Genomic DNA, 72089 nt, shown 5'->3' with positions numbered 1-72089 from the left:
TTTGCTAGGGAGACAGTGTGCCATGGAGGGGGAAGTAAAATACCCACAGTTTCTAGGGGTTATTGCATAGTGGTTCTGAGCCCCACAATCCCATATAATATATTAATTAATGCTTATAGAAGTCAGATGAAAGCTGGAACCTTGGTGCATACCTATCTAACAGTGGGGCTAATGGCTTTATTATGTAGTTATTTCCCTAGTCTCAGAATGCATGCTGAGAATAGTTATACATACTAATTGGCAGGATTTCACAAGATTCCTACACTGTTGAAATGAATGATATAGTAAGAAGGGCCAACCGAAAGGAAGCCCCTAGAACTGCACTCTGGGGAAATGCAGAGATCAATATCAGAGATTTGAGATGTACAAGGAAGATGTTTTATTACTTCATTTAGATCACCTGTTTGGCTGATGCAAAAAGTAAATGGATATTACAGTGGATCATCATAAACTCAATCAGATGGTGTTGTCAGTTGCAGAATTATTTCTGTATGTCATCATTTTTTTTCAGATATGCTAGCTTTTGTAGGGAAAATTAATACACTTAGTGTGAAGCTATTTATCTGGCAGATGATTTTTTTTATTCTAGTTGGTAAGAAACACAAGAAGCTATTTACTTTAAGAGACAGAATCAATACCAGCCTTTAATGTTTTGCCCAGGACCATGTCACCTGTCTTGCCATCTGTTATAATATAGTTCCAGGTATCTTTGACCCTCTTTGCATTCCACAGGATGCCATGACTGTCCAAGATTTTGAAGACACAGTGCGACAGAGAAGGATCTGCAATAGACAAGAGGTCACAGAGTGGAACACAGATACTGCAAAAGTTCATGGATGTGGGAGACTAGAGTCCAACACTTACTAGGAATGCTAAGTTGTTGACAACATGTTGCTTCTTGCACTACCCGACACAAAGAAGCACACTGTTTTTTGTACTTCTTTGTGGGTTTTTTTTTTTTTTGGTACCTGGGATTGAACTCATGATCATGTGCTTGCAAGGCAGGCACTTATGCCACTGAGCTAAATCCTTGACCCTTTCTTTGTGTTTTGAAGACAACATGTAACACATATCATGTAACTTCAAAGGCTGAAAATTTTGAACAGGACCTGGAGCATGAAAGGGGTCAGTGTTCTATGTAAGCTTTGCTATCACTAGGGCTTTTGTGACCCAGTGGACGCCAGTGTAGTGAAAGTATCTGCAGCAATGTGGGAGCTGTAGCCACTCTGGCAAGGAGAGTAACAGCAGAGATCTTTAGTGTTGGCTTTGTGAAAAGTAATTCATTTTGACAATTTCCTCTTGACTGTGTGGGCCATGATAGAGACAGTATGCCTGTCTATTGGGGACTAAGTGATTATGCCATTTGAGTGGCCCATTATGAACTATGTGGTACACGAATTTACCGAACCAGAAACCTGAACTTAAACAACAGCAGTGGAAATGATTATAGATGATACTGGAATTGGAGAAACCACTTGTTCATACATCCATATAATTCTTTGAAAGTTTGATCCTTTTCCTCAATCCACATGTTTATAATGATAGGAAGTCCTTTGTTAGTAGATCAATAGATATCCAGGTTTGTCCTGGGTACTACTAGTTTATACTGTTTTCTAGCATAGTTGTAATGACACACCCTTTCATTGTCAAAAGTGTACCAGATAGTCAATTAAAAGGCTACCCTGCCTGTGACCAATTTATAGAGAGGAAAGAGTGTGTGTCTGGTTACTGGATTTCTGTTCGGCCCGATTTGTGTTCTGGTCCATCAGTGTACTGTAACATCACTCATTGGGCAGAACTTTAAATTAGGTATCTGGGTATCTATTTTGTGTGGAAAGGGAGATGACCTAAGAGATCTGACTGACTTAGGGTTCTCCAGAGTGGTCAGCTAATCAGGGATTTGGAAAGAACAAAATGGAAAGATTGTTGATAAGGAGGCCCGGGGAGAAAAATTGTTTAGGAAGACCCCTCTGAATGGAGTGTAGTAGATACTTATTTCTCGTGTGTTTACATGCTGGTAAAAGGAACCATGGTAGAGGAGTTTCTCCATATTAAGATGACCCTGCTTGGGGGAACATTGGCCTCTTTCCCTGACAGTGCTGGTGTTTGCTCAATATGCCAGTATTCAGAAAGACCATGGTGGCAAGAACAGAGGCCTCTCAAGGCCTCACAACTTGAGATCTCTGCTCACCAAAGTTGGCTTAGCGATCACCACTAGCTGTTAAGTACTCGACCTACTAATAGCTGAAGTCAACTTTAGGTTCTGATGTGGCAACATTTGGGGGTCTCACAGATGCCTGCTGTGCATTTCAAAGAAGGACCAGAAGGGCAAGGGATAGAAATTGAGAGTGGAAAGGCACAACTTCATCAGATAGTGGGAATAATTCCATTCTCCCACCATTACTACAGCTGTATGACTGAATTCTCTTTGTGAAGTGGATCCACTGGAAAAGAAGGAAATGGTTATGGTTCAGCAGTTTCATCTCTTTACCTTATTTAGTTCTCACAATAACTCTGTGAGCTATGTAATAGGCCCTTAAACAATAAAAACACAGACACGGAAAGATGAAGTCTCATAGATCCTAAGATACAATATCAAAATTTGAACCCGAACCTTTATTTGACTTTGCTGATTCTTAGGAGGCTGTCGGGCATGCTAAGGTGTGTCTTGCTACCTGCTAGCTGCTATGGACGTCATTCTGCCCTGAGCCTTCGCCAGAGGGACTTGATGGTCAGCAGCCCCATCCTATGGAGTGGGGAGAACAGCATGCTTTGCTGAGCCTGCTGAAGAATGCCAGGTTGGGTGCTATCTCAGGACTCTCCTTCTTCGGCTACGTCCCCTAAAACTTCATCAGAGAACACAGGAGACTGAGTTCCATGCAGTCTAAAACCTGAGCCAGGCAACGAAGAGAAAGTGGAGAGCGTGTGGTAGGAGGCTAATCTTCAGGCTGATCAGGTCTGAACTTTTGAGCTTTTGATCTGCACATGTAGCCTTGCCTTGGTAACAGGCAAAGGTCACTTTCTGCAGCCCTTTCCCTGTGTTACACCTCACCATTGAGCTGTTTCCCACATGGCTGTCATCTTCTCTCTTCTCAGAGGCTTCATTCTGCCAGTGTTTCCTGTGGAAATTGGTGTGATCCCTTCCAGGCCCTCCAGTGCCGCCTAAACCAGATTAGATGCCCATTCTCCATGGCTCCTGGGCACCTTGCACTGGTCTTTTCATAGCATTTTCACGTGTGATGTAGCAACGAGTGTGTATATTTTGCAGTGCTGTTGTGAGACCATACATGTGAAGTAGTCGAGTGTGGCTATGAGTGGTTGGTTTGTTATTATTGTGATATTTATCTACTTGCCAATCATTGTGACATTGATGGACAGGGCTTTGTGCATGATCCTTGCACAGTGCCTGGGATTTAAGTGGATATTCAGTAAACTCTGAGTGAAAAAAATGGATGAACTGAATAAAATGAGTCAATGAATAGCAAAGGTAAGGGATGCATATGCTTAACTATCTTCATATAAATAATAAGCATATATTCCTGATATAACCAGTGAAAAAATTCTTTATTTAAAATAGGCTAATTGTTTTTCTTTTACTAGATTAAATAAAATATTCTACAAATGAGAATTGTAATCCAATATACGAAACCCAGTAATACCAGTTAGGGGTTCTACAGCAATTCCCACTTCATGAAATTTAAATGAAATAGCTTAGCATTCTGAATCTAGTGCTTTTGCTTAGAAAAGTAGTGCCATATTTTCTGGATATAATAGTGTTGTTATGCTCACAGGAGGAATCCTATAATGACTAAGACAGCTAAGAAACAAGCTTATCAAGTGTGGAGACTCTCAGACTTGCTCTGGCGTTATTAATCGTATTTCTAAATCATGGAGACAATTGACACATTTTATTTCAATAAGAGAATGAAAGCAGGGTGGGGACCTAAGCTACTTCTAGCCACTTGTATGGATTAACACAGGTGTGGTGCTCTCAACACCTGTGCTGCAGGAGGGTGGCCAGTGTTTTAGAAAAGGTACACTATGGGGGTGAAGCCAGGCAGCTATGCATACAGAAGCAGGTTGGGGGCTTGAAATGGTCAGGGCTCTTGGAAATGCCATGGCTCGTGCACCATCTGGGGCTGGCGGACTTTGTTTCCTGGCATCGGAGTTTGCGGAGTGTCTGGGGTCATTGTGGTTTCCATGGTAGCTTCTCCTAGGGGTGTGGTGACATCGCCACCATAGGTCTCATAAATCTCAGCTAACTCAGGGGTTATCAGTGGGTCAGCAGTTACTGGGGTGACCTCAAGGGGTCTGTTCCTGTGCCCTGAAGGGCCCCTTGCCATGCTGGGGACATTGTCATTAGGGAAACCAAAGAGCCCTGTGTGGGCACCAGGTGCTATCTGTGAAAGAAGAGCTGCGTTTTCAGGGTCCTCTCCTTTGGTTTCGTGAAGAGGGGAGCCTTGTGCCCCTCCTTCTCCCTTCTCAGGGCCTTTGGTTGCAGCCGGGGTGTCAAATTCCAGAGTGAAGTCTCCAGCCATGGTCGGGTCTTGGGGCACCCTCCGGATGGTGTGCCTCACACCCGTCAGTCCAGGCAGCAGGCCTCCGTAGGTCACAGGGGCCACTCTTCCTCCCTGGAAATCAGAGTCGTCAGAGACACCATTATTATCTGCCATGAAGTGCGCCATCACAGTTATACCTGAGTATCTATACAGAAAATGGGGTAGTGGACAGGGAGCTGGTTGATAGCTTCGTGTGAGCACATTTCTTGAGAATCTGGTCTCAAAATACATGGGAGAGGGGTTCTGTGCATGTGAGGTAGGAGTTCTATGGAAGGCAGAGACCCCGACCCATTACTGGACAGGAGGAAGGGGAGCAGGGTGGAGCTGAACAGAAGCAAGGCTTGAGGCTGCTCAGGGTTTCCTAAGCAAAGGTAAGCAGTCCAGATGGTACTGCCATCAGAAACGGGCATATGCCAGGTTCATGGCCACGTCTGATGAGGGTGCTTTGGAGGGTTTTGTCCTGGCATTCGTAAATATCTTCCCAAGGAGTGAAGCCCCATGAAAGAACCTTTGTCTCTTTCTCCCTTAATTCTTTCTTTCTTTCACCCTCCTTCCTCCTTCCCTCCCTCCCTTTCTCTCTCTTTCCTTCCTTCCTTCCTTCCCATCTTTCTGTCAGTCCTTCCCCTTTTGGAACAAGTATGAGAAAAAGCCTGATTTCTCTGGGGGAACTAAATGGGACCCACAATCATGGGCTATCTGAAACTGAGCCGAGTTGTGTGACTTGTACTTACACATTCTGCTTCCCTTACTGTTTGTACTCACTTAAAATTCTACCTTCAGAGTTTTAAAAAAGAATTTATTGTGCATTTTCTTTTTTTCTTTTTTTTGTCTTTTTCCTTTTTATCAGTACCGGGAATTGAACTCACGACTGCCTGCTTGCAAGGCAGGCGCTTATGCAGCTGAGCTATATCCCCAGCCCCTGTGCATTTTCATAAGCTACCACATAATCTTTTGAGAACTTATAATGGCATTATAAGATTGTATTGGTGATTGGACAGCTGGTTCCTGGTCCCCATGTAGTGCTGTGGACCCTTTTCTGTTCTCCCTTCTCCTGGCTCCTCACTGCGAGATGCCTCCGTGAGCCCCGCGCCAGGCTGTCTGCCTTCCTTCCCGTCTCCTGCAGATGAACGGGCTGTTTTCTCTATCTCATGGATGTGATGTTATTTTTCCTGTTTGTTAGGCTAGAATCTCCTTCTCAGCAGAAGTCAGATGCCCTCTGCAGGGCACACAGAAGGAACCCAGAAGTGTTGAGAAGTGAGAGTTCTCTTAGAGCCAGATGTGTGTGCTTTTAATAAGTTGATTTGATAGGATGTGTAGTTAACAATGACTTGTTGATTCAACATGGCTTTTATTTTCTTTTGTTCTCTAACAGACATAAGAGGTAGAACTTTCCAAGGGGAAAAGTCAAGCTGTGTGAATTAGTGGTTCTCAAATTTTACAGTGTGTATGGATAATAACAAGATGATACTTAGGGCACTTTGAAATTTTATAATAATCCAATTTTAAAGTTGGATAATCTTATTTCCCTATTTGGACTTAGTTTTGAGCTTTGAATTTGCTTGTGCTGCTGCTGAGTTGGGGGTTTTGTAGGTAAATGGCCCGAGAAGGGATGGGCACACCGAAAGCACCACATGTATCTTTCCCTTTGATGCGTTTTCAGGTTGTTGACCTTCAGGATGGGTGTTGCTCCTGTTCACATAGAAGGGCTGAGGTAAAGCCCTGTGCTGGAGGATTGTCATTACTCAGAAATAAATGGCTGCAGGACACAAGACAAGACCTTCTGATACCGCCTCAGACTCGAGCGTTTGGTTTTAGAGTAGCAAAATCTGAATCTTGAGCTCCTTCAGCCACTTTACTAGCAGTCATCACTGACTGCCCGTCCCTAGCCACCATTTTCAGAAGAGTTAGAAGGTGCTACTTACGGGCATTTCTTCTGAACTCATGAAGCCAAGTCTTGCTGCAGGGGCACTCTGTTCAAAGGGAGCAGTGTGTCAGATCACGAACTAGCCGCCTCCTAACCCCTCCTGACTGCTCTCGCAGAGTTCCAGGTCACTCACCTTTTTCTGACCCTCAGTACTGATGCTGTGGCCAGGGGAGGCATGCAGAGCCAATCTGCCACATCTGCAACTTATTTTTTCTTTAATGCCCATGTGTGTGTGTATGGCCAGAATTCTCCAAATAGGAAATGTGCCTCTGTTGTATTTCAGTTGCTAATGTAGCCATTTAGTCAATATTTATTTGGAATGTCTTGTGCAAGGTCTGGGTGTTTGTGGTTTTGCTTCTTAAGATGACATTTAATTGAAAGTGACTCACCAGTTGATTTGTTCCATAGGACATATAAACCATTCCAGGATAAAGCTAAACAAAATAAAATAGTTATCACAAAATGTACTTTCCAAGGGCAGTACTTTAAAGTAAATTACAAACAGAGAAATGGCATTTAAAAAACTTACCATAGCTGGTTTATTTTGTGGTACTGGTACCCGGGATACGAAACGGGCTATTTGGAACACCTTTAAGTGGTAGCAAACAAAATTAATTTGCACATGCAAATCCTTACTCCTGTAATTTCTGAGAATTATATTAAATGTATTTGCAGATGGTTTAGTTTGAAAAATTAGTACTTGATATTTAAGAAAGCTAAGGGGCCCATAATACTTCATATTCACAGATAAACAAGATGATTTAAAATTTTTATTTTACTTTTATGGAGTATAAGAGTTTTCCCCAAGAGAAGGATATGTCATTGATATCTGTACTTACTGATGGAATTTGTGGATCTGCAAAATCCAGTACAGGGAGCTGTAGATGAATATTAAAGTTAACAGCCACGATAGACAAACTCACACCCTTATCTGGTTTATAATTGCAACAAGACAATTGTAAGATGTGTTTCATTTTCTGTTTTCTTTCGAGGGAGGAGAAGCATGTCAGCCATGAATTTGCTATAGTACATTTTGAACTGGAACGTACTTTCTTGGTTTGAATTTTGGCTCTACCAGTAAGGTTTTATTTCACTCGGAGAAAATTCTGTATCTGTCTTTGTAAAACTGCAGTCAGGGTGTATGGGTGTGGGGTGGGGAATGTTAAATGCCTGCAAGGTGCTAGTTATGTGGAACCTTCCTTTTTCTGTCCATTGCTCTCTTTTTGCATTGTTACTAGGTACTTTTACATGGTTGTCATCCCTCTAATGAGAGATAATATATAATCCTGTTGTTATGCAGAGGAATTAATCACTGTTCTCATTCTTTCCAAACTCCCCCCCCCCCCATGATAGATTGCCTGGGTTTCTCAAGGCTGTCCTGTTTTCTATGGAAGTTTTCATCTTCTACAACTAAGAAGCCAAGTTTTATAGGCACAAAGTCTTTTAGAATCTCTACCACCTCTGAAGGAAGAGGTCAGAAAAATAGATGTTTATGTTCTACTAAAAAAAGCCTTTAAAATAAAAGGCTGCTTAATAACATTTTATTGCATTAGGCTGAGGGTTGTGATTAAATGTGGCTTGCAAATTGGTTTTCATTCATTTGGTTAGTAGGCGATCCTAATCTGATTTTAGAGAAGAGAATCACCTTGACCGTAACTCAGTGGCAGAGTGCTCATCTAACCTGCAGCAGGCCCTGGGTTTGATCCCTGCCATGGTTGAGTGGAGTCAAAAGTGGGAAGAGGAGGGCGAAATTACCTCAGGGTTCAGTGGCATCTCTGTTGGGGCCACTTGCTCGTGAGCCTCTGGCAGTTCCGCATCCTTCAAGGGCAGCTGTCTGGGGTGCATCGGAGGCTGAGGTCCTGCCTTTTGGGGTGTGTCCTGGATAGCAGGGGTAGCAGTGGGCTGTTGGAAATGTTTCATTCCTGGCTGTGGAGGCTGCTGGGATGGCTGGGATGGGAGAGGTGGAGGGTGCACCGGCACCGAGTACTCGTACTGCAGAGAGATTGGAAACGGTGTCAAGAGGGATGTTTCCTGCATGGTGGTGCCAAGAGCTTGCTTAGCAAAAGGCCCTGGGTGTGCTCCGTGTGGACTTGAGGCAGAGGTTGCAGAGGAAGCCAGTCAGTGTCATTTGAGAAAGTGCTGTGTGTTCTTGCCTCCTCTACTTCCTGAGGGACCACCATTGCTCAGAAAGGTGGAAAGTGACCTGAGCCTTTTGAAGCCGTCAGTCATTTCTTCCTCTTGGTTTTCATGACGACCAGTATATATCTTTATTTTGCAGCTCTATTGTTGGACTATAATTATTGATCATAAATCTTTGTCTCCCAGTCAATCTATCTCTATATAGAGAATATAGATTTTTTTATAGATTTTTTTATTTATAGATTTTTTTGAGACATGGTCTTGGAATTGAAAGTTCCTGATACAATCACTATAGTTTTTTTTTGCTTCCTTTAGAGATTACTTACGAATGCCTGCATATCACTTGTAGATCATCTGCAGGCATCCTCAGATTGGCAGAGATGCCCCAGAACTATTTGACTCTGCTTTGCACAGTAATCACCTGTGTTTGAACTCCCATGGCACTCACTTTTTGTGCCTCATAGTTTAGCATCTTGGAGTATGTTGTTATCTCTCAAGCAGGGTTAACTTCCTGAACCTTAGAGGCATTCTACAATGTATTAACATTCACTCTCAAGCACAATTTGGTTAGTATATTTGTTAGGAACCTAGTAAAGGTTGGTTTATGAAATTTTTAATGATTTATTATCTTTTAACTGGAGTTTTTGCCGTTGTTGAGTTTGCCTTTTGAATAATGACATAGATATTAGTTTAAGTAGAAAATTATCCAGTCTGCTTTCATTCTTGGGAATTGCTTCTCTACTGTTACTTCTGGTATCTTTAAGTGAGATCTCTTCTATTTAGAAGTCATCTCTTTCTACTTGAAATAAATATTCAAATGGTTGAAAATTTCAAATATTTTTCCTGAGTGATAAAAACAGTTATAGAATTTGGTATTACTATAGTTGTTTTAAAAATTACTGATTCTTTTCTGTTGTTGGTGTGTTATAACTTCCAGAAGGCAAGCAGGGGAAGATGTCAAAGCTTGAAGTTTCAAACACACTGATGCCATCGACTTACTTGCTGAGTCTCGTGTTCTCTGGGTCTCAGCCACGGGAAAGACGAAGGTGGTGGGAGGAGACCTTGCAGCCACAAAGAATTGAGTGATTTTCCAAAACCAAACCTAGAATACTGTAGATACAGGAAAAAAAAATAACGTGCTTCTACATTATGAACCAAAGTAAAAGGGGAAAGTCATGCTGGTAAATGCAAAATGGATGGGTAAATTCTCCCTTCCAACAGACTGAAATTCCTCTCTGAGCAAGACTGCAGTATCCTCATTAGTTTGTCTGAGAGTTAGTGCTTTAAGCTCTGGTGTTTTGGCCATATAAGTCATGAAAGATTTTCTTTTAATCTAATGAAAATTCAGTATTGTTTTTATTTTTACTGGTTACTCTATTTTGTTTTAGGCTGTTTCAATTACTTACTCTTTCAACATTTAAGATATTGCCTATTCATAAACAGATTTTATGAATTACAATGCTGCTGCTACCACTACCACCATCATAAAAATATCTGAAAATACGTTTACCTGAGAAAGTGCGTTTAATCCTTGAAGACTTCCCAATTGTCTCATTGTCTATCAAGAAAAAATTTAGTGGGTTAGTGTTGGTCTCATGCATTATTCTTTTGGTGCAACTGATTTCTCATGATGTCATCAACATAAACTTGGGGTAGGTAAATCTGAACAAGTCAAAAGTAGACACAAATTATCAATGAAAGATTTTATAACACCTATTGCTGCTGTTGTTCTATTAAAGTAATGAGCTTCCTTGATTAAAGGAGGAAAAAAAAACAGTTAAAGGGGTCACACTGAAAATGAGAAAACAAAGCCAGGCCTGGTGATGCACACCTGTAATCCCAGCACTCAGGAGACTGAGGCAGGAGTATCATTACAAGGTTCAAGACCAGCCTGGGCTACACAGTGAGCTCAAGACCAGCTTGGGCTGTATAGTGATTCCCTTTCTCAAAACAAAACAAAACAAAACAAAACAAAACAACTCAAAGAGAAAAGAATCAATAAAATGGGTTTCATCCAATTTCCCAGCAAGCATGAGGTTGCTGGTACCATTAAAAAAGAAGCTCATTTAATTAAAATAAATTTGTGAGGATATAGCTTCATAAACTTCCCCCCACTTGAATTATCTTTTTCTCTTACAAATTCAGCCTGCAAACGAAAATAAACCTGCATGAACAAAACAAAACAAATCAACTTTTGCTGTTTTCCTGAACAAAAAGTTCTCAAAATAATGCATATAAAAAACATTGGAGGAAAGGGTATCTGGGAGACTGTCTAGAAAGTCCCATTATGACATCAGAAAGTGAGTTTTGCTTTTTAAATGGGAAGATAGTTTTATATTTAAGTTAGAAAGTGAGAAAACTCAGTGAAATTATTTTCCATGTGAAATAAACATGTAGCCCATGTACATACTGACTTTTCTAGATTATTATGATACAAAATTTTGTCAAACCTGTGAAAATTGTGACATTCACAGTCTCATGTAAATATCTGCTTATAATTGTCAACATTTAATCAATCAATCAATTAATTAATTAATTTTTAATTTTGGTACTGGGGATTGAAGTCATGACCTTCCACTTGCCAGGCAGGCCCTAATGCTGCTGAGCTAAATCCCTGGTCCCAACTGTCAACATTTTAATTGATATGGTAAAAAAATTCTCTGTTTTGTAGTTTTCTAAAAAAACGCATGTTATTTATAAGAACTACAATAAAACAAAGCCTCACAGGAAGTGCAGTACAGTGTTAATGCTACTTTTTGTTAGAGTAAGTTTGCAATATAAATAATTACATTTCTTCTGGGAGATGGTGTATGTACATGCCACATCTGATCATTTTTACTCCTCCTTCCTGCTCCTTCTTCCCCAGACCCCTTTCCCATTTCCACAGAGTCTATCTCCTATTTTCTACTATCTTTTTTTTTAAAAAATTTTTGCTCTTTAAATCAAGTCTCATATTAGAGAGACCTTGCAAAGTCTAACCTTTCTGTGCCTGCCTTATTTCACTTAGTGTTACGGTCTCCAGATCCATCCATGTTCCCACAAATCACTTAAATTTATCCTGCTTTATAGCTGAGTAGTATGACATTGTGCATATATACTGCATTTTCTTTCTCCATTTATTGGTTGATGGGCATATGGGTTACTTTCAAGATTTAGTTATTATGAGTTTTGCTGCTGTAAATGTGGTGTGCATATGTCACTGTAAAATGATAACTTTGACACAGGAAGATACCCAGAAGAGGTATAGCTGGCTCAAATGAAATTTTTATGTTTAATTTTTTGAGAAATCTCCATACTGTCTTCCATGGTGTTTATATTGGTTTACATTCCCACCAACAATGTAGAAGGGTTTCTTATCTCCACAACCTTTTCAGCATTTGTTGTTTGCTGAGTTCTTGATAATAGCCATTCTTACTGAAGTAAGGTGGCATCTCAGTTTTTTAATTTCAGTTTTTCCAAACACCAAAGAAGCTGAACAGTTTTTCATGTACTTGTCCATTTGTACTACTTCTGAGAAGAGTCTATTGTCCATTTTTTATTGTTCATTTCAATTATCGTTTTTGATACTTTTTAGGGGGGAAGGTCTTTTTTTTTAGTTCTTTCATATTCTGGATATTAGCCCCTTGTCCAAGGATTAGCTGAAAAAATTCCTTCCCACTGCACAGTCTGTCTTCCTGGCATCATGTCCTGTGCAGTTGTTAATGCTACTTACAGTGCTTCTTATCTTCAATTAAATTTTGTACAATGAGTTTTCTGCGTGAGAACTTTATCATATAAGATATTAAAAGCAGCAGGGCTAAACATAAACCATTTGTGACTATAGAAGAAAGTACTTTAATTAAATATAGTGATTATATTAGTGTGTCTGTAGTATATATTAGGTATTAGTGGTTAGTATTGTTTTGATTTACACACAGATGATGTTCTCAAACTTAAAACATCTATTTAACATTTCAGCAAACTTAGATAAAACTCTAATAAGTATCATTAATGACTCCAGAACCACTCAAGATGATAGTCATAGCCTGTGAGTAGGAAAATTCAGAGTCAGCGCATTATGTCTGTCCACAATCAGGAACATACCAAGGTGAAGTGTACATATTACATACCTCTAGACTCAAACTAGCCATGCCGGGTGGTGCCATGTTTGGTGCTCCTGGTTGCTGAGGAAATGCCTGAATGGAAATAAATACTTTTGAGTTCTCTAGGCAAGAAGCTTCCTTGAATGTGTCGATGGAATGCATGCTGGGAGCAAGAAGTCCCCAAGTCTACCAGGGCTGGTTCAGGGACTGCCATCGTGGCTTACTACTCAAATCATTTGTGCTTTTGGACAAAGTGTGTACAAATTTATTTGGGAGAATTATAATGTTTACTAATTTTTCTCCCAAATGAATCATCTATCTATTGTGTACATCTTTTTACTTTGTTGCTTTAAAAGCAAAATTTTATGTAGTTTACACAATGAGAAATGAAATAAAGCAACAAGACATAAAAAGAACCATATTTTATAGCCAAGTCCCAGCATTTTGGGAAGCTGAGGCAGTAGCATTTCAAGTTTGTGCCTAGCCTCAACAACTTAGTGACTTGGTGGATCACTAAATAAAATAAAAATAGCAAAAGGGCTAAAGATGTAACTAAGCACCAGACCCTCGGTTCAACCTCAGCACCACAAAAAAGAATATTTAAAAAATAATTACATAAAAAAGTAAAAGAGACAGACTTGAGCTGAATTTTCACATGCTTTGGGCTTGTGGGATGTAGTGTAAAATTATAGTGGCAAGACAACTGATGTGCAGAGCCCGAGCGGCCTCCTGGTCCACCACCAAGTCCTCCATCACCTTGGGCGAAAGATGGTGCATAAACCTGTTGACCTGTGTTTATACTCTGAGATCATATCAAAAGCATGTTTTTCCTTAAATAAAAGTATTCTAGCTCTATTATGCTATTATACTTAATGTGTTCACTTAAAAGTTGTTGAAAACACAGCTGTATTTACAACTTGCTTTTAAAATGCAAGACATTTCCCTTTCTAAAGCTTTTTGATATTTTCATGTGTTAATATTCCTAAATATTGGGGTTGAGGGATGGGGAATGGAAGAGTAGGAATTATAGTAAATCGGATTTTGAGAATTTTTATTGCCTTTGGATGTTCTCACAATCCAGTGTCGAGAGCTTGAAATGCCTTTCTTTACTTAAACCATAAATACTGATGAAATACTAAATGTATTGAGACTACTTTTCCTTTGGGAAGAATAATTTCGCAAATTCTGCCCCAATGTATTTCACCCCCTAGGTTTTCATAATATCCCACTTTCTGAGTCATGGTGCAGTTTTCCAAGTCATGAATTGTGGGAAAGATATCATAAAGGCACATGCAACCTCTTGGGTTGAGAAGAGGTCAGCTAACTAGAAAGGGGGAGTGCTGTGGGTGCCCCTGTGTGTGGGGGTGCTGGTATGCATGGCAGGCAGCTTGGTTAGAATTTGTGTGATTCTAAGAGCAGAGCACCCTTCACTGGCTGGTACAAATAACACATTTTGGGTGGCTCCAACTGCAGAAAAGTATACTTTCCATTTGCTCGAAGTCATAAATTAAACAATAATATTGGCGTGAATGTAAATAGAGGATACATTTCTCAGGAGGAATGGAAGGAAAAGACACCTGATTTTTGGTGTTGGCGAGGGTCCAGTTCCTCGGGATGGCTCTGAGTGGCTCAGGTGGGGTGAGGGTAAGTTCAGAGTCACACATCAGAAAGATGAGGGGCCGCCAGCGTTGGCATCGCACAAAGACAAGTCAGGGTGGCACCTTTAATTTTTCTTTCATTTAATATTCACCTTGTGTGATAGAACAGGAGCTCTATGTTTACTCATGGATTTAAGGTTTTTATCTGTGTAATCAATTTTTATCCACTTTTTTCAAAACATGAAGCTTTAAGAAACTCAAGGAGCTGAAATGTCTAACGTTCATCTGAGGCCAGCCCTGAGCTCCTAGAGACAGGAGAGCATGTCTGACCCGTGGGTGTGTCCCCAGTGCCTACCGAGGACTGGCTGGCGGGGTGGCCGCTGCTCAGTGTGTACTCGTGAAGTGCACATGGCAGAGCGGAAGAAAGGCTTTGTGATGTGGGACTGACATGGTTGGCCGGAGTAGCTCAGTGCTCACAGGGCTGTGTCTATGTGTGCCTGTCTCGGGGCGGGCGTGGGACTGGAATGCTCAGTGAGCCCCATTGCTCTGATTTGTTAGATTTAAGAAACATGAGCTCAGTCACACACTTTCACCTCTACAAATAAATGTGTTAATTACCGCTTCAACCGCAATCATCCAACTCTGTTTTATAGCCAGAGTAATTTGGCTAATATTTTCTTTCTTAAAATGTAAGACAATGTGCATTTTTGTCCAGAAAAATGTCCCTGTTTCACTTCATTCTCACAGTTACAGCAAAGAGTTGCAAGTAAAATTTTGCTATGGCATTGTGGAGACCATTTAAGTCTTTTAACTTTAAAGGAGTTAAATGAGACTTAGAAATTACCATCAGAATATTTTAAATATTGTATGTAGTAGAAAGATGTTCGATGCACTGCTTTTGATGGCGAGGGTGTCACTGCCTGGAGTAGTGTGACTTTTAATTAAACAGCAGCTACCCCTTGGCTGAAAAGAGCACAGGGCCCTCAGCCAGGTCCCTGCAGTGTTTCTTGGCTCCCGCATGGCCCTCTGGAGCAGACAGACTCACCGGCACTGCAAAGCTTATTTTCAGGAGGGACAGGAACAGCATCAGGTCCTTCATTTTGAAGAGTGGAATCTAGAACACAGTTGGGTTGGAGAACTCAGATGAATTTTTGCTTCAAAACAGTTAAAAGAGTCTGAGTCACCTATTCTTCTGAAACCATCAGGTTTTAAGAACCAACAAAAAACAAGCTGTTGCTAAACAACTGACTTATAATTATTATTTCCTGGAATGAGTTGACAAACAACTAAAAGTATCTAAGCACTTTTCAGTGGTGCTACAGTTTAAATGAAGATTCTGGGACCATTCCCTTGGACATTCTCTAAATGCTGGGCTTCCTTTCATAATATAAATCTGAATTTAAGAACATCTCTATGAGATGATACACTGGTTTATCGAGTACCATTCATAGGAGTTTATACTCTTCTTGATGTCTGGGATGAATCTGAAATGCACTTGAAATGTAATGCAACCATCAATACCTTCCTTTGTGGCAGGTATTTGGTATATCATTTGATGTTTAGGTAATCTGTGTAACCATGCTAAAATGTATCTTTTACAGATTAGAGTAAGTTGAATATGTTAATTTCCTTTGCTGTTAGTGGAAAACACATCCCAAAATATATTTTGGTATTTATTCCTAAAATGAATGATCTCTTTGATTGATAAATTTGAAAAGCTCTTTGCTTTTACATGAATGAAAATCTGACTGGCAAAGAGATTTGCTCCTCTTTTTATACCTTTTAATTAGCCACTAACACTAATAATAACAAACAGTAAAAAAACCAATCTGTAGATAAGTCTTTTTTTCTTAACTGGATGGGTGTTCGTCATGTCTTCTCTGTGCCATGCTAATGAATGATAATAAGCTATTATTCAGCATCTTGCAACAAATGAAGATAAATCCTCCCTGGACACAGGAAAAAAACTTACAGGAAACACGGAAATTATAAAATCATGTTTTACCTTAGACGGTGACATTCACAAGTGCTCTCAGGGCCTGTTGATGCCAATCAAGGTACTTCTAAGGAAAGAAGATTAAAATCTTTTCTGGCCTGTGCCTGGGACTCTCTCTGTATCTCTCATTCGCGGAAGATCAGAAACCTTTATTTAAAGTGCCAATCCACCAATCAAAGTGGAGCAAAATGGAAGAAAAAAAATCCCTGCTCCTGAAATTAGTCCACACCCTTTAATTGCATGCAAGGACACTGGTCCTGTAGGGTCTCATTATTTTTAATTGTAACTCAGCCCCTGTATTTATTCAGAGAAGTTGATTGCAGAGAAGACAGTAAGGGAATAATGGATCTGGGCTCTGAAGACAATCATTTGGTGAGCTGGGGGAAATATATGTAAAATAGGTGCAAAGCAAGCAATTATCTGTTTTGTGCAAGTGTTTATCTGTAGATAAAGCTAGTGACCTAGTGCAGTATTCTCAAGATTTTCCTTTTCCTGTTGGTTGTGGTGGAGTTAACTACCCTCCCTTCCCCAACACACACACACACACACACACACACACACACACACTCTCTCTCTCTCTCACACACAGACACAGTAGAAAGTAACACGAATATAACTTCCTGGGCTTGAAATAGAAGACAAAATGTGAGATAGATGATAAAAGAGTTGTGCTGTTTTTGTTTGGAATCGCTGAGGTATTTTCATGTCTGAGGATACTGATTAGAGCTAGCTAAGCTTTGGGATTACCATGGGTCAATCTTTGATGTATTTTCTTTGAGAAGAGAGGAAGAGGAATTCAGAATATTCCCCAGGAGCCAATCAAACCAATGTGCACAGCTCTCTTGTGAGGTAATGCTATTTCTAGACATTAGTATTAAGCCAGGTTGGCAAGGCTTACTTGGGTCACTTAAAAGGTTAACGTCAACCTAGATGACTTTTTCTCTACGAATAGATAAAAATGTCATGGATATAGATAGAACTTCAGCTGCCTTAGGAATTTCCCTGTTCCTCTTAGTCTTTCTAAAGATGTGATTTCACACATGGTAGGGATAAGTGTTTGTGGTTCCTTTCTGGAGAAGGGATGACTCAGTGCACTTTAGGGAAGCAGAGGTCTTGCCAATTACAGGGAACACTGAGGAAGCCTGTATTTTGGGAAAAACACATCTCCGTGCTCAAGTGCAGGCCTAATAGCTTTAAATAGTGTTATTTAAGCAGTTATCCCTAAAAAACTCCTTCTGTCACTGATAGCAGAATTTTCTTTAGGATGCAAAGAAATCTCAGTGTGTTCTGTAACATTAAATGTTATTGAAATGAACATATTTCTGTCTCCCTCGCCACCCCAATGCCTCCTCTTCTTGAGCAAGTCACCTGGTTTCTCTAATCCTGTTTCTTTGTAACATAAAGGAAACAATTCACTGTCACAGACTTGTTTTGAAAATTTGTTGACGGATGATGATGCAGCACCTGCCAAACAGTGAGTGCTCAGCAAGTCGGGTGACTGCTTTGGGGAGACACCACATGAAATATGAAGCCATGAGCCATGTGGTGTGCGTGTCTGTGGCACAGGGTTTCACCAAGTCACTACGCTGTGTCTTGATGAGTTTGTATATAGGCATATACCCACGATACCATCATCACAACCAAGGCACTAAACATATTCACTAACTTCCTGCATTTCATTCTGTTACTTGGTGGGTTTTGTTTTGTTTGGCAAGGCACTTAATGCAAGATCTAAATATTGTTACTATAGCAATGTGTTGTACTGAAACTCTTCAGAACTTTGAATCTGCAGTGAATACCAGGTGCCTTTTACTCACCGAAGAGTAATTCATGTCTCCCTTTCTTCTGGCCCCTGCTTCTTGGTGTGTGACTGACTATTTTAGGATAGTCACAGGATTTGGCCTTCTGTGACTCATGATTTCACTTGGTACAATGGCTGCTAGGTTCCTCTTTTTGTAGACAGCAAGACTTTCATCTTCCTGAGGCCAGTGATGTCCTGTTGTGTGTGCTTTCCCCACTGTCTGCCCCGTCATCTGTGGGTGACCGTTTGGATTGTTTCCCTAGTCTGGCTGTGGTGGGTGATACTGCTGTGAGCCTGGTGGTTCTTCCCAGACTGCTTTCTTTCCTCTTTGCCACTTGTTTCTTAAAGCCTTACTCACATTTTACCTCTTCATGACTCCTTCACAACCATTCCATCACGATATTATTTTTGCCTTCTCTGAATTGTAAATATTTGTATCATTCACCATACTGACTTGTGACAACTTGCTCATGATAGATCTTTACTATTTTGCTTTGTATGTGGCCTTTTAACTTAATTGTGGTATGTTTTTCATTTTTTTCAGCAATACGAAACAATCCTATAGGTTGAAGTTACTCTGCTAATGTGCATCCTTTTGCATTCTATGCATATAAACACACAGTATTTGGATACATTTAGGCATTAATTTGCGTGTTTAACATATATCAGTTTATTCAGTCCTCAGAAAAACTTTCTGAAAAAGATGCTATCCTTCTGCTTTTTAATATATAATAAAGCCCAACTATCCAGGGCCAGAGTCCTCGCTTTCTTTACTATGTCAGAACAAAATGAGTTCCCAAGTAGCAAAAGATAGGTTGGCCACCCATCCCTGGGTGCGAGGAAGCACAGCACGTGCCTTGTCTGTGGGGAATTTATCAGAAACTTACTAACAGAAAAGAGATACATAAAAATCGCTAATGAAACATCTGTTAAATAACAACCTAATTGAGAAGCATACCCATTATGGCGAGGGATGCTAAGAATTATGATTCTCAGTTAGAGAAGGTGTCTGCCCTTGGGGAGGCTTGCTGCTGAGGAAGTGTCGGGAGGTAGTTTTGGCTATCACAGTTTGCCCAGGATTGGGTGAAGGGGGATTTGCTGCTGTCATCTACTAAACATCAGCTTTGTACCTCTCCCCTGAAAATCCAATTGTCTATACTGCCTAGATGTGGAAGCTCCTGGAGAAGAATGCTTTATAATTTTCAAGGCAGGAGCAGGGACGGAGAGAAAGCACAGTCATACTGGGGAAAGCCACTCTTGGATTTGTATTTACTTGTGGTGCTAGACTTGAACACAGAGCCTTCACACCGGGAAGGTATAGCCCCAGTCCTTTAAATTTTTGTCTTTTATTTTGACACAGGGTCTAAGTCACTATTGTCCAGGCTGGGCTCAAGCTTTCAATCCTCCTGACTCAGCCTTCTAAAGTGTTGGGATTACAGATTTGTACAACTGTGCCTGGTTTAGGGGAGGCCAATTTAAAAAACTCCCTTTGAATGTTAATAAAATAAATAATAAAGACTTCATGACTCTAAACAGTGCGATCTATTGTGCATAATATTGGCAGCTCATTTGTATGACCACTGTCATGTGCCAGGTGTCACTGCACATTTGCTGTCTTACTTTGTCTTCATGAGCTACACAGTCGACATACAGGTGGCATGGACGTTAGAAAGGGTGCTCGTGGGCTGCAGAGTGAGGCACCATAGCCTTGGTCTGGACTGCCAGTCACTGCACTGTTCTCATTAGCATTTTTTCAGGGTCCTTTGGTTTGGGCTAAAGCTTATTTGATTGTTAATTCTTACAAAAAATGAAGACTATCTGTGAAATCTACTGGTACATTGTTACCATACAGTACCATAATGTAGGAGTCAAATTTGAATTATTTTTACTGGCTAATGGAGATAGTCAAAGTTATTTTTTTTTTATTTGTCAAAGTTATTTTGAAAGCTGCAGACAATATCAGATGATATTAATTTTCACTGGCTTTCATTTATTTCATATTTAATAAGAAATAAAAAATATACAGAAAAGATCAAATAGATGAAAGTTTTTACCTCCTCTTTAAAATTTTTCTTTTATACTACTTATGTATTTAACATTTTAACAGTTATAATGTACTTAATGTTTTATCATAAATATCAATAAGTGATAAATATATTTAATTGCCTGGGTAATAGATCTTTTTTGAACTTTGCTTATTTCTAATTTTTCAAAATAATATTTAGATTAGCAATGACTTGACAATATGTTTATATCTTGGATATTTTAGTATAATCTACCATGAATACAATTTTGATAATATTGTTGAATTGTCCAAGTTAAGACACAGCCAACACTTGTACCAGTTTTATCACAACTTTGCCAGAACTTGTTCATTTATTCTCTGTCCTTTTTTCTCTCTTCTTTCTCTGCCTCCCTCTCTCCCTTTCTCTGTTTTCTCTTCTTTCTTTCTCCCCCTCTCCCTCTTTCCCTGTCTCCTTGTCTCTCTCCATTTAAGCTACTTGTCACCAAAGGATGGTGCCATAAACACAACTTTTATTCTAGTTTTTGGATATGTTTATTCTTCATAATAAAAAATATGATATTTTGATACATGTATTTAAAATTATGTGAAAAATAATTCATAATGCATTATAGAACCTTTCTGTATTCTATGCCCTGAAAATGGAATTCCTTTAATCCTTATGACAGTCTCATAGGGCAAGCAGTGTTACTGTCCATAAACAGTGTTACTGTTTTATAGATGAAGAAAGTGGATTGAATGAGAATAAATAGTTTGACCAAAGTCACACAGTTAGTGGGAGGCTGTCTGGATTCAACCTAGACTGACTGATGAGAGAGCCAAACTGTACCAAGAGATTTAAAAACTCTAATGGAGTAAAATGTACAAAGCAATTAATTATACGTTTGAATTTCATTGCAACTAAAAGAAGAAATGGAAATAATTCATGTGTTCATAGAACGACAGAGCATCTAACGTGTAGATACAGTTCTAGGCTCTGGAGAGATGAAATAGAGCAAAGCAGATTAGAAAAAGGTCCTTGTAGAGGACAGCTTTCTGCAGGGAATAATCAATAAGAAGGGTAAGTAGGTTAAATATGGTAAGTGGCACAGAGAAAAACCAACCCAAAGGAACACTGAGATTGTGGCTGAGATATGAGGTCTAGTGGCCACAGAAGGCCTCAACATGAATGGCACGACTGGACAGGGACTTGTGGGACATGACGAGGAGGGTGCCTGTACACCTGCAGAAAGCAAAGCAAAGTGCCTGGCATGGGGAGGACATTTTTTTTTTTTTGGTCTTTTTGAGACAGGCTGGCCTTGAGCTCATTTTGTAGCTCAGGCTGGTCTTGAACTTGCGACGATCTTCCTGCCTAGGCCTCCCAAGTGCTGGGATTACAAGCGTGCACACTGGCTCATGTGCAGAACAGAGGTCGAGGCTAGTGTGGGCTCGGGGGACTGAGTGAGGAAGAGACGCTGGCGATGAGATCATGTAGATCTAGAGCTCATGGTGGTGGCTTCAAATTTCCCTCTGAGAAGCCAGTGGGTGATTTGGGGCAGAAGAGGGACACCATGCATCCTCTGACTGTCTGGTAGACAAAGACTGGAGAGTCTGACCCTGTTTAGCTAGGAGGTAGACAATACGGGCTGTGGTGGCCGCTGCGGGGTGGAGGAATGGGGTTGGGCTGATCCTTTTCCGTGGTAAATCTGACGGGCTTTATGAATGCAGGGTGGGCAGGCTTTGAGAGGTGGTAGCCAACGCTGGTGTCCTGTGTATCGAGCTACTCATTGGGAATATCTATCCCGTTTCTCTTTTAAGGCAGCCATCTGGGACGTACAACTCAGAAACAAGAAAAACCAATCTCTTCAAAGCCGGCAAGTGGGGGTGGGCACTAAGGCTCACCTACTCATAAGCAAGTTTTAAAGTTTTTGCTTATTCTTGAGTTATTATTCCAAAAGTAATCATTTTCAGATCACATTATTTTTTCAAATCATTAGATATTAGAAATGGCAAATCAAATGGGAAAGAGGATTATTCCCAGATTTAGAAAAAAATCATGTTCACTAGAAATAGTAGCTGACACCAGAAGATAAAGATAAAAACAACTAAAACATGAAAAAATGTAAAAGATAGAGAAGTGAGAATACTTGGTACAGGGTCTCATGCTTCTCAGGGCCTCAGAAGACCCTGTTAAAATAGGAATGAGTGTAATAGCCTTTGAATAGTCTTGTGCCATTCAAACCAAGTTAGACCGTTTTGAATTTTTTGGTCAAGGGAAGCAGAGAGGTAATAGATGTTTTGCCTCTCAAAGGAAGAAATGTACTGTGATTGCTTGGCTGCGTCAGTTTCTAGGGGAGCACAGAGGATATTCTGGCAGGTCTCAGTTTTGTGGTTCTATCTTAGGCAACTGGCTTAACAAACCAGAAGAAAGTATAGAGGGTTATTTCACTCCCCTTTCTTTTAAACTTAGAAGCTGCCTCAACTTCCGTTCCCGGGGTCCTTCTTGACATATTCCAAAATCCCAGTGTTATGGCTTGGTCTTGACATCCTCCAAGGTCTCATATGGTCCTAAGTGGGTCAGAGATGGCTGGGTCTAGGGTGTGTGGTGCTAGAATTGATTCATGGTGCAACGATAGCTAGGATCAAGGGCCCTAGGATTAAGGGTGAGAGTCTACTAAGTAGCCTGGATAAATATAAAGCATAGGAAAAGTGTGGTTGTTCCTTGTTGCTTTTCTGCCTTCTGCCCGCCATGAACTTTTTCTTCTCTTCAATGCCTATCTACCCTTTGTCATCTTTCTTTGGAGCCAGCTGATTATAGACTAAAATCTCTACAAACTGTGAGCTAAATGAACCTTTTATCTTTTTAGTTAGGTGTGAGTTATTTTGTCTCAGCAACAAGAAAAATAACTAAGACACCTAGAGACAATTCAAATGCTTTCACTAAGCTCCAAAGACTCCTAAGAACCAAATTTCTTTAAATCTTTCAGCATTAAACCAGTGTTATTTTCTGATTCTTATTTGGGGAAAATACAGTGATACAACCCATTTAAATCCAATTTCTGGCCTAGGGAAAATATGGTAATATATATTACTAGATTTAGGGTCAACCACCCTGAATTCAGATTTTGACGGGTTTATCAGACAGATTTGCATCTTTGGCAAGTTCCTTAACCTGTTTGTGTTACCGTTTTTTAAAGGTCAAGACAGTTAAGACTTTATAAGGCTGATATGAAAATGAAATGGAACAGCATAGAAAAAGCACCTTTCCATCATGTCACGTAGTGGACTTTTAGTAACTGGTTTCTTTCTCTCAGGATTCCATCTTCTTCCAGCTCCAAGTGAGGATCAGAAAGGTTGCATAATCATTCAGGAGAGTGATGATCAAGGAATCTGCACTATGAATCTCACACACTGAAGTTCCTGGGTAAGTGAAATGTTGGTTTAATAGTACAAGTCCTTTTGGAGTTTCTTGAGCACAAGCATGCCACTGGTGTCCCCAGCACAGACTCTGAACCGTCTGGTGTTCTGGGGTGAGGACTGCTTTGTCTAGAAGATGGTATTTTAGATTCGGGTGAGATGAAGACTCTGTGCTCCCCTTATGTTGTCTCAGCATTTCTGTCTGAAACACAAAAGTGCCGAGAGGTACAAACTGCCTGCAAAATAACAGAGGCCGGGCAGACGATGAGGCCCATGCATTTTCTCTTTAAACCAGCAGGATGTATTTATCTCTGACTGGCTGCGCTGTGCTTCCCAGGATATAATAAATCTTAGCCTCCCAGGAACAATGGGTGTGTGTGTGGCAGGTGGGGAGACTGTAAGGGTCTGCGTTCACTTCATACCTAGTGTGTACATCTTACAATTCTGACTGGGAAATGAGGATCAAAGCATTTCAGACAGAAATGAAGAAGACGGAAATGAAGAAGACGGAAATGAAGTGGTCACTGCCTGCTCACAGCCAGGCAGGTGTGCAGCAGAACTGCATCTGTAGTGCAGTCTGGGTCCAGAGCCTGCAGCTGTCACACTGCTGCAGCACATGGGCCTGGGCTGCTGAACTGTGGGGACATTTCCACAGTTAGCACAACAGGGCCTGACAAACACTACCCCTCTTTGCGGATATTCCTTGCAAGAAGCAGTCCTGGGATCAAACATAGCTTTACACTCCCAATCTCATGATGAAGGAACTTGTAAAAACTTTCCCCCAAACCTATCTCCCTTTGAATGTTTACCTGACTTTGGGATGGATATGCCCTGGAACATCCTTAGGAAATGCTGTGTAAGAACCCTCACAGTGTGAGATGTAAGCATCCCAAAGCAGGGTTGTGACTGAGAGCCTCCTTAGTGCCTCTTAAACAGGAGGGCTGAGTACATGACATGCAAGCAGAAAGTCTCCACTCCAGCTACCCTGACGGAATTTCTGGGGGGAAAGAACAGCACAGACCTGTGCTCGCTCAGGGGAACAATCTGCTCTTTTTGTACCTTCTCTCCTGAATGTTTATGCGACCTTACTGATCCTCACTTGGAGCTGGAGGAAGATGGAATGCTGAGAGAAAGGAAGCAGTCACTAAAAGTCCACTAGGTGACACAGTGGAAAGGCGCTTTTTCTATGCTGTTCCATTTCATTTTCATATCAGCCTTATAAAGTAAGTCTTAACTGTCTTGACCTTTAGAAATGGTAACACAAACTCAAAGAGGTTAAGGAACTTGTCAAAGATGCAAATCTGATAAACTTGTCAAAATCTGAATCCAGGTTGGTTGATCCTAAAATCCAGTGTACATTACCATATTTTCCCTAGGCATAAAACGATTTGTGTGGACTATATCACTGTATTTTCCCCAAATAAGAACTAACCAGAAAATTGGCCTTAGCATGAATGCTTATGATAAGCTCCACCTCCAAAATAAACCTTAGTTAAGGTAGTCAGACAGACACATTTGGTACATTTGTTGTTACACATAATGGGTATATTGAATTATAAAATAATATCAATATATAAGTAAATCTAAATAATGTCATTGATATTATTTCTTAAAATGAACGATAATATAAATTATAATTTAGTGTTTGTAAATACCTTTGGCTGAGAGGTAAACGTCTATGTCAACAATGAATTCCAGACTTAATGTCAAATGACCAACTATGCACAGATACCACATGTGTATGAGATATACACTTAACAAATGGACTCGGCTGGGTCTAATATAATTTGGTATGTCATGTGTTGTAGTGATGCACCATGAGCAGGCTACAGAAGCAGGAAATGCTCATTAAGGAGATCTCTGTTCCTGGACATGAGAGATCAGGGCCAATACTTCTATAGGAAATGGAGTCACAAGAAATTCAGGCCAGAATTTGGGGTTTGGAGAGTTACAGTGATACTCCAGAAGTTGATGTGACTGTACTTGAATACATGTAGGTTAATGTACATGAATAAATGAATAAGCACAGATTGTCATACATACATGAATAAATATAGACTATTGACCATGAAAAAATAAGACATTCCCTGGAAAAAGTCTTACTGTGTCTTTTGAGGCAATATGGTTGTACAGCATGGAGACTTCGATGTTCTTTAAATATGTTGTAGATATTAATTCATAGTATTGCGCTTATTAAGTCCATAGACTTAACTACTTTCTTTTGGCTAATGGCTCTTCTTCATTGAAAAAAATAATATTTGACCATTCCAAAACCTGGAGTAGTAAACAGTATTCAGGTACTATGCCTGTGTGAAAGCTGCATTACTGTGCTGTTTTTGGAGAGAGAGTCCCTTGGCTCATTTCTTGCTTGACTTCACTGTGTCAAACCTTAAAAGACAGGAAAACTTACTGACTTGCTTTACAAGAGTTGGGCAGAACTGGCAGTCTTTGATTAAAGGCCTGAATCAACTTGGAGGAAATTGTATTTTGTCTATGATAGGCAGTGTCTGAAGTGTAAGAGGGTAATTATCCAGGGAAAATATAGGTAAGAAAAACCAAGATATGAGTTATTAACGGAAAGTAAACCCAAAGAGTCAGCATACTTTAAATTTTAGGCTGTTTATGAATCAGCCAAGAGATGAATTATAAGTGTTTTAATATCTGTGAAATAAGTGTACTAAGGAATTAGAAAACAAATTTTCCAAGTAGTATCATTCTTTCAAATGGCTCCAAAAGCTATTTGACAGGCAGTGATGATCATAAATGGCATAAAACCAATAGTAACTACTATTAATGAACATTTACAATGTCCTGAGCATATATTAATCACATGCTGTGCTTTATCTCATTTAGAAGTTGGGAGTTCTGGTGAGCAGCGTGTCTTTTGAATGGTAACTGTGGGAGAGCTGGGGTACGGTCTCTTCTGGAGCAGGCCAGATGTCCTCTTTCTTTGCCTCACCCCTTCTGGTTCCCTTGTGCCTGTCACTGTCCTTGTGTGGGCAGATGTTTTAGGCTTTCACACTTGCCCTGTCTGAAGTGCCTGCCCTGCTGCAAAGAACAGAACACCCATGGTTCAGTTATCTTCCTAATCACATAGCAGTGTGTTTTACACCATCATAGACCATGAGAACAAAAGGTGTTTCTCCTTTAATGAAAACAGAGTACGTGCAGGTGCGTTTTCAGATCTCATGGAGGCGGCCTGCCCGCCAGGACCTTGTAACTGCTCTGGGATCCCCCAGCAGCTTCATGACTTGGTCCTCTGGTGGCCACATCTTTATGGAGACACAGACATTCTCTGTGCCTGCTTTATGTTATACAACTGTTGCCAACTGCTTCTTCCAGTCCCCAGTTTGAATTTCATGAGAGGGAGGATGTGAGTGCTTCAGCTAGTAGGTTTCTGTACAGGAGGCCAGTGCTGGGTTGGGCGTCTCTCCAGTGTTGGTTGGAAACAGCATCCATCCCTAGTCTGCTGGGCTGTGGCCAGAGAGGCAGAGTGGCATAAGGCAGGGCTGGAAAATCCACAGGGCCATGGGGACGGGTGTGTTTTTAGAAGCTTCTAGAAAAAGGTTACAATCGTTAGACACCTTTATTGGTCTATCCAAAATCAGTTTCTTGACACGATTGTTGTACCAAAAATGTTTAAAAATTATTTTTCTTTACGATAAGCAGCAGACTTCTGTTGCTAGTCAGATGACTTGCAACTACTCTAGTATCTCCCCTTAGAAAGACCCATATCAAAGTGAAGTCAGAATCACTTAGTGCTAGATGAACAGTGATGCTAGGTGGCACGAGATGAGTACACAGCTCGTGTTTAGAGGTATGCACAACCCATGCCAGGGATAGGCTGCCTCTGGGCCTGGAACACATGGCTTCTTTAGCTTCAAATGTCTACATCTATCACATGCTAGCGATGGCCTGGCACATGGTTTGCTCATTGGGAAAATCTTCGGGACTATGAAGACAGTGCTACCTGAGTCTCCCTGAGTCAGTACCAATCTTGGCCTCTGGGACTTGCCTTTTTCTAAGGATGATGCCTTAATCCAGGGTTTCCAGAGAAACAGAGCCAGTCAGATGTAGCTACACACAGAACATACAATGTGTATACAAAGAAAGAGATCTTTAAATTTTTTTATTTATCTCTTTGTGATACTAGGTGTTGAGCTCATTGTGGTGGCCTGTTTAATGTGTTTACTCTCAGAACTCCAGAGTCCGGGGCTGGAGAATTGCTGTAGCTTTGTCTGGCTTACATAATAAGTTCAAGGCCAGCCTGAAATGTTAGTTTTTATTTTGTGACAAGGTCTTGTTCAGTCGCTAAATCATCCAGGTTGTGCTCAAATTTGCTCTTTTTCCAGACTGTTGGGATTCTACGTGTGTACTCCTTGTGCCTAGCTGAAAGAGGTTTATTTTAAGGACACTGCCTATCATAGACAAAATACAATTTCCTCCAAGTTGATTCAGGCCTTTAATCAAAGACTGCCAGTTCTGCCCAACTCTTATAAAGCAAGTCAGTAAGTTTTCCTGTCTTTTAAGGTTTGACACAGTGAAGTCAATATGTTCATATGCCAAGGAAGGCTGACCATCTCAAGATCTGTAGCTGGCTTATAAAGTTTTCGCTTATTAATTGGAAAGGCTTTATTCTGGGCTTCTTGATATGGAAATATTTGAAGCTATAGTATATGAAGTTTTATTCAAATATTTCAAGGAAAAAGACAGACACTATGGTAACTACTATTAAGTCGGGTTATTTGGTGGTGAAGCACTATGTTGCTGAAACCGTCATGCTTTGACCTGTATTGTTATATTGTTATGTCCTGTTTTATCTCAATCTCTCCCTTATTCTTTAAAAAAATTATTTAGTTATTTCTTATGTTTGTTTTAATTAAGGGGAAAAATTAAAAAAATTAGCAGGATATATAATAGTAACTTTTTTTGATTTCCTATTAACTTGTTTTGAAGTTCTGTAATACTCCCACTATCTTGTTTTGACTTATTAGACTCTGTTCCATTCTGTATGATAGTATCAAGTTTGAGGGTATAGGCAACTACTTTGAAGGCAATAAGATTCACTAGGATGCCCATTCTGGTTTGACTATTGTCTCCTTTGGAAGTCCTGTAATGTTTACAATGCTTAAGTTTTATTGGTCTTGTTCTCTACTGTTTTGTTCAACTTTATAATATCTGATGAGATAGACAATTCTTTTTAAGGAAACAAGAGACATTGTTGATAACCATTGTTGATATCTTTGTACTCTGTTTTACATCATGTGCTATGTCTATCCTTGGTTTTTGACTGACAGCTTTGTTTTGCCATATTTGACTTTATTCTCCCCCCCCCCCAAAAGTAATAAGAACTAAGGAGTAATAAAACCCAAAATGTGTAAATTTTGTTGTAAAAAAGAGAGGGGAAAAAAGAGCTCTAAAGGATACAACAGCAAGTGTGTTTAGGGGTGTTAAATAGCTGACCATATTAATGTTTTTGGTTGGATCACTGAACACAACTGTTTGCAGTCTCACTGTTTGAATGTCCACTTTGTATGCTTTGATACTGTGATTTGAGCAACTATCTCTAAGATGATAATATGTAATCTATTAACTGGTGATTTCTTACTGTTTTTTTTTTTTTTTTGTAGTTCTGTATTACTTGTACCCTTACACCGCTTTGTTTTGTCTTGTGTTTTTCTCTTTTTCCTTTTAAATAAAATTAAAAAAAAATAGATCTGTAGCTGGCCAAAAGTCTGGGAGAACCTGCAGTGTATCCCCAGCCTGGATCAGCTCAAGATTCAGGAGCACTGATACGTCAGGTGGAATCCAAAGGCAGGAAAAGCCTAACATCACAACTGCAGGAAAATGGGAAAGATGTGGGTTTTTTGCTCTCAGATGGCAGCCTTTTAGTTTGAGTCACTCCCTTCAGTTATTGGATGGGGCCACTCACAGGCAGTGTGTTTCCCTTGGTCCACTGGTTCAGACCTCAGTTTCACCCCTGCAGACATGCAGAGTGATATCTGATCAGCTACCTGAGCAAGCTGAGTCAGGCTGATGCACAAAATTAACCATAATAGATGTTCTTTAATTTTATGTTTAGCCAAAGAATTAATTTATTTTCAAAAGAAAAATGAGTATCTTATTTTGGTGTTATGCATTCAGCTCAGCAGAGCAAGTCTGTGATTGTTTGCTGTGTCACTGTGATTGTGGACCCAGAGCAGAGCAGTCCACATTTGGATTATTGCTTCCCCGGAAGCTGATGTGGCTGAGGCCAAGGCCAGAAACCTGGCATCAACTTGGAGTGACAAGCAATACAGAGCTCACAGAGTGTATGGAATAAGACCTGCCCTTGTAGTAGAGGCCTATTCACACTGTCTCCTCCATCTGGCACTGTGGGAATGCATGGCGCTCCTTGAGATGGTTTTGGGAGCCCTGAGGTCAAAATGACCTTTATAGCAATTCTAAGATGCTGTTTGTCCTTTTTCACTTTCCCTCTCACCTCATTGCATGGGGGAGCTTTCCAGAGGCTTCATGATATGCACTATACAGATAGGATGCATCCTTGCAAGCGAACAGTTGTGAGTTCGATCCCTGCTACCAAAAACAAAACAAACAAACAAACAAAAAACAAATAGGGTACATGTAGAAAAAGATATGAGAGGTTTGATAGCTTCTGTTTGGCCAGAAAGCAAGGAGATTTACAAATACATAACATCGTCACTATTACCAGGTTTTTATTTTGGGGAGATAGTTATTTTTTGTGTAAATATTTTATTTATATTATGATATAATTTATTTTTTGTTGCTATTTAAAAACAGTAAATGTTAAAAGAATCCCTATGTAGAGAAAATTTCTATGGAGAAGAAATAGAAAATGAGACATCCCATCTGAACAAAATGATAACGTGAATCTAACATGAAAATTCTAGGAACCTCTATTCTGAGATTTTCAATATTGCAGTAAATTTAATTAGGTTTGTTTCTGTAAAGTTGCTTCTTTGCAATGTACATTTCCGTCAGAATCTCCTTCATGAATTTAATCAGTCCTTCACACTTGCTGAATGCTTCCTCTCAGCTGCTTAGTCTGCTTAGAGGCTGTGATGAGAAAGATTTTAGTCCTCAGGAGCTCAGTTAGCGAGAGTCACACATGCAAAGAACAAAAGTGTGATGTAGTGGAGGCATGGATAAAAGCTGTACTACTGTACACATTCTAGAAGTTGGTTTATTTAGTAAACCAGAATTTATTGAGTTTGACTTTGAGCATAGTGTAGTGGTAAGGATATAAAATTATGGCAAATAATCTTGCCTTCTAGAAGCTCACAGCTGTTGGTGAGACACACACACATATACACCTCCAAATTAGCTGTGGTAATTCAAGATAGTATTACCTGGCAATTAATTACTTGTAGCAAATAAAACCATATTTTATGGAGACATTTTTCAAAACCTGCCAGAGAACACAGCTTCATATAGGAGCAGATACAAAGCTGTGCTGCAGAGTATCTTGAATAAGCCTGAGGGGCGGACTGGAGTTCACATCAGAGAGGCAGAAGAAAGTGTTTGAAGGTTGAAGGGGAACACAGAGTACATTTTTATTCTCTTCAGAACTGAAGTCCTCTTTTTATAAATATTTCCTTTTCTGAAATTAAATTCGTGGCATAACCTTCATGCACACACAGTTTAAAAGCTGAAGTACATGACATGGAAATACAGTGTTCTTGGTAATAATTTAAAGGAGGAAGGAAAGTGCAGTAAAGAGAGCATATGCACATACAGAGTGTCTGTGCACGACTGCCCAAGTAGCCCATGCGAAGAAGTCAGATATTCGCGTCTACCTGTAATGGCTATGATGAAACCAAAGGAGCAAAATTACAAGCTCCTCTCAATAAGCAGAGGAAAATGAGAGAGCAAGCAAGAGCACAGCAGAGTAAAAACTTCTGTTGGAGTAAGTAATGGCAGGCTGGGCCAGCCTCCATGTGAGAAGAGAAAGTGGGAAGGACCCTTAATTGTAGGAGAGAAAACATGTCAAGACAAATTACAGATGTGGAAGTGAGGAAATAAGGAAGCAGAACATTTTTGCAGAAGAATTGGACCTTATGCAAGTGAGTGTCAAGTCCCTGTTTTGCATGAGATGGTGTTGAGAGATACTCCTCTAGAACCCAGGTTCTTTCTTGAAATCACACTGAGGCATATATTCTGGCTTGCATGCACGTTCTGTCAAAGGCCGTATATTTTGATAGTAGGGAATTGGAGATTTGTGGAAAAAGTGGTATAGGGGATGATACAGAAATTGTGTAGTAGATCTTGGAAACTGTGAATTTAAAAAATGAAGACTAGGTTAGGTAGAGTTCACTCACTACAGTTAAATTATATGCAGACTGTTTATTTTTAAAAAAAGATAATATGAGGGTTGAACCCTGCGCTTTGCATGTGTGTGGCAAACTCTCTGCCACTGAGCTGCAGTGAGAGCGTCACTTGCAGGGTTTCACCTGCTGGATGAGCTTCCCGACATGGAGTGTCTGCTGCCCTGTGGAATAGATAACTAGGGCCCAGGTAATGAAGGAGGTGAGAACGGAGCATCTGCCAGAATTTGGGTTTTGTGAAATTCTGTAATCTTCCCCAAATGCAAATCTTTAAAACATGTCTAAATTACAAGATTCAAGAATGTGCCTGATTTTTCCCGAGACAGCAGACACATTTTAACCTACAATTTCTCTAGGTTTGGATTACTTCTCCTTTACAGAAGGATCCAGCTCTGAGGCACTGCACCACTCAACTCTGCTCTGAGCCTCTATTTATTTTATGTTTAATTTCGAGACAGGTCTTACCAAATTACTAGTTGCCCTGGCTGGGCTTGGACTTAACAATTCTCCTGCCCCAGCCTCCCAGAGTCCTGGGTTAACGCGTGAACACCACTATCCTGGCTTCCTTTTTACTCTTCATCTCAAGACAGGATGGGCCTCACTAGACTGCCAGGTGGGAATTCAACCTGTGATCCTTTTGCTCCCGAGTGGGGGTTACATACATGTGCCGTGCTCCTATCTTTCTCAGTGTGGAATCTCTTACGGTTGCAGATGTTAATAGTTTGTGGAAACCTAAAGTTTAACTGTTTCAGAGTGTTGCATAAGTGTTCTAAGTTACTCTCACAGGTCATTATGAAGACATACTAATCACCCTTTCTTGGCTGAAGTGTTTTTTTCTTGAGTTCCAGGCTCCAGAAATCTGGGACTCGATACTTTCTTGGAAAAAAAACACGGTGATACTTTCTTGGAAAAAAAAAACACGGTGATTTTAAGGACAGGAACTGTGTTTTCTTTTTGTGTTTTACAAACCTATCATTGTGTCTATCACATAATGGATATTGATGAAAGGTCTTTTGATGGCATAAAAGAGGGACAGATAAATAGATGAGAATGTTAGCTGTCTTTTGCCATTTCCTGGCTTTCCTGGCTGTGTGCTTGCTGATACTTTTGACCAGCAGAGGGTGCAGCAGATCCATTTTAGGATCAGAGTGACTTGGGGATGGAGGCTATATAAAGCATCTAAAAAGGAAACAGTACAGAGAATTAATTCCTCACAGTGAGGGTAACATATACTAATAATATGAAATTATTAAAAAAGGAAAAGAGTTTGGAATTGCAAAGAGGGCTTTAGTTTATCTTTCAATAAAAGATAACTTTGGTAGTGCTAATTTAATTTTTTGTTGTTGTTTTAGACAAGGTCGTGTTGTGTAGTTCAGGCTAGCCTTGAACCTAGTGTGTAACCCAGGTTGTCCTTGAACTTGTGGAGACTCTCCTTCCCTAGCCCCTGAGTGCTGGGATTACAGGCATGTGCCATCATGCTTAGCCAGTACTAATTTAATCTTGACACAGTGTAAATAATTGTTTTTGAAATATGGAACTATTGAAAATGTGAAGGGAAGGATACAGATCGTCTAGAGCTAACTTTGGCTTACATTTGGCTTTATTTACTTTTACTTTTAGATATATAATATATAGAATAGAAACTCCTCAAGGTATGAGATTTTGTATTATTCACTGAGTTATTCCAATCACCTCTTAGAATAGTGCCTAGAATGTGTTAGCATCAAATAAACTATTGAATTAACCAATAATTGCAATTATACATGTTTGTGAGTAAAGTTAACATTGTATCATAAGTATATCTCTTGTTATATTTTTAGTGTCTGCGTAGTTTGTTATCCCAATAACCAACTGTATCTAGTCAATAGAATGTTCACTATCTTTTGATTGAAAATGCTTATTATGAAAGCCACACCAGCAAGCAAGCCCAGCCTGGGAACCAACTCTATGCACAGGCCACCACAGACAGACCCCAGCCTCTCCCCGCTGAGTCAGTGCCATTTGTGGACTGGGGGTAGAGAGAACAAGGCCACACCAGCAAGCAAGCCCTGTTTGGCAACGAGTGCCATGCGCTGGCCACTGGCAGACTGAAACAGACAGATCCCAGCCCCTTCTGGCAAGTGGGCTGGCAAACAAGAAGTACCAACCACTCACCCCCACTGTAAGTGACCTGTTCATTGGACAAACACAGGCTAGGAAGACAGCTGTGGGTGTGAAGTGCAATTGGATGCCTGTGGTGCTGTGGTGTTTCACTGACATTGCAGGTCTAGGGTCAGTGGTCTGATCATAGGTTTAGAGGATAGCTGGATGCAGTGTGACATCTAGGGGGAACTTCCTTCTGATGGTTGCAGCCATTGTTGATTCCCTATGGTCTTGTTTTGGAAGTCCTGTATCATTTCCATTGTTTTGTTGGGTGGGGGTTTATCCTGTTTTGTTTTGTTTGGTTATGTCAAATCGGATAGCAGGAGCAGCTATTTCAAAGATAGAAAGATATATTATGGTAGCAATTTAGAATTTACTGTAGGCTTGTTTTGAAACCCTTTATTGCATTCATTGTCTTGTTTTTATTTTGTTTGTATTCTATTCTGTTCTGTTTGATTTTTCATATGTTTGAAGTTACCTGCAGCTATTTAAAGACATCAGAAGGCATTATCGTAACTATTGTTGATTTTATAATGTTTTGAAGTCCTGTATCTTTTACACTCGTTTGTTTTGTTTGGTTTTATTCTGTTTTATCCTCTTCAAAATTTAAAAAAAAAAAAAAAGAAAGAACATGCTCATTACTGGGGTCCAGCCCTAAAGATCATGATTAGTTAACCTGGAATAGGAACCGAGCATGGATCTTTATAAAGTTTAGTAAACACGGTGTTAAGAAGCTCTGAATAAGCTACACACCCAAACTTCTTTCCAGAAAGTCGTGCTGATCCCTAGCAGAATTTGTGTCATGTAACACACACCAATTTTGATTAGCACTCATTTCCAGGCAACAGATAGTCTGAAGATTTTGAGTGTGCCAGGTAGGGTAGGATTCCTATCATGTAGATTATGAGAAATGCAGAAGCTCTGTTCCTTTTTCTCATTGATCAGGATAAAATGTTTAACAAGGTCCTTCCATAATTGGAACACATGTTCATGTTTGAGAAGCACTGAGATAGATTGTTTTTATTAGAGCTTGCAAAAGCTCACATGTTAAGATAAATTTCCCTCTACATACTTATTTTTCATGTGTAACTCTTCATTTAAATTGTACATTCCCATTCTTTGTCTTCCTTAGAAAAGGCTATGTTCTCATATGTTCAAAAATATGAAAAACAGCTTTAAAATGGGACATCAATTGACCTGTGAATGTAGGGCTGCTGATGTTGAAATTTAAACCTATCTAGAAGCAAATGATACAAAAAAGGGGGACAAGGCGATATCTTGAACAGAGGAAAATGTTAGGTTGATCCTTAGTTAGGGTTTGTAGCATTTGTTTTTCCTCTTAGCGTCAATCAAACACTCAGTTGCCCATTCCTTCAGTACATTTTCTGATTGTTCCTATGTATGATATACATTCGTGCTATAAATCTGTGGGGCCATACAACAGACTCATATGTTTGTTCATATTTATTTGATATGGTAGCACACATGCAAAATTAACTAACAATAAAAAGTTGTACTGGTTATGGTTGGTTGGGTGCTAACTGGATGACTAACACATCCTGTTCATGAGGGTACTGAGTTGTAGAAGGACTGGGAGGGCCAGCTAATGAGTGCTTACAGTGTGTATATATATATATCACATAATTTCCACAATAACTCTGTAAAGTCGTTAGGGCATTTGGATCATAAACAATGAGAAAAACAGAACAGGATTGTTGAAAAATAAAAAGAATCATAAAGTCTATGGGGGAAAGGGACAACTTTTCTTTACAGAAGATTTCCAATTTATAGATGCAGAAGGGATGAGATAGATAGAAAGCCACCATCAGGGCATCACAGTTTTATTGCTTCAGACAAGAGTCATGGACAAATGCCAAAATTAGTTGTCTAAACTAGGATATTTTCATAGAATAAATTATCTCTCTGAAATATTTATTTCCCAAGAGAAAAATAGTAAGCATCAGAGAAACCTAGCAGGTGCCACTGCACTATCATGAATAATAAGACTTACTGATACCATTTAGCCCTAAATGCTCTACTGAGAAGGGGACCTTACCTCTGTGATATCATCCTCAAAATCTACAGCTTCAGGGGCTGGGGATTTAGCTCAGTGGCATAAGCGCCTGCCTTGCAAGCGCGTGGTCATGAGTTCGATCCCCAGTACCGGTAAAACAAACAAACAAACAAAACCTACAGCTTCAGTACAATCACAGGAGGGTAGCAGATATATCTAAATTGAGGGATAACCTATCAAATGCGTGACCCACAGTCTTCAAAAGTTTCAGTGTTGCTAAAAATAAGCAAACCAGTGGGCTAACTAATTGGGTACACTAGAGGAGAGACAAGGCAGGTAGAAAAGTGTGGGACTCAAACAAATAACAGTACTCAAAAACTGGGAAAACTGGAGTATGCTGTTTACTTCACAGAACTGTGCTCATGTGAACTTCGTAGTTTTGATAATTGTGTCATGATTATGTGAGATGTTACATCATGGTAAATGGGTTGAAAAATATATGGAAATATGCTGTAGTATTTTTCCAGTGCTTCGAAAAATATATGGAAATGTGCTGTAATATTTTTCCAGTGCTTCTGTTAGTCTAAAATTGTTTCCAAATAAAATTTTAGAACATGAACACCTACATTACAAAAAAAGTTTATTCCTCTTCATCTTGATTCAATTCTTAACATATGGTTAAAACTTTAACATTATCTATGAAAAAGAAATAAAGATATGAATATAATTGGGATTTCCTTGTATAAAGAAAGAATTTAGTTGTAAATGGCCACACTTTTACTGTCAGGAAATCTGCAAAATATTATTTCTGTAAGATCAAAATCATATTTTCTGTGGAATCTTTCTTGAATAGATATTCCTGAAACTTCCCCTCACAACAAATAGTTTCATTTTAGAGTGATCATGCAGTCCAACTAGTTTATTTTCACTTTGTAGTTAACAAAGAGAACGGAAATTATGATTATATATTTCTTTATAGTTTGCAAAGAAGTCTTAAATTTCTTTTATTTTACTAGTGCCTGTCTGCATTACCTAATGTTTGCATTCTGTGTGAAGAGTTGGTAAATGTATATAATGCATCTCAGTTCCTTTTTTAAAAATTCCCATCTCTTGATCGTCTTCCCCTCTGAGAAAGATACAGCCTCTTACTTTCTGCTAGCTATCGTTTATTTTGATTTTTATTTATAATTTGGGTTTCTCCTATAAAAGAAACCACGCAGTACTGAAGCTTGTGTTTATTTCATTTACCATTAGGGTCTCAAAAGTAGTTTTAAATTCATGCCTTGCTCTGTTCCTGTGAGACAGGGTAATTTTTAGCACCAGCATTGCAGATTGTGCTGAGATGGGATGTTTCTGAGCCAGTTGTTAGCTGGTACTTGCTTTTTCTTGTTTCTCTGAAACTTTCGTATACTTTTGGAAAACAAATGTGAAAAATCAATTTCTCTTGCCCTGGTAGACCGGAAAACAGGGTAATACAATGCAATAAAGAATAACTTGGCTTTATTTTTACCCTAGGTCAGAACATTTTGCTAAGTATTTTCTAAATAGCTAATCTCATTTAATAGTCTTTTTAGCTTTCAGGGTGTTGACACCGAGGTGGAGCAGATTGTTGTCTATGTGTTGGGAAGGTAAAGAGGAACGCATAAAGATTTGTGATGGTAATGAATTTTGGTGTCATGGAATCATTAACCAAAAAGTGCAGAAAGACAAATGGAAGGGAAGATGACTTCATTTTTAAGTATGTCACATGTGTATTTCCAGTATGTCACGTGTATGCTCTGTAGTATGTCTGCTTTTTAAAAACACTTAAGACTAATTTGTCAAGATTTTAACAAGTGTTGAATGTGCTTACTGTTGTCATAGCTAGAAAGACTGGTATTTTATCAAATGCAAGACTATAAACTCAGAACTTCGAGCAGACTCATCAAGTAGCTACTTACTTAGCGTGGTGTGAAAGATTCCCTAAGCAGGTTTCTGAAGATCACATTGGCTTTACTAGCTTCCTTTAGTCTGGGGAAACTCTTCTGAAAAGCAAAGGAGACGACAATTACAGCCTGTGGTGTAGACGGGCGTGGAGGGGGTAATGATGGGATTAACCCACTGAAGCTTGCTGACATGAGGTCTGACTTGAGTCCTGCCAAGGAAATGTGTTGGTACTGACTGGGGCACGTGGATTTTCCCCCTCAGTAGGCCTAGTGACATGCTTGTGGGTGGAAGAGCGTGAGGAGAGCCAGTGCACAATTACGTAATCTCACAGAAGCTGATTAAACACACATGTGCACACACCTGCACACACGTGTATGCACACATGCACACACATCCACACTTGCTTACATGCACAGTTACGTGCACACACGCATGCACATGTGCACTCACAGAGCCCTGCAGAGCGCAACACACACCCATGTTAAGACCCCACCTGGAGCCCCCAGTCCTCACAGGTGCAGTTCTGCATCCTCACCAGGTATTCCTGGACACGAGTTCTTCCATTACCCCGGAAATTGAAGTTTATGTTTTATTTTATACGTTTAGGAGAAAAATACCCTTTCCTCTGGAGTCATGTCTTTTCCATGGTCTTGTCTTTCTTCTGGTACCCGAATTTCCAGAGCAGGTGATTGTGCCTCTCTGGGTCCACACTGGCTGGCTGACAGACAGAAGGACCAGGAGCCAGGGAGGACTTTGATGCTGCCCATCCAGACCATTTCTGAGTTTGCTTCGTGTTTGATGTTAATGTTCTCATCTGTCTTCGTTTTCTTTTCACAAGCCTCCCTCTGGAACTCTTGGTACTCACTATGTTGTGGCAAGGGGGGAGGGATGCAAGAAAAACCCCAAATTGTCACACTGCAGACCAGATTTCACACCTCATCACAAATGATTGATGATGCGTAGGTAAATTACTACATACCTTTTTTTTTTTGGTACTGGGGATCGAATTCACGACTGTGCACTTGCAAGGCAGGGGCTTATGTGCTGACCTAAATCCCCAGTCCAACTAATACATATCTTTATGAACTCAATTTAGCTATTTCACAATGTGTGCATATTTTAAAACATGTTGACTACATCAAATACATACAATTTTTACTTACCAATTAAAAATAAATAAATTTTAAAAAATAATACAGTCCTGACAATTGTTTTACTTTTCAAATGAAAAAGATTTATACGTATTCAAAGTAAGCAGAATGACTGGAATTTTCTGGAATCTAGTTGCACGTATGAACACACACACACACACACACACACACACACACACATCACTTTCTCCATGTCAAATTCTTGTTAATTTTTCCTTCGTTGAATAGGAAAGGAGTGGAAGCATCTGCCTGGCAAGTGTGAGGTCCTGAGTTTGATCCCAGTATCAAAAAATAAAAACAAAATAAAACAACAACAGGAAGGGACTGTTAATGTTGAAGTTTAAGAATTCCATATGTATTTTTGTTTATTTGTTTTTTGCATTCAAGCTGGCCTTGAAATCACTATGTAGCGTAGGGTGGCATTGAACTCACAGTGATCCACCTCCTTAGCCTCTGAAGCCCTGGCATTACAGGCATGCACCACTGTTCCTGAGCTTCTGATGCATTTGTAAGGAATAATTACTTCATATTTGTTGTAGGGTGATGTGATGCATCGTAAAGTGATGTTAAAGTGATGTTCCTGCCTTGTCAGAGTTTGCAGCTCAGCCACAGATTGGAAAGCGATGGGCTGAGTCTTTCCATTCTTAATTTCAGGGAGCCATTGGTCCTGGAACCTGCAATCTCTTTGAGAGATTGGTAACAGACTTTTCCCTCTAACAGATATTGTGGAAAGAGGAGCAAAGGCCATGAATGGACTTTGGGTTCTGTTAACGGTATGTGGAATAGTATGGACTAATTTTCATTTCATTGCTTAAATCAGCTAAAAAGGTGGATGGCACAGTAAAAGAATCTTAATGGCACTGAACAGATGATATAGTGAGGATTCCTGGATCAGAAGAGGGGAGAGGATAGAAGTCTTGATTGGAAGGCCCACCCAAAGTGGAAGTATTGAAAAACCTCAACTTGCTTTAGACAAGGACCCAGGAATCGTAAACAGAAATAAATCATCTCTCTTTGGAATTGTGGCCTGACTGCTATCTGAGTATCCCTGAAAGAATCTCAGATTTTAGATTTGGATTAGTGTGATTCAGATTATTGTTCCTTTTGGCTGCCAGCATAAATAAATAAGAATATCCCCTGGACCTAATTACTTCTATAAAAATTAATTACTCCTACAAAAATTTTTAAAAACTTTAGAAAATTAAAAAATTATCAAGGGTAATAATGCAATAGGAGGCAAGATTTCATGAGGAAGAATGAGAAAAACTGACCCATGCAGAAAGAAGAGCCATGTGGAATCAGGATAGTTAGGGTTATATTTTGTTTAAAGAAAACTAAGGCTGTATTCAAGTAGTTGAAAGCAAATCTTGAAAAAATTAACAGGGAACTGGAAATATAAAACTGGGTATTATAGATTTCAAAAAAAAAAAAGCAAAGTGGAAGTTCTAGATGTGAAAGTGTTAATAAATAGAATTATGAAACAAATCAGATTAATATTTGATTAGTCATGATTAAAGAACCAAAGAATGTAGATCAGGTTAGGGTTATAGCAAAAATCCACAGCAGTGTAGGTGTATGTCTGGGTGGCTACCCAGAAAATTGAAAATATAATTCGCAGCATAAATGTGCCTCTACTACCAGTGGTGGCTGTCTATCTAGAAAGGCTAAGAGAATGTCCCCAGGAAAAGTGACCCCAATCTGTGCTAACTTTCTTCTATGCTTCTTCAATCATTCTGTTTGCAGTTGAGTAGCAATTGTGAAATAAAATAGCGGACTCTTTAAAATACAGACCCTAATAAAATAATAGACTTTAAAAATGTTTAATAGATTCTAGATGGAACAAAAATATAGCACTGGTTGGGACACTCTGGTGTGCAATGTCTTGCTGAAGTGATGCATTTGGGGGAAGTTTAACTCACACTTGTTAGTTTCCTTTCCATGCTGAAGTCGGGGGCTGCTGCCGTGTGTTCTGTGTTCTGTCATGGATTACTTTGCGCAGTGTACACGCCTCCTTGTTTTAGTTTTTAGTTATTATTAAAGATTCTACTTACGTTTTCTTTGTACCATCTAATCTTGTGAATGATTTCACCGATTTCTCCAGAGCATCAGCTTGAATCATCTTCCATCCTGTGCTTGCGCTTCTGGTTGACTATCAGATGGGAGACCTAGTCTATTTCTAGCAGTACCTCCTCCCTTGTGTTGCTCCTTTTTCTTGGCTCCTGCACTCTCTGCTCATAGTTTTTCTGACTCAGAACTGCTAGGGGAAGGTGTTTCTAGCTTATCCTACAAGTTAGCAAACATGGTGGGTTAATACTTTAAAATGCCAGCTATTGATAATTGTGTGTGTTTTAAAAAATATTTTTAAAGCAACTATGAATTTATTTAAAAATTGAGGCAAAAGTATAGATTTTCCATTTGCCCTCTGTCCTTCCCAGTCTATTCCACTATCACTATTTTACTTTGATAGAGTTGGCCATCCAGTATTGGTAGTTGTTGTTAACTAAGTGCACAGTTTGCATCTGGGTTCATTTTCTGTGCTGTGTCCTTAAAATTTTTGGCATTGTGCATTGGCATGTATCCACCTGTATAATGTCATACAAAAAAGTTTATTGCCCTAAAAAAATCCCCTTTTTCTACTTCTAATTCTTTTCATAATCTTTTTTTTTTCTGAACCTCTGGCAATCACAGATTTTATATCTTCATATTTATGTTTTTCCAGATGTTTTCTAGCTAGAATCCTACACTATGCAACTTTTTTTATGATTGACTTCTTTCACTTACTAGGCACTTTCATGTACTTCATATCTCTTTACAGCTGGATGGCTCGTTTTTCTTCATCACTGAATAATAGTTCTATTGTCTGAATATACTCCAGCTTTTACATCTACTATATTCATCTGTGAGTAGGGTCTTGGTTATTTCAAGTCTTGGCATTTATGGTAAAGCCTCTAATTATTATATAGATTGTGTGTGTGAACATAAGTTTCCAACTCATTTGGGTAAAATGACTAGGAATATATCTGTTGGGTTATACGGCTGAGCGTGTAGAGTTGTCTAAGAAACTGCCAATTTGCCTTCCAAAGCAGCTGTACTGTACTGTACTCTCACCAGTGATGAATGAGAATTCTGCTGCACCACGTGCTTGCTGGTATCCGTATTTGGTGTTGTCTATATTGTGGATTTTAGTGATTGCAGTATGTGTGGAATGGTGTCTTGTTGAAATTTTCAATTCCTTGATGACACATGATTCTGAGTAATTATTACTGAATCTTATAGTCAGTGTTGAGGTTGGGTACTGTAATATCAATATTGTGTTGACTCTTCCGAGTCTTCTGTTTTTTCATAAAGATTCTAGGATTAGTGTCTGAGATCCACAGCATGCTTTGTCAGGCTTCTGAGCAAGGATGTCATTGCATCTGTAGACCAAATTGGAAAAGATTGACATCTGGACACTGGTGAGCTTTCTGTTCATGAAAATAAAATATCTGTCCATTAATTTTGAGCTTTGCCTTCTGTCATCAGAGCTATGCAGTTTCACTAGTGTGTTTCTTTCCAGTCTCTGATTTTAACCTTGTGGGCTTTTCTTCCTTAAATCTCTATCTTTGTTCTTCAGTACAGCAGCCACGAGCCACGTGTGGCTTCTGAAATGCTGCTGGTTCAAATCGGATGTAAATGAAAATTCACATTAAGCTTTTTGTTCCATAAGTACTGGGAATCCAATTCAGGACTTCACGTTGCCAGGCAGGTGCTGCACCGCTGAGCTTTATTCCTGTCCCCTCACGTTAGATTTAAAAATTTAGTAAGAAGCAAGTTCAGATACTTTTTATCTTTTTCATGTGGCAACAAGAAAATTTAAAATTACAAATGGGGCTTGTAGCTACTTTCTGGGTACCATCACTTTATCAGGGTTTTTATGTCAAGAGTGTACATAGGATTCAGTTTTCCAAACATAATTTACACTTTCCACATATTATGGCCACAACATACGCTGTTTTGCGTTTCTTTTTTTTTTTGGTACTCAAAGCAGAATTTGTTCTTTAGAAAATGGTACATTTTGTTGTGACCTTATTGTCACCTCGTGAGGACACAAATGGGATTGCTATAAAAAAATAAAACACAATGCAGAGTAAGGAAGGAAGGAAGGAGGACAAATAGATTGTTTTGAACTGTAAACTGGAGGAAGAAGAGATGGACATATGAATCATCAAATAATGAAGTTTCAGGGTCCCTTGGTTGTATTAGGCCCTTGTAAAGCCCTAGGGATGATGCTGGCAGTGGTTTTCCAGGATCCTCTAATTTTGTAGACATCTCGATCACTGTCTCTTTCCACTGACTTTCCTTTTGTCATATCTTGTCGTGTCTCAGATTGCAAAGGTCTGGTTATAGGAATTTTCAGGTTCTATCAAGAAATATTAGATTGAGAATATATTTCGTTTGAGTTTAGTGAGATATATTTTTATAATTTGGGAATAGTTATGATTGTTCCATTTTTGAAGAGGCTCCCAGAAACATTCAAAGTTTCAAAGCACCAAATATAAGGACATGAAAGCAAAAGGCAGAACTGGCATCATAGTACCACTGTGCCTTTGGGTATCTGGTAGCAGACATAGGTGGTTATGTGGTTAATAGAAGGAAGAAAGTCTATACTGTTTGAGGCCAGAAACTCATCTGTGGGAAATCCTACCAGTTATCAGAACAGGAAATTGGAAGCAAAGGTCTGATTTAACAGGAAAGTCTCTGTCAGTCTGTAATTATGCACTTGTGGTAGTTTGTATTTCATTTTTGGTAGGAATTGCATGAAACTGATTTTATGGAAATTACTGCATTCTGGGACACATTAGTATAGCAGCATAATAAACAATTAAATGTTTGTATTTTAAGCCACAGACATAACAGAGAGTGATTTTCAGTGTCAGTCCGGGAATGGGATAAAGATAGGTCCATGTGACATTGCTCAAAGCTCTTCTCACAGTTTGCTCCGAAAGCTCCTGGATCCTTTGGATGGGTCAGCAAAGGAATGCTGGTTTTAAATATCAAAAACTTATTTTCTTTTTTTCATTGTCTTCCCAAGAGTATACAGAACAATTTTATAGCATCATTATGTGATATTGTGACAGATATAGAGTGAAGGCAGAAGCAGGTCTGAGAATTTAATGAGTCAAATGTGAAAGAGATTTCAGGGATATCAAGATGGAAGGAACTGGAGGGAGAGAAGAGGAAGAATTAAGGTGAGTTCTGTACAGGTATCAATTTGCCACGATGAGTGTAGTCCTTATGCATTGCAAACATGGACTAACGGAACATAGAGTAACGAAAATAAAACTGAAAAGAAATAACATAAAGACGATAACACTATTCTCACTAAATTTTTACATTAAACATTTCACTGCATTTTAAAAATGAAGCTATTTTCATGTAAAATATCTATTATGGTATGCATATCAATGTGTAATCAATCTACCATTAATATTTTAAAATGAATTTATAACTAAATCATTTAAATTTCTTAGTTTTAATTTCCATCATCAAAGTTAAATTTTAAGTAGTACATATTAGTTACACAGACTAAAGGCTTTGTTTTGACATAGTCATATACACATATGACATATTTTGATCATTCCTCTACCACTAGTAATCTCTTTCCCTTCTTTCCCCTAACCTCTTCTATGGGAAGCTGATCAGTCTCCTAATCTTATGGATGAGTTTACGGTGAAGGATCAAATAAAAAAGATGAAGCTACATGGTTTGTGAAGATCTAGGAAGCTCAGAGCATTCTTAAAGCTAAGGCAAAGTCTTCGCTGGACTATCAGTATTTACGGGGTCTTTAACTTATAAGGTGGGTGCAGGAAAGCGGTGGGCAGCTCTGAGGCAAAGGGTGTGTGCAAATGAGGCAGGCCTTGAGAAGTCAGAACCAAAACACTCCAGCTGGTAAGTTTGCTAACGAAGAGGACCCTCTTAGTTCTGAGATTGACATTTAGGTCCTTTGAATTCTAAGTAAGTTAGTGCCCTCAGCTGTGGCCTTACCTTGCCTTCAGTGGTGTCACAGTGTCACAGGCCACTACAGGTCTCCATTATGACTGTTGGTGTAAAGAATTCTATGTTTTGCAGCCAGCTGATGGATCTTCGGGCAAATCACCCAGGTCTGGGACAGACTCTTAAGTTTATGTGGAAAGGCCAATTGACTAATTCTAAAACTGCTCAGCACTGCCTCAAGTGCTATCCATCACCCTTCATCTTTGCTAATATTTTTTCAGCTCCTTTCCTGTTTCACTCTCTCTTTTATTCCTAAATTCCTCCTATCAGGGGAAATTGTGATGTTTGACTTTCTGAGTCTGGCTTAGTTTACTTAACATGATTGTCTCCACTTCCATCCATCAAAATTATTTTAACCACTTAGTAAACTGATAATTTCATCAGCTCCTTGTTTAATTTTGTTGAAAACTGAGACCTAAGAACTACCTGAGTTGCAAAGGGTCCTTTTTATTCTAACACCAGCAATCAATATTTTAATTTCTTTTGTTTTGTGTCCTTGAGGGTTTCTAGTCCAAAGCAACTTCCACAGTAAGATCTGTGAGAGATGAAACAAAGTCTATTTATTTTTTTTTTTGATAAGATGGCAAGGAGTGTATCTCTGTGAAAGTCGGGGAAAAGGAGAACATGCTGTCAGCAGTAAATTACAGGAAACTACGTGCGTTAAGTGGAGGCTGGAAACTGAGCCCTGAAGCCACTTATGTTCCTGTGGCCCTTGGAAGGTGTGCAGGTCTCACAGGACAGCACCTCTCAGGGGGACGATGGTCCCGATGGTGATCTTACACCTGCAGTCCGTAGAGTGCAGTGTGTTTCCATATCACGGAGATACATATGTGGCACTTTAGGGAGGAAGGTGTGGGGCTGGAAGGACAGGTAGCCTCAACTGGTTTGAAAGACTTTGAAAATAAAAAAAAAAATGAATTTCTATAGTGGTTTGGAGCTGGCAAAGCATCTTCATGGATTATTTAATTTGTCATACTGACCTTGCCTGTTAGCTATGATGGGACTTTTACTCTTATAATTATAGATAAGAAAAGAAAGGCTCTAGGTTTTTTGGATAGGTATTATCAAGGAAGCCACTTCATGACATTTAAAATTATTAACATTAATGGAAAAATATTTATGAGAGACTGAGTCCTAATTTACTCTCAGCTGGAATGAAAAACTTCACAGTTCATACATATATTATTCAGATTCTGCAAATCTAAGACACTATACGTGATAAACCCTTAACTCCTATTAAATCTTTAATCACCTGAACAACTTAACATGGAGAATGTATTTCATGGGTGCATATTTAGATTTTTCCAGACTGATGGAACCAAAAACAGGCAGGAAGAGATGTTATTAACCAGATCCATAATTTCCCTTTCCGGGGATCAATTGTTCTACCCCCTTCCAATCCCAAACTGCAATGGTCTAAGCTATAAATTTAAATCAGATTAAATCCTACTTTTTAGACAGATGGAGCAAGGTCTATTTTAGTAATTACTTTCATCAGTGCCTTTTTCCACTCAGATATAGCAAAATTAAACAGGAACAAGGGAAGAGGAGGGGGAAGAGGAGCAAAAGAGAATAGAAAAGAATGGAAACATGGCTTTGTAAATAAGGAAGAGAGGAAGGGTTGGAAACATGGACTAATGAAAATAAAATTGAAAAGAAATAAAATAAAGACAATAACACCATTCTCACTAAACTTTTACATTAAACATTTCACTGCATGTTTAAGGAGGGAGGGGAATGGGAAAAAAAGAATTAAGGTATATTATATACAGGTGCCAATTCCCTATAATGAATGTGATCACTGTGTGTATCAAAAGTGTACTGGAAGCCAATCAGCCCCTCCCGTGAGCTGTGCAAGTAAGCCACGTGGGGTCCAGGAAGCCGGAAGTCAGAAGGCACCTCCTGTGAGTCTGCGAAAGCCATCCCGGTCTGGGAGGAGTCCATCAAGAAGAAGCCAATCAGCCCTCCTACAGTAAGCCACACAAGCAACTCGTGCCTGGCCCAAGAAGCCAGAAGCTAGATAAGCCTCCTTTGAGACTACAGTGCACTGGGTGAGAAGGAAGACTGTCTCCTCCCACAGCAACCGGCTGGTTCAGAGGCCAGGCTGAGTGGACAGCAACTGAAATACAAAAAGCGACTGAACGCTTTTACTGCTGGTTGACTTTGCAGGATTGGGGGCTGGTGCTGAAGCATCTGCTGGGAAGATGACAGTATGCAATATAGCAAATATGGGGGATTTTTTTCTGTCTTGTTTTTGAAATCCAATATTGTTCTCTTTGTTTTGTTTTGGTCCAATTTATTGTTTGCTTTATTCAATGTCCTGTTTTGGTTGGTTTTATTCTGTTTGGTTTGATTTGATTTTGCTATGTTTGGTGGAATGGACAACTATTATGAGGATAATTGGATATACTGTGGGAGCCTTTGTTGATTTCCTATTATTCTGCCTTGAAGTTCTGTACTAATTTTGTTTTGAGTGGATTTATTCTGTTTTGTTTTGTTGAGTTTTATTATCTTCAAAATAAAAAAGCATACCAATAAAGTTAATTTAAAATGCCCATCAACTGAGGAATGGATAAAAAGATGTGGTATTTTTTACATAATAGAATACTACTCAGACATAAAGAATGATAAACTTAGGCTTATGTAGGTAAATGGATGCAATTAGAAACCATGCTCATAAGTGAAGTAAATCAGATTTACATGTGTAAATACCATATTGTCTCATTAGTGTAAGAAATTGAAAGAGTAAATACAAAAGTTACAATAGATACAGTAAAAGGGAAAGAAATTACTCAAAGGGAAATTTTTATTGTTTGATCAATCTTGCATGCTTCTATTTGGTAGCCTGAGCAATTACTTTGAGGATAACAGTCTGCAATATAACACCCATTGTTAAATTTCTATCATGTTGTTTTGAAATCCTATATTGCCATTGTTTTTTTTATTGCCATCATTTTGTTTTTGTTTTTTTTAATTGTCTCTTTGCTTCTTGATTTTTCTCTTTAAAATAGAAAAAACATGTTTAAAAAATTAAACATTAAATGCTGTAATCACTAGTTTTGACTGTAAAGCAGGTTGAAGACAGGTGATGATTTATAATTATTTATTTTCACTGTGTGTCATAAGTGTTTGAAAATAATTTGCTTATTGTAGAGAGCTATTGAAGTTAGAAATTGACTATACCTACAGGAGCTAGCCAGCCAGGTCTAAGAACAGAGACCATAGGGGCAAGCTGCAGGAAATGGTGACTTGAGACCCCAGCAATCAGACTCTTAGGTTGTAGATTACTAGTCAATGTGGTATCATGTGACATTAAATTGCTAAATGTATAAATAAATACCCCTACAGTGAGGAGGCTGTTCCTTTCTTCCCATCAGTAGGAGGGTTCCACGTGACCCTAGTTTGGTCTCCTCTTTATTTTTTCATCCTCTCACAATCTTTCACCCCAGGAACCTTAAGAGCTGTGTGGGTCACAGCAGCTTACTGAAAATTAAATTTGTTTGTCTTATGGGAGAGTGAGTCTGAGGCAATTGGGAGCAGATCAGAATTTGTTCTCACATTGCTGAGTGTCCTCTCTCTCCTTTGACTAATGTGCTCCCTACTTTGAGAGAAAGTCCTGGACCTAGATGTCTTAGAGCTTGTGTCATATTGATGTCCTGAGGTCATGCATTTCTGAAGACATCCAGGTTGCTTCATTACCAAAGAAGAAAAGAGTCAGTTTTCAACATATATTTTAATACACGAATCTTCCAGCGGTGTAATGTAATATTTCAAAGACAAATTTACCCGTTCAACTATTCTTTTTCAGAAGTTAGTATTTTCTACATTTAACATGTTTTCTGAATTTCAAAGCAAGTTTTAAGGTACACTGAGTTTCTTCTGAGACCCTCTAGCGTGTCTCAATCTATTCTGTAGTGTAGTTAGTAAAAGTGATTCACACGTGCCACCAAATTTGAGGCTGTTTAGTTGAAAAACTTTGATGCATCTTAGTGAATTCCTGGAAGAAAACAAAATACCTTTTAAATGCAGATAAAACATTTTGAATTAAAATATTCCACATGAAATTAACTTTCTTTTCCCAAATTAGGCATTTCAGTATCGAGTCAGTTCTTTTTTTTTTTTTTTTTTAAACCTAAGCATACTTGGTTCTAGGTATCCCCAAATGTTAACTGTATTTGCTATAATTATAGCACAGATAGAAAAGCTTATTTTTTTTTTATGAAAAGCTTATTTTTTGCAACACTTTGCAAGTCTCTTCTGTTGAGTGAACTCCAGCCTACCAGTGGCTGCTTGCAATATTATGTCAGGAAGTTCTGAGGCTCATTCTAATAAGCTGAAAAACAGATCATGATAAACTGATCTTGAAGGGGAATTAAGAATTTTAAATAAAGTCAGCCAAGGATGCTTGCCAAGACCAGGCCGACATGTTTGTGTCTGGACAAGTCTGATACATTCCTTCCTTTGTGTGAAGCTTGTCTAACTGATGCTCTTGCAATATAACTTAACATATAAACAGGCCGTTTCCTCCTCTGTGTAATCCGTGCTTTGTATAACCGATGGCTTTACAATATAACCTGAAATGTCTACACTCCCTTAGCAACTGAAAGGTGTCACCCCAACCTTCCAATCATAATGCACTAAATCTGCCTTTGTACCTACCTCCTCCCTTCCCCATAAAAGCTCTGGTCCCCTACTGGGCAGAGCTGACTGGGTAGAGAAATCCCAGTGAAGCCCGCTGGTTTTTGGTGCTGCTGCTTCTCATGTTTGGTCTGTTTTCTGTAACAATCTGTAACAAAGTATGGGCCTGTGTATGAAGTGTGTGCGTGTGTGCATGTGTGTGAGTGCATGTAGTGTGTGTACTCGGAGAAGACAGGATGGAGAGCAGCACAGCCTGCTTCCAAACATTTCCAGCTTTGACCCATGTTATGTCAGCAGTTAAGTGTGTTCTTTCAGGTTTAATAGCATAGGGTTTGTGGCCCAGGAAAAGCTTTCTTTCACTTTACTCAAATAAACCATGAGTGAGCAGAGAGGCTCCTTTGTTGATTAAGATCTGCACCTGTCAAAGCAAGACAAAAAACTGTTCTGTCCCATTCTGTGAGTGACTTGCACATGAGAGCTACTTTCTAAGCTAGAGGAACTCACAATTTGGTGACCCTGTGGTGGTCTTCTCAGGAGTGTGTGTGACCTTTTGGATGCCCAAAGTGGTGGTCACTTCAAAGTCATCATCCGTGACACCAGGAGTTGAGAGCTGGCCCTCTGTGGTGACCTGCATGTTAGTGTTCACTCCTGTTTGTCCTGCTGGAATGGCTTCTTCCTGGATATTCGGGCTAGCCCCTGCCTGACTGGTGGGCAGGGTGCCTTCTGGGAACAAAGGATTCAGGAGGAGGCCAGTGAAGATCTGGGGGGCCAATGGCTAGAGAAGAGAAAGGAACAGAAAATAAGTCAAAAGGGACATGCTTGATTGGTTGAACTTTTATCTTTAGGGGGCAGAAAGCTGGCATAGAAACATGAAGATGGAGAGGGTAGAGTCAGAGGAAACATAAAGATCCAACATTCCTCAGAGAAGATACATTGGGCAAAAGTATCTCCCTCAGAAAGGGAAAGCAGGATTGAGCCAGCTGTGGGGAGAGGCAACTACGCTATCTACAGGACTCTTAAGGCAAAAAATGCATACAGTGATGATGGGCTGTTGATCTAAAACATAGCCTTTCTTTTGAAAAAAGGATTAAGCAAGTCAGGAGACTAAAAGTTAAATGAAAAATTAGTTCAAGTGGATTAACCAGCCATAATCTTCACTGCTTGAATCTTTTTAATTTTTGTTTTCAGGGTAGGGAATAAACCCAGGGCCTGGCACATGCTGTGCAAGTGTGCTACCACTGAGTGCTTCTAAGCCTTGGGATATTCACTCAGAAATATTTCTCTTGTGCATTCAGTTACTCTGTGTGGTTTTTTAAATAGCTGAATGAATTTTTGGAGTTTTCCATTGTGGGAGGGATTCTTTTTGCACGGGTTTGGGTCTGGACCCACAGACCTGCATTTTAAACTACTTCTCAAAGTCATCCTGAATTAGTGGGCCAAGAATGAATTTTGGTTATTGGGTCCTGACCTAGATACCCAATCTCTCAAATGAGTGAATGACAAAGGCTTAAATAAAATGGACAAGTGCTATGATTTTAGGGCTCCAGGAGGGTCAAACCCTTTTAGCTGAGTTCAAAACTCTGAGGGCTAAGATAAAGACTTCTCTGGACTACCCATTTTTATTAGGTCCAAAACAAAGGGTGGGGAAACTGAGGAAAGCTCAGGAAATGAGCAGGACCTTGGGAGTCACTTTAAGTGACTTAGGAGACTTCTCCAAGTAGTAAAATATGCCAATTTAAAGGAGACCCATCTTACCCCCAGGATGACATTTATGGTAGAATTGAGACTGCAGGAGTGAAATTCCTTCAGCTGCAGTCTCTATTTACTTAATTAGTGTTGGAGCCAAGGTATCTTCAGCTGTGACCTTATCTTGCCCTTTGAGGTATCTCTGGCTCACAGGCCACTACAGGCCTCAGCCAGGACTAGAGATTGATAGAGATTCACTTACCATGAATCAGCTCCTATCATCAGGCAAGGGGCCTAGGCCTAGGCCAGACTCACACATAAACATAGAAAGCCAATTAGTTAATTTGAAATCCTGCTCAGAGCCGCTTCACAGTGGTCTCCAACATTTGAAAAAACACTATTTTAGGTTTGAGAATCCTGAAGTAGATTTATGAAACCAGAACTAGGATTAGACCAGATGATACACAAGTTTTCAAAACTGAGGATGATGATACCCACACTTTTGAAATAAGAAAAGTGAATGACTGCCTTTGTAAAAAACTAAAACTGAACAGACTATAAGTTGTAAGATTCAGGGTTTGTAGTCAGAAGAGTATGTGAGGACAGAAGGCATTGTGGTAGAAGTAAAAACAAGTTACTGTGATAGTGACTGAATTTTTTTTACCAGTTCTTCAGAGCTCAGGATGGCAGCCTAGAAGCAAAATTATAAACACAAAATATTAGACAAATTTTAATATATCAAAAGCAATATACAGGCTGGGCATGGTGGCTCACGCCTGTAACCCTAGCACTTGGGAGGCTGAGGCAGGAGGATTGTTGTGAGTTTGAGACCAGCCTGGGCTACAAAGTGAGCTCAAGGCCAACCTAACTACATAGTGAGACCCTGTCTTAAAAAGACAGAAAAAAAAAGCAATATACATTATAAAGCATAACAAAATAAGTATTAAATTATTTAAAGTATGAAGTATTATAAAGAAACATTAAAAAAATTTCAACAATATGTTAAACTGTCTTATGATCTTTATTACAAAGATAGTACCATATGATACAGGAATGTTAATATATATTTAGGTAATGTGAGGTCGCCATCATTTAAACAGTTGTATACTTTTCCATCTTAAGTAATAGATGCATAGTGGAGGAAACTTGGACACTGAGGAGAGACAGAGAGAAAGAGAGAAAGAGACATAATTCCACCATTTAGTTTGATGTGCTGTATTTTTTCATATATTTCTTTTGTATGTAACAGAAATTACATCATTAATACAATTTTGTCTGGCTTTTTCTTCTAGCATTCCATAGTAGTCATATTACTGACAAATTTTAGTAAATATAATTTTGAATGACCACATAGTATTTACTCTTATTTTGCAGTTTACCTAACCATTTTTCTCCTAGTCTTAAATTTGAGTTATACTCAATATTTTTCTCTATTAAAATATTCCTTTGATGACAGTATTGTGCATAAAACTGTGCTGTATTCCATATTATTTTTTTGGGACATGTTCCCAGATGTGGAATTAAGAGTTATTAGGAATTTTATATTTGATTCTGTTTTTAGAAGTAAAAGTTATCATCTATGCTGATATTAATCCTGATCCTTGATGATTTTATCAGTGCTATTGAGAATTACTGTCACAAAAGCAAATAAGAGAGGAGAGAAAGTAGTCAGATTTTTTGGAAAATGCATATAGGTAAGTGTAAATTTGAGATTAAAATATAACCCCAAGTCATGACTCATATGATTAATCTCATGGATTAGATTATCCCTTAACAGTTTGGCTTAGAGGATTGACCATGGTTGCTTCATCTGATGCATTTACTAAAGATGAAACTCTCACTAATACCTGTAAGTGTTTTTATTTACTAATTTTCAAATGGGACATAAAATCATGTCTTCAAGAGATTGTCTTCAATATTTCATAAAATAACTGATGTAAAGTACTTACATGCAGTGCTTGGCATATAGTAAGTGCTCATTAAGTGTTAACTCCTGTTATGATCAGTGGCCATACAGTGCAAAATAAACAAAAAACTTGGCAACTAACTGGCAAATTGGGACAAGATTAAATATTTCACATCAACATGATTTAAAGTAAAAATCATTAAAATAACTTACCGGGGCTCCAAGTTGTGCTACAAAAATTGGTAATAACTGAAAGCGAAAGAAAAGAGTTCACTAAAAATATATTCAAAGGTAAATTCTGGCAGATAGTATAAATATTGAGGGTTTTTAAAAAAAGATACAATATTTGCTTAGCCAGTATTTGTTACTTATGTATTGTCTATAATCACAAACAAAAATTCACGAAGCTGGATAGGACTCATCTCAGAGGTAGTCCTGTAGGTGTTTAAGACCTTGCCCATGCCAGTGCATTAGACAAAAGCTAGCACAGCGCTTGGGCTTTTGTCCTCCAAAGCCATGTGTGACACAGGCTGAGCTGTCAGCTTGTGGTGCTATTTTGAGGTGGTGAAGTTTTAAGAAATGGGCCATCTTGGGAAGTCTCCTAGTCACTGGGAAAGGGACTCTGGAAGGGGACGTTGGGACTCCTGTCTCTACTGTTTTTCTCTTGCACCCTGGCCACATGCTTTCTGCCACGATGTGCTACTTTACTATGGCCTCAAATGTAATGGAGACCACTGACTACAGACTAAATCTCTATAACCATCATCCAGAATCTCTTGTGAAGCCGAAAGTCCTCAGTATTTGTTATAGTAATGGAAAGCTATCACACATAAACAAAAAGTAATTTTAGTGTCTAGCAGATTTCATATAGAAATTATTTCAAGGAACAATGATGATAAAATGCATAGATTTCTTTTATATGTTGTCTCAGAAGACATGTTAAAACACGCAGTTGATATTTAAAAACAGAAGTTTCTTGAACCATGTTTGTTTATTCTCATAATAGCTGCCTGATGTTTTGTTGTTAAAATAAGGCATGGTGAAGACTCATAGGAGTTCTTAGAATTGGCAGAGCTCTTAGAATTAGGTAAGAAATAATTCTGCAGTCACTGGTAACTAAATGTTATGAATTTGTAGCTGGAAAAGATTTAAGTGAGATGTTGGAATGTTCTGGAATTCTCTTCTATCCTAAAACTACATGAAGAGCCTAGATTTAACCAGGAAGTGTATGGCTCTAGAATTCACTCTGAACCAGGCTGACTTTCCTTTGGTAGTTGGGGGCTGCCCATGGTGCCCAGGTTTGGGTGGAAAGAGTTGGCCTCTGTCTAGGGAGATGTGATCTTGCAGACTGGAGCTGCATAGGTGGGGTGTCCTCAGTGAAGGCACAGTCCAGAGATATTGAAGAATCCTCACTGAGGCTGAGTCTGATTCACATTCTTCTACACTGGGTGGCCCCGTACATCAGAACTATTATAAATTCTACAGTGACCTCGCATGCCTTTGACTGCAGTGAGTGAGTATTTGCTAGGGGATAAGAAGGCATACTAAGTCTGTCTTTAAGTTCAGAGCAGGGCGGCAATTGGGACTGAAGCAGGGCAGTTGAGTGTGAGTCACGCCAGGAACATGTGTGAAGGAGTCTCATTTTATTCATATCTTCTCAAACCTTTTTCGGGGTGGACTTTATGACCAAGGTTTACTTTATAAGATATTTTGTGTGTGTTTCGTTTAAGACATCGTTTATAAGAACTGGTCCAAGAGAAATATTCACTGACATGGTCAAAGACTCAGTTACAAGGTGTTTACTGGGGCATTGTTTATAGAAGCAGAAAGTTTGGGGAAAAAATGCCTGCATTTTCACAAAAAAAGAATTTAAGCACTCACTAAAATAATGCAGTAAAGGAATTTTAAGGTAAGACAACTATTCAAAATGTATTTAGTGGAAAAAATATCAGATCACAGAACATCTAGTCTAGTAAGAACATAGTTTCTTTTGAAAGTGTACTCTAAATAATACAAGAGTCTGGGAATGTTTATAGTTTGTTTCTAGGTGATTTTTAAAAATTCTTTTTGCTTGCATGTATTTTAAAAATTCTTTCAAATATACTAACAAAATAAACAATAAATAATTCTACAAAACTTTAAATAATTGTGTGGCAATAACAGTCCTGACATGTTGGAGAGAATAAATTATCCAAAACAATTTAGTATAACCGTAACAGGATAAGTGCATTTTCTCCAAGACTTGTTAAGTTGTTAAGAGAAGATTCAAGAAGCTAAGAATTTGGAGTTGTCTGATACTAAAATGCAAATGCTTCCCCAAAATGATATCTTAAGTATGTTCCTTTTATCTTAGTATGATAGTATTTTCCAAGGCTTTCTGTGAAAGCAAGCAGTAGTGGAAAGTTAGACCATAATAAGTGAGAGCCCCTTGGAAATTTTTGAGGGTACATGAAGAAAGAACACCAAGAAGGTGAAAATTAGATTTGCTGAAAGAAAACCAAAACCAACCAACCAAGCAACCAAAAAACCAAACCTACCCATCTCTTAATTTTTCTTTGGGATGATCTTGGTCAACCAGAAAGTCTTCAGTAGAAAACAACATTAGAAAACAATCACAGTTCCTCCCAGTTTCTCTCCTTAGAGTCTTTGCTTTTCAATCTTTCCCAGCTCTTCGGTTTTCCTGTTACTAATTATAAATGTATTCTAGAGCAGATACTATAGGCAGCGTGCTCAGCATTCTGGGTGTGGCTTTGGCCATTACCAAACCACCAAGTACCATTCTAGGTTACACACAGCATTCAGTGGACCCTCAAGTTACAACTGGCCTGACATATGAACGATTTAGTTAAGACCCTAATTTTAGTTTTAACTTATGATCAACATCTTGAGTTATGACCTAAATGCATGCAGCTTGTGCCCAGATGGTCTCAGATGCAGATTTAACCCTTAAAAAGCTCTGGAAGGAGCATGGCAATATTCTGTCCTGTACAATGAGATGTACAGGACAGAAATCCTGTACATCTTGATGAGAAATCCTGAGCCACTGTCTCTCTAAGGACACTGAGATCTTCCTGTGTACAGGAGAGAGACTTCAAAGGGTTGTGTTGAGGACCCTGAGCCTTCAGCTGACAACTTGGGTTGCCACAGTTTGCAGGACCAAATTGAGTCCATAAGTCGAGGGTCCACTTATAGATCTTCAAATGACCTGGGTATAATTTTCAAGATGCTTAAGAATTCTTTCAACCATGCACTGGCCTACCCTAGAGCTCTCTAATGTTAAACTGAGGGCTAGTTGTCCTGCTTACCTGTGGTTGCAGCTGATTTTGTCCTTGCAATGCTCCCAGGGATAACTGAAGTGTCTGGGCCCCAGGTTTTGTCCCTGAGGCTGGAGTAAGCTGTGGGGAAATGAGGGAGATTTTCATTGTGTTTCTTGCAGTGAGAAAGTTAGAAAATTAAAATGTATATGCTAAATGTAAAAAAAAAATTACATTTAGAGGGAGGATTGGTTATGTGAGTATGTAGTATTTTACTGGGTACATAATTAAATGACAAAATTCAGACTTGTTTATTCTGCTACTACAAAAACATGTCTTGCCCCATTTTTGGACTCGAGGTTGGGGGTGTAAGGAGCTCGCTTTTGGATTACAAGAGATACCCCATAAAAATTATGGAGTAAAGAATAAGTTATTTAGTCAGAATATGAAGTAATGCTGTGCTTGAATGTGAACACAGGAAAAAGTCCATTTTAATTAGAACAGGTAGTTGTTTTTCCACTGCACACAGATTAAACTTAAAAGCTCCTGGTAACAAGGCTGAAGATCTTTCTGCTGTGTCCAGCTTGCTCTTCTTATCAGGGTGAATCTGCTCATGTGGGGGTTCCATGTGGATGGCGTAGTGGGCACCAATGAAGGTGTGGTGGACGAATAGGGAGAAGAGGGGAGAAGAATTAGATCAGTTCCTTTAGAACAGGTATTCTTATCAAGGAGATCTTTTCATGATGTAGTGTCTAGAATCCAGCTCTCTTTGACTTTTCTCTGGTTCCTTTTGTTCATCTGCAGTGAACACGTGTGTGTGCATGCACAGGTGGATAGCCATTTCCCTACGTTTTTGCTTCTCTTCTGTGCTCTACATTAAGCATAATATTTTACAATGAATAATCTAGAAGATGAATGATGCATGACCTAAAGAGCACTTACCAATTGCAGGTCTGACGCCAGGGTGAGCAGTTGTGTTAGTGATATTAGACTTAAGGAAGGGAAGACCTGCAGAGGGTTGAAATTGATGTATTAGACAAGAGATTTTCTATTTCCACCACTCTGCCAATAGGTATCCACATGGCATTTGTACCCCTGTCTGAGTTAGATTTATCCCCAGGGCCTCTCGAGCCTTGTACTCTTTCCTAGGGTCCTGGAAAGTGCCTTGGCAGTATGTGAAGTTTATGCTGTTAGATGGCTTACTCTTCCTATTTTATCATTAATTAATATTTACTTTGATATCTAATTCTACATACCTAAATTGTATTTTCCTTAAGAAGAATCTTAAAATTGTTTGAAGTGCAGGGTCTGACTTGAACATTCTACAATGTCCACCCACTAAAAAGGCAACTTTAAGCTCCAATGTAGTATTAGCAGTTTGTATTATTTGACAAAGTCTAGATGGAGGATTTTGCCCTAAATGGGACGCTGGAGTGGTGGGAGGCTGGGAGGCGGAACCAGGGGGCTCTATCTTGAGGTCACCTTCCCCACCCCTAGGCAATTTACCTGTGGAGCGAAATGAATTCTAGTGGGCTACTTGTGCATCAGTGATGCCCCTTAGGCACCATCCCAAACCTAAGCTATATGTATGCCCCCACACCATGTGTCCAGCAGAGAGAAAAGCCAGACCTCAGTGGTCATGGGGTTGACTCTTTGCATTCTTAAAATAAAGGCCACTTTTATTTCATATTTCTATCTTTTTAGCCATGCCAAAAAGTCTATCAGTATTCACTTTGATATCTAATTCTGCATATCTAATTTGTATTTTCCTTAAGAAGAATCTTAAAATTGTTTGAACCGCAGGGTCTAACTTGAACATTCTGCAGTGTCCACCCACTAAAAAGGCAACTTTAAGCTCCAGTATAGTATTAACAGTTTGTATTATTTAACAAAGTCTAGATGAGGTATCACAGTGTCCTTTATTGTGGGAGACAGCTACAGTGACTCCCCTTGAATGCAGAACAATTGCTGCAACTTTGATTATATCCAGACTGATTTTCTCATACTGATATGTACAGAGCTGAGTATAGTATTTCCTTTTGTCTTCAATGGGCCCTAAGCATTGCACATAAGCCTAGCAGAAGGTATTGATATGTAATCTCTAAAGCCATCAGATAGTCTCCTGTTTGCTTGCTTTGTGTTCTCTCTAAAATATATAAGCACAGCAGGATGTTAGAGCCATCAGCTCAAGGTAAAGAGGCTATGACTCCCCAGGGCACAAAAGTTTACATATCAGAAACCAAAGCAACAGCCTCCTAAAACAATTCAGTTGCTACCTTAATTGAATTATGCAAATTGATCCTTCTGCATATCCTTGTCTCTGCATTTTACAGAGATGCTTTTCTCGCTACCTGGCCAGCCAGCTCAAGTTACTCACACAATTCCCACCATCCTCACTGTCACTCATCCTCAAACCACCTCCTTCTTCATAAGATAATAAGTTCTGGGAGAGGCCTAGAATCAGGGCCTTTGTCCACATATCCTCACTGGGACTGGATTTAGGATCCCTTGGCTGCCCTTAACTTGGAATATGTCTTGGTGTCTTTACTCTCGCTGTGGGTTGCATTCGAGGTGATAGATTGGAATTGCTGAGATTCCAATAACGTCTCAATGGGATTTCAAATATAACTTTTTCAATTTTGAGGAAAACTGGCAAAGGGATTACAACAGTTGGATAACTGTACTCAATATTTGGGATTATAATACTTTATGGCAGAGGAAGCAGGGACTATATTCACCAAGTATATTTCAGTTTCAAAAAGTATTTAAATATCCTTTAAAGAAATAGATTCTGCAGCAACATGTCAGCTTGACAGTGAAACTTAAGAAAAGCGCAAGGAAATCTGCAGTTTTAATTTCCATCGCCTCTGCACTTTCACAAGAATAGCAGTCTTTCAAGGGCGTTGATGGCAAGATTTTCAAAACAGATATTGCTATTGCTTTTCAAAGTTCATTAGATTTAATTGCTGAGACAAACAATTATTCAAACAAAAGGCAAAATAATGATAGCGTTTTGCTTTCTTTATTTTTTAAAAAGTGTTTTGGGTCCTTTTTTTTCCTCTCAAAGGTAAAACCTTCTATCTTGTTCATTAATGAGACACTGTGTGAATCTTGATTTCAAGCCCATCTGTCTCAGTGTGTCCCTTTGCTGGTTGGGAAATCTTTCTATCATAGGACACTTACCTGAGTAGGCTGCTGTTGGCTGAGTGGTGTCACCTGGTCTGGAGCTGGTTTTGTTGGAGAAACTTCCAAAGCAGAGTTAAGTTGCTTCTGTGAATACAAATATTCCAAAGGCAGGAATGCAATTCAGATTTTATATCTATTTATGTGGAGAAGGTAACAGGTTGTGCTGTTGCAAAAATGCCTATCTTTAAACTCTCTATATTTTGAACAGTTTTAATTCTTGGAACACTTTGTGCATGCAGGAGATGGAACTGTAGAATGGAAAAATTGAAAGGAATGGGGGAGGGAATAGGAGACCCAGAGCACGTGGGTTTTCTATTGGTTTTCCTTGGCTTCTGTTCTTTTCCTGTAACTGCTTTTCTCCTTTGTCTGGATAGGAAATGTACACTCTGTATCTTAGCTCTGTGTGTATTTGCTTTTTTCCAGTGCTTGAGTTGAATTATCATGAAGCCTATTTTATTTCTTTAGTTTCTCATTTCTGCCTTGTGCCTGTCATGTTGACCCTGTAACGCAAGTTTAAATCTCTTTCCTGGCCAGGGTATGTGTGAGGTATTAGGAATCACTGATTTGTAGGACATTTGAAAATGTCCTTGCTACCCTCTGGTCTAGTTGTGTGGCTTTTCTTTGTAGATGTGAGGGACCAGCTACCTATCTAGGCAATGTAGTGAGTGGCAGGTCCAGCACCAGGATCCCTGGAATCTCTTTGTAGCCCTTCTGGCTGACAGTAGCCACTCTTTGTTCCTGGATATGTCTCTGCAAGCAGGGAGAGGTGGCCTTCCATGTGTACCAGCCCCAGAGCAATCAACTCTTGTTTTCCCTTTGGACTTTTCACTTTTAGTTGTAAAAAGCATGGTGGCATTACCAGTCCCTGGCACTAAGCCTGGGAAAGCATCTGAATTAACACAGCAGCCGGAGTGAACCTTTGAAAGCAGTAATCCTGTCACTTCCTCTGCTCAGCCCACTGAACGACTGCTAATTTCACTCAGAGTCCGAGGTACAGCCCTCACATGGTTGTAAAGCCTCATACTGTGGATCCCAGTGATCTCGGATCTTTTCCTGCCTCATCTCCTGTGGTCACCCTGCTCAGATTAGCAGTCTCTTTTCTCCCTCTGGGGTTGGCACAGCCCATTCCTGCCTCAGCATCCCATGGACATCCGTTTTCTCTGCCCGGAACCCTCTTCTGCCAGGTGTTGCTTTACTCTGCTTGTATCCTGGGTCTTGCATTGCTTTCTTGTTTCTTATCGTAACTTACTTTGACCTCGCTCCTCTGCCATACATCAGCCTGCCTCTGACCTGCAATCTTTTCCTTAGTGCTTCCTGCCTCCAACACGCACTTATTCTCCCAGTTCAGGATGTTTACCACTCATCATTTGTTTCCTTGTCAGAATATAAATGTCACAAGAGCACAAATGATAGATATTACTCAAGCAGATAAACCAGTGTCTAACACACAGTAGGCACCAAAATGTTTTTCGAAAGAGTGAAATCTTGGTTTGTTTCAGTCCACCTACTTCCTTTGACTTTGATCCATTCGAATTCCTTCTTTCTCCTCAGTATTTACCATCTGACACCTACCTCGACTCTAGATCCCCTGAAAAGAATCACTAGATTGCTGCAAGTCTCCACATTTGCAAACAGTTTCATTTTCTTGCCTTTAGAATTCAGTATAGTTCATCTGTATAACATAAGAGAAAGCTGCTCTTGTGTCCTGATCTTCATTTGATTTCCCCACCTGGCAGACATCCAGAGCCGTCTGCCTGTGGCCCACCCACCCCGGCTACTGCTCCTCCAGCAGGGTGTAACCCTCTGCCCTGGGCGCCTCAGTCCCCTTCACTGTGATTCTGCTGCATTTTATTTATCTGGAGTTTTCAACAATTCTATGGAAATTTAAGCATGCTATATTTTATTTTGAAGAACCTTTTGGTAAAGTTATTCTGTGCAGTGAAATATCTATTTTACAAAAAATAATTTCCTACTTTACCTTGTTTCAAAGATTAAATCTACATGGGCTGCTTCTCTCTGGGAGGAAATGTACATGGATGTGGAATGAAGTAAGGGGCATTGGTTATTCATGTTATCTTCCATTCTCCCATAAGCTTACCCTGTTTATTTCCATCATGGCTCTAATCACAGTATTTATAATTAATTTTTTTAACCACAATTACTGGGTGGATATACAAAGGCTTTCTAAAGGGCCAGCCCCTGCCTCCTGCCATTGTGTTTTCAGCAAACAGTATAGTGTCTGGCACACAAAGAGGTTTCAATCAGTATTTGTTGATTATATGGATAGCTGTAAAGCTAAGAGTATTATTTTTCTTTGCTTAAGGTCCACACTCAAGTATCTTGAACAAAGAGAAGTTCATTTAGAGATCCAAATCCCCATGTGTGTGTTCATCAAGCAGATATCGAGTGTGAAATATTGATTCTCTTTTCCTTCAGAGTCTGTTAGATGTGAACACCTTTTGTGAAGAAACATCCTGAGACACTTTATAATATGGTTTTAGTGTCACACAGTTTGATAGACATTTTAGAGTTTATATAATCTAGATATTACTTGATTAGGAAAAAATAAGAACATTAATTTACTCTTTAATGATGAACAAAAAATTAGTTGCCAAGAAATTTTTGGAAAGTGAAATAATTATCCATTTTAAGTAGATATGGCCCAAGGTATTCCTTTTTCCCTCATTCCTAACCCCTGAAGTTGTAGAAATTCTTCTACAACTGTAAAGATATTTTAAAATGCAAGCTACTTAAATACAGACCAACACCTTATTAGTGTGTTATCTTTTCCCTTGAAGATAAAAACATGAAACTGAAAAAATGCATCATAAAATAAATGAGTTCTGATGGCTACAGGAAGAGAGAAGCCTGCGGCCAGCTTTGCTGCAAGGCTGGGATTCAGAAGCAAACAGACTGCACTTACTGGCAAGGACTGAGCCCATCCGAGGAGACCAAGCAGCAGAATCACAGTCTTCATGTTTCAGATGGCCACCTATAACAACAAAACAGTATCCCCACTTCAGATCGGCTGCAAATAATCACTAAGCTCCTGTAAGTCTCCACATTGGCAAATGGATTCATTTTCCAAGTCTTTATAATTTAATACATTTATTTGCATAAACTAAGTTCCTGTTCATTGTTCTGATTTTCATTTGATAAACATAATTTTGTCTCCACACCTAGCAGACATTCAGTGCCATCTCCTTATGCTCTATTCCCATCTAATAACAAAATATCAAAATATCTTGCACTTCATTTTTTCCCTTTTGAGATACATGATACATGAAAAAGATAAAACATTCCACACTAAACATTGCTAATTGTAGAGTTACCTTGTGTTCACCAGGTAAAATACACAGATGAAATGATATTCAATATCCAAGTGACTTCTTCAGTTTACTCTGGTAAAATATTTTTATCTTTTGGTGATTTGAATTTGTAGACAGAATTTAAACTCAGCTCCAGAATATTGGCAACTTGAGAACCAATCAGGATTTAGCTGTCTGTGAGATCATTTGGTTTCTTTCATTTCCCAACACTTCATTAGGTGGGTTATTAGGTACAGACGTTATGTTACTCAGTGTCTAACATTTGACTAGAGGGTATTCACAGAAACATGCCTTGCATAATTAAAAAATTAAACTCCATTTTCATCTTTACTAAACTATGTTCAAAGTTACCTGCTTTATCACGTAAAATGAAGACATAATGAAATACCAATATATATAGTGCTCTGTATATACTTAAAAAGTGAAGTTTATTATGTGTATTACTCTGTAACTTATCTAAGTTTACTTAATGAACAATTTTTTCAGTACACACGGATTAATTTTATTTATTTAATGGTTAAATTATATCATATCACAATTTTCTTTTGATGAAAAATAAAGCCATCTCCATTTTACTTTGTATTGATAAAAGTGTTACAATGAACATGCTCATAAAACTTATTTGCATATGTAAATGTATCTGTAGGTGATATTCCTGGAAGTACTATTTTAAAGGACATCTGGATTTTATATTTCAATAAATATGGCTAGATTGCTTTTCAGAGGTTTGAATAGTCTGTTATTTCTTTTTGATGTGTTTGAGGCAGGATCTGGCCCTGAACTCAGGGGCACCCTCTTGCCTTAGTGCTGAACGTGCAGGCCTGTCGTTCCTCATTTCAGTTGAGGGAAAAGACTCTGGAACTTAAGGAAAACACAAGAAAAAGACCCACTGAGGTTTCTTTCACACTAAGAACAGGCAAGTGCCATCTGTAAGTTTCAAGGCAGAGGCAGGTGGGTCCCTTCAATAATTTCTGAAATCAAATAAATGATAAATCTGGGCCAGACCTGTAAGATTAATGACTGAGTTCCATTCTGAGACTAGATCCCTGAATAAACTGGTTGCTAAATGATGAATTGTAATTGGTTTGTACATTATAATATTCAGAACGAACAAATGATGAAAGGAAACTCCAGCTTGATGACTTAACTTTTATTTGCACAACTCTTACATGCAGTACTGGAATGTGTAACAGTATAAAGATAAGTACTGCACTGTGCAGTATAATCAGCAAAAATCACAGAACTGTCTAAACAAGGTGTTCTGTACAAAAAAGAAGTAGGTACTATCAACAAAATGTACAGAAAAATATAAAAGAAGTGAATGGTAAACATAAATCCGAAGGTCGTTAAAGTGGCCGTCGGTAAACGAGGGACACCTGAATTTGCACGGTGATCATGGGAGCCTTGGCGCCTCTTTCTGCTTTCTCTGCTGTTTGCCGGCACAGCACAGGGTGCTTAATAGACAGTGACCGAGAGGGGAAACAAAGCTTTTCTCCAGTGACTCGGTTCAGCACATAATCGAATTAGGTTCAGGGAGCCAGGAAGGCTGAGAGCGCCAGCAGGAGGACGCGCAGGTGTGAAGGACGCGCAGGTGCAAAGGACGCGCAGGTGCGAAGGACGCGCAGGTGCGAAGGATGCGCAGGTGTGAAGGACGCGCAGGTGTGAAGGATGCGTAGGTGCGAAGGATGCGGTCAGTTAGGCTGGAGGCACAAGGGCGGGCCGACTTCACAGCGGAGGTCGCCCTCAGACAGGCGTTGAAGACGGGAAGGGAGCTGTCAGGAGTAGCTGGCAGTGCCGCAGACTACACGGGCGATGCTTGGTTGCTAGGCACTGAAACAAAACTGGGAAGTGGGGAGCAGCGTGAAGTGAGGTTGGGGACGCCTCCTTCAACTGTGTGCAGCCCTTTTTTTGTTCCTATTATGCATTCTGACACTTTATCAGCTGTTATTCTATGTGTGGCTTTCATTATTTTCTGGCAGTCTCTGTCGTACTAGAATCTAGTAACTACCTGGACAGTTCTGGAGGCCTTGTTTTAAATATCTTTAGGGTCTTCTATGTTTATAGTGTTACAAAAGCACAAGATGATCACTGCAGGCTGATGAAAAAACAGAATATATAATAGGGGTGAGATCAAACTGAGATATATAATAGGGGTGAGATCAAACTGAGTTGAGTATTTCAGAGAAACGATGTGACTGTTGTGGATTTGGAGAATCAATATGACTGAGGATCAGAGAATTACATGGTGGAGGTTGCTCAGAGAAGATGTGGAAATTTACATTCTTGTCACCTGTAGGAGAAAATTTACTTACATTTTTGCAATCTGTAGGAGAAAATAACTTTAAATTTCAGAATGTTTACCTGCTTCTCCAGACATCTCATGCCAAGGGTGTGAGCTGTGGTGTCTCCTCTCCTGAGACAGGAGGTGCAGGTCCCGGCTCTAGGCAGGTCGAGGCTCCTTTGCACAGGGACAGGAGGTTGGGGAAAGGGCAGAGAGGAAAGTGTAAGTGTGCAGTTGCCTGGGGCTCCTCACTCTCCAAGCCCTGCACACCTGGCCTCGGTGCGATGGTGGCTCCTGACCTTGAGAGCCCCTCTGTCTCTTTTGTGCTGCACCTGAAGAAAGCCTTCTTTCTCAAGGTTTGTTTGGGAAGTGTACAGACCTGCATGCCTGGTGAACTCCTCATGAGGTTTCGTAGACAAGTTTATTCTTTTAAAAAATCCACTCAATTCATTTTCTAGTATATCACTTAACATTCACACTGGGTTCGATTGTATTGTTTTAATCTCTTGCAATAAAAATCTGTGTCCTGTTAGAGCTTCCATTTGGTAGGAGGAACTAAGAATTCAAGTAGCCTCATTGTATGAAAGAGAGCCCAGGGCACTTGGGAATCTACTTGCCCTGTGTTTTATTTTGAGAGAATGTATAGGGTGAGGGTTTTTTACATTTTTATTTTGGTGGAGGCAGAACTGAATTCTATACTACTGTTGTTTCAGGTTTAGGTAAGGAGGCCTGTTTGTTGTCTGTGTAAAGTGTGATTTTAGTGCTGCCCTCATTCAGTGAATCATTGTTTGCCGCTGTCTGGGTCTCAGGTGATTCAGGGACCTCACAGTGAGTATTTTACCCACTGCAGCACCCCAAGCTGCAATGAGACATGCCCTACCCAGAAAGCAGAGCAGTGGAATTAAACCAAAATAAACAAGCAAAATCAAGAAGGCTGAGTAATTTCTTAGACAAGAAAATTTAAGTGTGAAAGCAGGTAATTTACAACAACAATGTAATTATGGTGTTGGGTGTCAAGAAATACATATTATTAAAGAGAAAAATCCTAAATTGTTTTCAAATGAGATAAATCAGCAAAAACACTAAAATAACTTTTCTGAAATGACCTTGCACATGAATATTTATTGAAAGTATTTCATGAAACACAAGTGACAGCTCTGTGTGTCTAGACACTTCTTAATCCTTCTCACAGGTTTTGGTTTTAAATTTACTTGGATTCAGAAACCTTTTTTTTTTTTTGGTACCAGGGATCAAACTCATGACCCCGTGCCTGCAAGGCAGGTGCTTATGCCTTTGCGTTAAATCCCCGGCCCCACATTCAGAAACTTTTGAAACCTGATTCAATTTATACATCATTCTTAGGAAAGCACACATGCGCCTATGGATATAATGCATCCAGCAACTGAAGAGGTTTCAGGGGTCTCCTGAGAGTACAGTTTTGAAACCCTAGGTTAAGAAACTCTGGTCTAGGAAGAAGACGTTGGAGAGGGTGGGACAGAGGAAAAAATATGCTTAAAATATTTCATATACACATATGAAGATACCATAGTACAAAAGAAAAAAGAACATTTGTTTAGAGGAATTTCAGTGCAGCTTTCTGGTGATTTGTATGATGCCTGAACGTCTTAGAATTTCTCAAGTCAAGGAATATACTTTTAATTTCTGCTATTCCACATGAATAGAGAAAGACCTAGGATTACCCAAACCTGACACATTTCATAAATCCTAGTCTGAGAGCAATGAAGGGTGAGGCAGATTCAGGCCCGACATCTTTTCTATCTTCTTTCAGCACTTAATAATCAAATCACAGTGTCATAAGGATGCAAAGTTCACGATTCCTATTAGTGATAGTGATAACTTGACTGAATAAAGAAGGCAAATCAGTAAGTTGAAATGACAGCCAGCACTATAATTCCAATAACTATTAAACAGGAACTTACGTTGTACTGGGCCAGGCTTTATCCTAGGTTCCATGGCACGAAAGTGAGGAATGCAGCTCCTGCACATCCTTACTGTGGGGACATAGCCTGGGGTCCACTCTGTTCTTCTGGGTCCTGATGCTGTCCGTCTCTGCTACCCTAATTTGTAGGCAGCTGTTTTCTTCCCTGAAACTGTGTTGAAATTCATGACTTAACTTATTAGACTACTTTGGTGGGTGTTATTATTTTTTGTGTTATTGTTTTGAGATAGCAGATTTCAAGGAAGAGTCAGTGCGTGAATTAACGTTTCTATTCTCTGTAGTTCCCAGTGCACTATCTTGTATGTGATAGATCGGTAAATATGACTTGGACTGATTTTGTAGTTATTTGCCTTTCTAAGTATATAAAGGTCACGAGGATGTGGCCAGTTTGTATCGCCCTAGAGGAAAGTAGGGCATGTGTGTGGACATCTGTGGCAGAGCCACTTATTTTTTTTTTACATCTATTTTTTTTTTGTCTTTTTATCGGTACCGGGGATCGAACTCATGACTGCCTGCTTGCAAGGCAGGTGCTTATGCCGCTGAGCTAAATCTCCAGCCCCGCCACTTATTTTTTTAAGAAGTAGTTTCGTGGATGCCAGAAAAGCAACATTAAATTAAGTGAAATTGTACTAAATAAGATAAAACTACATACGTGTTGACAATTTTTTCTTTAAAGTGATTTAAAACTTTTATTGGTACATATTTGCAATGTATAATGAATACATTTTGCGTGGGGAACTGGTTCATGCCTGTGTCACATTTTAATCCTTGATTCCCCTGTTCTTCCTCTCTTCCCCAGCCTTGTATCCCTTCCCATTTGCAAAACACCTATCTCCATGCTTCCTATAGTTTACTATTTTGTTCTTTAAATTTTTGTATTTTGGGTTTCTCATATAAGAGAAAGCATGCAACATTTAACCTTCTGTCTCTGATTTATTTCACTCAGCATTACGGTTGCAAGGTGGAGCCACTTTCTGACAACCGATTCAAATATATCTTTCTTTTTTTAAAATTTATTTATTTATTTATTTTTAGGCTAGTCAAGTGAAGCAGTGGGAGTGGAGAAGGAACAAAGAAATCTGTAACTGGTTGTGATCAATTAGTTGTAAACACCACTGCACTCAGACCAGCCTAAATATATCTTTCATTATGACTGACTAGTACTTCCTTACTGTATACATGCCACATCTTCTTTATCTATTCATATATTGATTACTTCCAAGACTTAGCTTTTATGAGTTGTGCGACTATAAACATGTTATAGCCTATCTTGCTGTAACACAATATCTTTAACTATTTCAGGAAGATGCCCAGCAGAGGAATAGCAGGTTGGATTAAATTTCTACTTTTATTTTCTTCAGGGACCTTCTGCTTTGTTGGAATACAGTTTTTCCTAGTAGTTACTAACAATCTTATACATTTTGGTGGTGTCTGTTGTGGTTTTGTCTTTTTTAATTTCTAATTACATTTATATTGGTTGTTTTACTCCTTTTTTGGGTGTTTGGCAAAAGGTTTGTCTGCTCTATTTATTTTATCAAAGAACCAGCTCTTTGATTCATTGATCCTTTGTATTTTTTAGTCTCACTTTCATTATTTTCATTCTGACTTTTATGATTCATTTCCTTTTACTAGGTTTGCATATTAGTTAGGGTTTTACTAGAAGAAAGATATATCACAAGATATACAAATATATAAGACAAGACAAGATTGGCTTATGATGGTAAGCCACAGAGTTGGATGGGGAAGCGTGCAGAGGGTGTCTGCACACTGGAAGCCAAAGGATTCAATGCAAGGTCTGGGGTCCACCCTAGTGCCTTGTGCAATTCTACACCAGCAGGCTGATGGGTCTATGACAGAAGGTCAAAGACTTTACGATGGAAAGCTGAAGAGTCTATGTTGGAAAGCTGAAGAGTCTACACTGGAAGCCAGAGATGATATCCAAACCAAAGGTGAAGACTGGAGCGTCTCCAAAGAATGGAATGCATTCATCTTTGCTCCTTCCCTTTTATATCTCCAGGAGATGAGCTATCCTATGATGGGTCTTCTGTACCCTAGGGTGTAGAATTGTTAAACCCATTTGGTTAACCTTTTAAATGTCTCCAATTGACATAGTCAACTACGACAGTTTGTCTTGTCTAGGACCTTGTGCTGCAACACTAGGTTATATATTTGTGCTTTCTATGTATCTAATGTGAGCAATTACAGCAATAAACTTTCCTCTTACAACTGCTTTCATTGTGCTTCACAAGTTCTGGAATCTTGTCATTATCATTCTATTCCAGAAATTATTTCATTTCTTCCTTGATTGATTCTCTGACCTATGAGTATTCAGGGTATGTTATTTAATGTCCATATGGTTTCAACATTTTCTGTTTTCTGATTGATGTTTATCAATGATTCATTGTGTTGTGAGCTGCTAGTACACATGGGGTAATTTTGGTTCTTTTGTATTTATTCAATCATGGTCTGTTTTGTAGAAAGTTCCATGTGCTACAGAAAGTGCATTCTGTTTGAATAATGCACAGTACTCTTTAAGAACCATATTTTGATCTCAGAGAAAATGGCGGCTTGCTAGGGGGCTGGGTGCAGAGTCTCTGTGGAGAAATCAGATCAGATGCTAGAATATGACAACATGGAGAGGGCCAGACTAATGGATAGCGATTCTTATTAACCAAGGCGACAACCAAAGGGAAAAATAAAACTAGGAAGAGGAAGGAAAAGCATGGGTGAAGAGCTGAGGCCCGATGTGCTCACTGAGCCCCATTTTGTGCTGCACTAAGTGCGCCTGGAGGATCTAAGGTCATGCTGTGGCTGCTGATAACCTGGAGTCTGCGAATCCCAGATGTGGCACAGTGAGCAGTAGGTCCAAGGGAAAAGGCTGTATTGGCTCTTGGTGACTGATGGAAATTAAAATGTGGGGCCCCACAAAGCAGCCAAAGCCACCTGGCCATGCTGGAGGAGACTGTGAGAGGCTCTGGGGTTCTGAAGCTGGACACTGCACAGTTTTCTGACCCATCCATGCTGTGCTGGGAACACAGTGAAGACACGTGGCACAGTGTGCAGTGGACCCAAGAGGAAGATCTGCATTGAGTCCTGGTGAGTACTAGGGACTAGGTCCCGTGGCTGCTGTCGCTGGCTGGAGGACATCTTTGAATATAGCATTTTAATGTGGTAAAAAGGCATAAAATGATTAAATATGTTTTAGACTACTAAAAAGGTCATTTCAAGGATTTTGTTAAAGGTTTTAATGTTGTCTAAAAGAAGGGTAATTGACTGGTAATAAGTAAAAAAAAAAGTGGTTTTGTCTTAAAGTAAAAATGTAAAAAAGAAAATGCTTTCTGTGGCATGGCTGTGAAGAACAAAGAGCCCAACAGGATAATTTACAATACTGTGAATTTAAGAAAAAGAAATTTCCAAAAATGCTGTAGATTGTAAAGACAGAGTTGAGATTTTGATTGCTAAACAAACAAACAACAACAACAACAACAACAACAACAACAAAAAACCAGAGGGGGAAAAAAACCAATTAGTCTTATCCTGGAAAAAACTGATCTAAATTAAAAAAAAAAAACTATTGTGCCTAATGTGACTGGTGATTATAGAGATAAAACACAAATTCTTGCATATGCTGTGGACATCTGGGAGATTATGTGGCACAATTACTTTTGTTACCTATGAAAAAGCCCTTTTTAAAAAGTATATAATTTCAGTAAAAGAATGACCTGCCACATGGCACCCTAGGACAAAAAAGCAGTGTGCCATCCAGATAAAGCCTGCCCTCTGATCTGGAATGTCAGAACCATGTTTTCCTTTTGTCCCACCCCAATTGGACAACCAGAGATAAAGAGGTTCCCCACTGGTATCGCCAGTTGTTCTTAATAACTTTTAGGGAACCCCAAAAACTCCACCAATTTGGCCAAGATAGCAGAGGTGAGGCAATTGGCTAATACATTTCCTTTGGAGTTTTCTAAAAATATTGCAAAAGGCCTATCACATTCATCCACTGGTTGCACCTAAAAATGCAAGGGCCATTAATATTGCCTTTGTAACTCAGTTGGCCCCAGATATTAGACAAAAAAATTTGCAAAAGTTTGAGAGATTTAAAAAAATGTCCCTCAGTCAGTTATTAGAGGTTATTGAAAAGAGATTTGACAACCTAGAGGACCCTAAAGACCAGACTTAAGTGGTTTCTTCTGGGCAGAAAGACTACATTGGTTGTTAGACTCTCCATAAAAAAAAAAAATTAGACTCCTCCCAGCAGAAACAAGCCATCTAACAGATTCCAGTCCCTGTGACTAAAAGGTAAATGCAACAATTTCTAGGAGCCATAAGACTGACCCTGAGTTTGGGACTCTGACAGAGGCCTATTGTCTATCTTTACAAGAGACTTGATTATGTGACAGCCGGATGGCCACCTTGTCTGCGGGTAATTTCCTCAGTGGCCCTCTTGGTAAAAGAGGCTTAAAAATTGACTTGTGGACAAAAACTCTTAATTGTCCCCTCCTATTCACTGGAGACTCTCATCAAGGCTCTGCCGGACTGATGCCTGCCCAACTCCCAAGTCATGCATTATCAGACATTACTTCTAGATCTGACTACCATCAGAGGGAACAGTGGCTTCAAACCCTGCTACTCTGCTGGCTGATGATGCCCCTCCTTGCCCTTCCATGACTGTATTGGGGGCCAGACTTGACAGATGAGCCACTGTTCAGAGTTCCTT

At 39.3% G+C, this 72089-nt stretch overlaps 2 protein-coding genes and 2 long non-coding RNA genes across 5 annotated transcripts in view; 2 read left to right on the top strand and 2 right to left on the bottom strand.

Moving 5' to 3' along the window:
• The window catches only part of LOC134474048 (uncharacterized), a 9406-nt gene extending 7695 nt beyond the window's left edge, over positions 1-1711 (top strand). The window contains exon 2 of the long non-coding RNA XR_010044623.1: positions 733-1711. This is a non-coding gene — a long non-coding RNA (uncharacterized LOC134474048). The remainder of the gene's footprint in view (positions 1-732) is intronic.
• A 1834-nt stretch (positions 1712-3545) lies between these two features.
• On the bottom strand, positions 3546-16439 carry Ambn (ameloblastin). Of its 2 annotated transcripts, XM_005002672.4 has the most exons (11): positions 16308-16439; positions 15348-15416; positions 12732-12797; positions 10133-10180; positions 9622-9732; positions 8239-8475; positions 7323-7361; positions 7013-7072; positions 6873-6917; positions 6482-6529; positions 3894-4631 (listed from the first exon to the last, which is right to left on the bottom strand). In XM_005002672.4, exons 1-11 carry the CDS (start codon positions 16320-16322, stop codon positions 4098-4100), a joined length of 1272 nt encoding a protein of 423 aa, XP_005002729.1. In that variant the 5' UTR covers positions 16323-16439; the 3' UTR covers positions 3894-4097.
• A 4597-nt stretch (positions 16440-21036) lies between these two features.
• LOC134474042 (uncharacterized) lies at positions 21037-63032 on the top strand. The gene is made up of 2 exons (XR_010044612.1): positions 21037-23525; positions 62598-63032. It is a non-coding gene; the product is annotated as an uncharacterized LOC134474042 (long non-coding RNA).
• Positions 48844-62776, bottom strand: Amtn (amelotin). The gene is made up of 8 exons (XM_003467538.5): positions 62723-62776; positions 59797-59883; positions 57556-57621; positions 56665-56754; positions 53573-53608; positions 52118-52144; positions 50272-50542; positions 48844-49126 (listed from the first exon to the last, which is right to left on the bottom strand). Coding segments are annotated over exons 1-8 (633 nt in total). The 3' UTR covers positions 48844-49124.
• Positions 63033-72089: the final 9057 nt, after the last annotated feature.

This window comes from Cavia porcellus, unplaced genomic scaffold (genome assembly GCF_034190915.1).
Source record: "Cavia porcellus strain 051 isolate PalLab524CR breed Dunkin Hartley unplaced genomic scaffold, mCavPor4.1 scaffold_30, whole genome shotgun sequence".
In the NCBI taxonomy this organism is placed as follows: Eukaryota; Metazoa; Chordata; class Mammalia; order Rodentia; family Caviidae; genus Cavia; species Cavia porcellus.
This window is presented reverse-complemented; position numbering and strand designations above follow the sequence as displayed.

Coding starts and splice junctions, on each gene's coding strand:
- Ambn (XM_005002672.4), bottom strand. Junction 6,530..6,872: donor CCTATGGAACAAATCAACTG/GTGAGTCACTTT, acceptor CCCTTTGAACAG/AGTGCCCCTGCAGCAAGACT. Junction 4,632..6,481: donor TGAGTTCAGAAGAAATGCCC/GTAAGTAGCACC, acceptor TCTGATTTCCAG/GGAGGAAGAGTGGCCCCTGT.
- Amtn (XM_003467538.5), bottom strand. CDS start 62,776: ATGAAGACTGTGATTCTGCTGCTTGGTCTCCTCGGATGGGCTCAGTCC. Junction 53,609..56,664: donor AAAATCAGCTGCAACCACAG/GTAAGCAGGACA, acceptor TTTCGCTTTCAG/TTATTACCAATTTTTGTAGC. Junction 52,145..53,572: donor TAGCACAACTTGGAGCCCCG/GTAAGTTATTTT, acceptor TTTTGCTTCTAG/GCTGCCATCCTGAGCTCTGA.